Source organism: Erinaceus europaeus, chromosome 4 (genome assembly GCF_950295315.1).
Source record: "Erinaceus europaeus chromosome 4, mEriEur2.1, whole genome shotgun sequence".
Taxonomy (NCBI): domain Eukaryota; kingdom Metazoa; phylum Chordata; class Mammalia; order Eulipotyphla; family Erinaceidae; genus Erinaceus; species Erinaceus europaeus.
Genome location: NC_080165.1, coordinates 24,882,238 through 24,953,313, shown reverse-complemented (window position 1 = coordinate 24,953,313; position 71,076 = coordinate 24,882,238). Strand labels below are relative to the sequence as shown.

Here is a 71,076-nt window from a genome sequence, read left to right as displayed (position 1 = left end):
AGCTTGGGGGGAGCAAGGTTGTGAACTTTTTTTCTTTAGTGAAGGAAGAATACAATCAAGCATTTTGTATTCAGAATGTTGTGCAATATTTTGGAATGGGACATCGGTGTGTTTAGAGATTTAGTTTAAAAACAAAACAAAAGATTGATCAAATCTGTACAGTTTATATTGTTCCAGATTTTTTTAAGTTTGTATTAAAAGCATGATATATAATAATAGCCTTCGGTCTGCTCCCAGCCTGTTTCGTTTCTGGGTTCCCCTTTTGAGATGAAGAGAGTGGGGGTGACCTGATGCTTATCAACTTACAGATAAGATAAATCATCCTCATCTTACCCTGGGGTGGACATCAGTGTCACAGCCCCTTTTTATCATGTCCACACTGGAAACTGTCCCCTCCCTTAGTAAGTGGGAAAGAAAGGATTGAAGCGCAGAGCCTTGAGACCAGGCAAGTTCTGGGCATTTTTGTTTTGTTTTTGGAATCACCTATTCCTCAGTGACCAAGGAAGGACTCAAACTACTTATACATCTTGCCCTACATTTACCCATTTCCCTACCCCAAGCCACAAGATCTTTCAGACTAGACAAGAATAAGAAGTGTCAACCCAAGTCAGGTTCTGCCCAAAAGCCTAGAATTTAGATTGTCTTGGGCTAGGCTATTCCAAAGTCACTGCTGAGTGTGCCTGAGCCCAGGTTGAGGAAGAGAGCCTCCCACCCTCTGGCTGCCTGAGGAGCTTGGCCGCCTCCCTCTCCCAGCCCCCCACTTCCCCCAGCTTGCTGTTGCTGCCCATTCTACCCTTTTTTCTTTTATAGGGTGATCCCTGTTTTTTGTTCATTTGTTTTTGTTTTTTAATATTATTGGATAGAAATTGAGAGGAAGAGAGACAAAGGAAGAGAGACATCTGCAGCTCTACTTCACCACTTGTGAAGATTTCCCCCTGCAGGTGGGGACCAGGGGCTTGAACCTGTGTCCTTGTGCACTGTAATGTGAGCATTTAACCTGGTGTGCCACCACCTGGCCCCTGTTTCATTTCTTCTTTTTGTCATTGCCAGGATTTCATTGGTCTAGACCAACTCCAAATTCTTCAGCTAGAGGAAGCACGGAATCTTCCCCCACTGTCGTTGTACTCCTATGTGATGCTCTGGGGGACTCGAGCCTGGCTCAGAGAGGTTCTCTCCCAGATGAGCTTGCAGGTCTCCATTCTCTCTTCTCCTTTTTCTAATTTTTTTATCTGTATTTATTGGATAGAGACAGCCAGAAAATGAGAGGGAAGGGGGAGGTAGAAAGAGACAGAGACACCTGCAGCCCTGCTTTACCACTCACAAAGCTTCCTCCCTACAAGTGGGGACCAGGGACTTGAACCCAAGTCCTTGTGCTTTGTAACATGCACTCAACCAGGTGTGCCACCACCTGGGCCCCTCCCTTTTTTTTTTCCCCTCCCTATTGCTGGGCTCGGTGCCTGCACCATGAATCCACCGCTCCTGGAGGCCATTTTTTCCCCCTTTTGTTGCCCTTGTAGCCTCGTTGTGGTTATTATTATTGCCATTGTTGATGTTGTTCGTTGTTGGATAGGACAGAGAGAAATGGAGAGAGGAGGGGAAGACAGAGGGGGAGAGAAAGACACCTGCAGGCCTGCTTCACTGCCTGTGAAGCGACTTCCCTGCAGGTGGGGAGCTGGGGGCTCGAACTGGGATCCTTACGCTGGTCCTTGTGCTTTGTACCACATGCGCTTAACCCGCTGCGCCACCGCCCGATCCCCGGGCCCCTCCCTTCTAAGTGGAGATTGTTAGTAAAATTCCAAGGTTGAGGTGTTTGTGGAGTCACAATCCTCACTGACAATCTAGTCTGAGGCATTGTATGGTTGAGAAATGAGCTTCAAGTTTGATTACTTGCTAAATTCGCAAGTCGATGTCTTTTTTATGAAACCTAAGTTATTTTTTATTTGATAGGATAGAGAGCAATTGAGTTGGGAGGAAACAGGGAGAAAGACAGACACCTTCAGCATTTGAACCCATGTCCTTGCACATGGTAACGTGTGCTTAACCAGGTGCACTACCACTGGGGCACCACTCTACCATTTTATCTGGTGTTGGTGGCAAACCCAAAGCCTTATCTATGCAAGGCACACGCTCTTAACCACCAAGCCACCTCCCTAGCCCACAGTGCCAAGATTTTGACATCTATGTGACTTGTATACCAGTTGTGGTAACCTGAAGAGTAACACTAGGTGAGTGGGGTGACAGGTGCCAAACAGCTCTTCTAGGGTATCAGGAGGGTGGGGTTTCCCCAGCCTCCTCACTCCCCAACCAGGCAAGCACCCACCTTTCTGTACTCATACTAGTAGACTAAGAACTAGACTGAGAGGAGTCGGGCGGTAGCGCAGTGGTTAAGTGCAGGTGGCGCAAAGCGTAAGGATCCTGGTTCGAGTACCTGGCTCCCCAACTGCAGGGGAGTTGCTTCGCAAACGAGAAGCAAGTCTGCAGATCTTTCTATCCCCCTCTCTGTCTTCCCCTCCACTCTCCATTTCTCTCTGTCCTATCCAACAACAATGGCATCAATAACTACAGCATAACAGCAAGGGCAACAAAAGGGAATAAATATTTAAAAAAAAAAAAAAAGAACTAGACTTAGAACCCTTAGGTCCAATCTCTGCATAGGGTCCACAAAGCCCTTGGTGTCCAGCCTGTTGAACAGAGGGAGACCCCAGACCAAGATGCCCACCTTCTGGCAGACATAAGATCAATCAGTAGTAGCCTTTTCCTCTTTCAAGGTGAAGCCTAGCCTGTCCCTGGGTCTCTGCCCAGGCCCACCTGTAAGCCCCTGGCACACTTGTCCTACTTATGTTAATGTAAACAAAAGGACTGGAGAGACATCTCAGCCTGTATCACCAACTTGCAGGCCTGTGACCCCAGAAGCCACAGCTCCAATCCGCAGCACCACCTTATAACAGAGTTGAGCAATGCTCTGGTCTCATAAGGCCAGGTGGTGGCACACCTGGTAGAGAGCAACTGTTAGAGTGCTCAAGGACCCAGGTTTAAGCAGCAAGCTTCACAAGTAGTGAAATAGTGCTACAGGTGTTTCTCTGTCTCCCACTTCCTTCGATTTCTCTCTATATGATATAAAAAAATAAATAATAAGATAACAAGGCCAGGGAGATAGTATATAGTGAATAAGCCAAATAATAATATTAATAATAGCCAGGGGAGACAGAATAATGGTTATGCAAACACTCTCATGCCTGAGGCTCCAAAGTCCCAGGTTCAGTCCCCCGCACCACCATAAGCCAGGGCTGAGCAGTGCTCTGGTGTTTCTCTGTGTGTGTGTCTCTGCATCTTTCTCAAAAATAAAATAATAATAATAATACTTTCATACCTGAGATTCTGAGGTCCCAGATTCAATAAACTAGAGCTGGCAATTCTTTTTTTTTTTTTTTTTTTTTTTTGCCAGAACACTACTCAGCTCTGGCTTATGGTGGTTTGGGGACTGAACCTGGAACTTTAGAGCCTCAGGCATGAGAGTCTCTTTGCATAACCATTATGCTATCTTTCCCTGCTTTTTTTTATTCTTATTTTATACTTTGTTTATTTACTGGATAGAGACAAATTCAGAGGGAAGGAGACAGAGAAGGACATACACACACCTGCAACACTGCTTTACCACTTGTGAAGCTTCCCACCTGCAGCTGGGGACCAGGGGCTTGGACTCGAGCCCTTGTGCGTTGTAACATGTGTCCTTAACCAGGTGCAGCACCACCCAGGCCCCATTTTTCATTCTTTATATAGGGAGAGTGAAAGAGACCACAGCACTGAAGCTTCCTTCAACTCAGTGGGGGCCAGGCTCAAACATGGATTATAACACATAGCGATGCAGTGAGTTGTTTTGCTGGCGGCTGCTTTCATCCCCTACCCCCCCAGTTTAAATACATAAACAGCATCTATCACCATAGGTGCCATATTCACTTGTTCCCAATCTCTGTGTATATCAACTGTGGACCTGGGGGAGGTGTAGCTCAGAGGCAGAGTTCACCTTCCAGGTCAGGTTTTCATCTCTGAAGAAACGGAGACTCCACAGGTGAAGGAATATGCCCTCTTCTCCATGGCCTTCATCCATCCATGCCGTCATTTAGTCACTAAGTTGGAGTGAAAGAGCAGGATACTGGTGTGTACAAGGGGGTTGTAAAAGGCTGCTTGGGACCCCTGCTCTACATCCAGCAATAGAAGAAAGAACATTCTGATAGACTCACAATTCCTCAGGAAAAAGGCTCATTTATTAACCCAACAACCCCCTCTGAGCACCCACTATCTGTTTTGTGTGCTCTGGGAATAGAAGTTATAGGATGAGTGTCCTGAGAACCCTCGCAGGTTTGTGAGGAAGGAGAAAAGCATTTGTCAGGAGGGCACCCGTCAAGGTGTCTGAACTCTGCTTTCTGAAAAGACTTGCTTTTGACCCCACCCCCACTCCCTGGAGACCCAAGCAAACTACCTGGTGCCTGGGTTCCCTCACTTGAGAAATGAGAATAAAAATGGTATCTCTTTGTCAAAATTACATGAAAGGAGTAGAAAATGTTAAGATCAGTGGCCGGCTTGGAGTAGATGAGGGCCATTTCTGTCAACGTTATTAGCACCCATCCTCAAGGCACCAGCTAACCCAGTCCGGGAGGCTTCCTTCCTTGCATCAGCAAACAGGTCAAAATCCAGTGGCACTGGGAGTCGGGCAGTAGTGCAGCGGGTCAAGCGCACGTGGCACAAAGCGCAAGGGCTGTTGTAGGATCCTGGTTCGAGCCCCCGGCTCTCCACCTGCAGGGAAGTCGCTTCACAGGCGGTGAAGCAGGTCTGCAGGTGTCTATCTTTCTCTTGCCCTCCCTGTCATCCCCTCCTCTCTCCATTTCTCTCTGTCCTATCTAACAATGATAACAATAACAACAACAATAAGGGCAACAAAAGGGAATAAATAAATTTTTAAAAATCCAGTGGCATCAGCAACAGGACAAGACAGGGGTGTAGAGGGAGTCTGGACAGAGATTAGGTGGGGGCCCAGGTTTTTCCTCTTGTTCCCAGCAAGCCAGCTTGGGTGAGACAAGCTAACCACCATGCTTCCTCTCCAATAGCCCAGCCTTTAGCCTGGGGATGGGACAGGGCCCTCTGTGTATCTGGAAACCTGGGAGTTTCTTCGGAAAACAGACAAGTAGACAGGGTTGGGGGCAAGGGACTTATTTTTTTTGTCCCTGTTGCTGATCTTTCTGTCTTCTGTCAAAAAAACTACCTGCCATGGGATGTTGATGGAGTCAGATGAATCCACTCCTCACGCTGCCGTGTTGCTCACCCTGGGTGTGACCCAGAGGTCAAGGAGCTAGGCACCATTGCCCTCCACATGCTTCCCAGATCACAGAAGGAAATCTGGCCAAGACTCCTGGACCTGGGGACTGCCAGCCCCTCAGAGCTCTTGCCTCAGAGCTCAGGAGTAAAGATGGGAGAGATTGAGGGTAATTCCCCTCATTTTCTGAGGGGGGTCATGTGGTCACATCTGTACACAAGACTCCTCAAGCTTTTTTTAAAAGACTATATATATATATATATATAGAGAGAGAGAGAGAGAGAGAGAGGGAAAGCGGAAAAGAGAGAGGGAGGGAGAGGAGACACACCAGAAATGTCTGAAAGTCATAACAAAATTTTAATTATCCACTCAAAGTCTGTGGCCTGAGAGGTAACACAATAGGTAGAAGTCAGATGTGCATGCATGAGGTCCTAAATTCAGTCCTCAGCACTACACATACCAGAGTGATGCTTTGGTTCCCTTTCCCCATGGCTCAGCTGACACTTGGGAACAGGCAGGGCACAAATGTCCCTGGGGGGGAGGGGTTTCCAGGATCCCAGCTGACTTCTGAGAGACACTCTGGGGAATCAGCCTCCTGGGGAGAGAGCTGGAGCACAAAGCCCCCCTCAGGCTGGGCCTCACTGGGTGAGTATGTCCTGGCTTCTTGCTCCTGTCAGGCCTGTGGACAAGCCAGCTTGGCTAGAGGCCGGGAGGGACAGGGCAGGAGGTCAGCAGCCACTGGGGGGGGCACTTGTCCCAGTCTCTGAACACAATGTTCTGGACTGCCATAGGGGTTGGCTGGCTGACAAAGAACAGTAGCTGGCAGAGGGTACGGGCAGTCAGCCGACTGGGGGGTGAGGGCACTGAGGGCAGTCTAACCTGTGTAAAGGGCTTATTCTTGCAACCTGTGCTGCCACCTTGGACAAGGAAAGGGCCAGCTGGTGTGGGAGGGAGGCAGGGGGCCTCAGCAATCCCTCCCTGTGCCTTAATTTCCTCACAGGCCCAGTGGCCATCTGAGAGCCAAGGATTCCAAGGGTTTTGCCAAACCTGGCAATCACAGAGCCTTCTGCTATATATGACCTTGGGAGGGACACATTTGCTGTAAATCAAGTCTGCACTTGAAAAATGGCATCTATTCCTTTTCTTTCTTTTTTTTTTTTTAAGAATTTATTTATTTATTCATGAGAAACATAGGAGGAGAGAAAGAACCAGCCATCACTCTGGTACATGTGCTGCCAGGGATCAAACTCAGGACCTCATGCTTGACAATCTAGTGCCTTAGCCACTGCGCCACCTCCTGGACCACTTTTCTTTCTTTTAAATATTTATTTATTCCCTTCTGTTGCCCTTATTCTTTTTTATTGTTGTAGTTATTGTTGTTGTTATTGATATTGTCATTGCTGGTTAGGACAGAGAGAAATAGAGAGAGGAGGGGAAGACAGAGGGGGAGAGAAAGATAGACACCTGCAGACCTGCTTCACCACTTGTGAAGTGACTCCCCTGCAGGTGGGGAGCCAGGGACTTGAACTGGGATCCTTCCACCGGTCCTTGCACTTTACATCACCTGTGCTTAACCCGCTGCGCTACCGCCCGACTCCCATCTATTTTTTTTTTCTTTACTTTTTCTTTTTTTTTTTTTTACCATCAGCTCTAGCGGCTAATGGTGGTGCAGGAGATTGAACTTGGGACTTCAGAGTATGGGAGTCTCTTTGCATAACCATTATGCTATTATCCCCACCCTTTTTAAAAAATATTTTTTATTTATTTATGAGAATTATAGGAGAAGAGAGAGAGAAAGAACCAGACAGCACTCTGGTACATTTGCTGCCGGGGATTTAACTTAGGACCTAATGCTTGAGAGTCCTTATCCACAGCGCCACTTCTCGGACCACAGTGCTATTATCTGTTTCTTTGGCCTTCCATCAGTAAAGGAGAGAGAGGGAGCAGCATTTCATCCACTAGCATAGAGAGGGGGTGTGACTCTCCCCATTTTGCTAAGGAAGGTTCCATGGTGTCTGGGAAGATAGCGCCTTCCTCCTTCTAGTCTTCTCCTAGAAGGTTCTCAGCAAAGGCTGTGGGTAGCTCTGAAGGGATCCTCTGTGGAGGGCCAAGGGCAGGGTCCCCTGCGGCCCACCCCCACGGCTGGATCACGTGTTCCCTGGCAAAGGCTAAGGTCCGCAGGGAGGTGCAGGTCCCAACAGAGCACTGCCTACCAGCCCTGGGCCAGGTCTAAGGAGCCGGCTCTGGGAGGGCCGAGGGCAGGCTAAAAACCATGCAGTTACCTTGCTAAATTCCCAGCAGGTGCTAGCATGTCTGGTCCTCTCCTACAATACCAGGAGTATCTTGAGCAGTTTTAGAGGTGATGACACAAGGGAAGCATGACAATGCTACCTTCCTCCCCCCATCTAAACCCTCCTGGCGGGTCCAGGGAAGCGGGCACCTCCGGAGACGCTTCAGTTTCCCCTAGGGTGCTAATCAGAGCAGGAGAGAGGCTGCCCCTCTCGCTGGGCCATTCAAGTAGGGGGTCCAGCTTTCTCCTGCCTCCAACTCACCCCAGCAGGGCGCGGGGTGGGGAGGGGTGGTGTTACGTAATGAGCGAAGGGAAGGGAAGGGGGGAGGGCAGAGCAGTGCCGGGGAAGGGGTGCAGAGCTTCTGGGGGAGCCCCCTCCCACGAAATAGCTAGGCAGTTCCGTTCTCATGACTTCAAAACACTCACCCCAACCAGCCCCAGCCCACCGAGCCTGCCAGGGAAGGACTCTAGGGATTCTGCGGGTGCAGAGGGGCTGAGGCCGTTATTGGGGTGGGGTGGGGGGCCTCTGCTTAGAGCCCTGCCCCCCACAGGGTGTTACACCTCACACCTCCTGGAGGCTCCACCAGCTTTGAGGGTACCTTTGGTCCTCCTCCCCCTGAGGCTCCTCCTCTTCCCCCCCCTTCTCCCTTCTCCTTTCCCCTCCTCCAAGGTCGCCAGGAGCGAGGAGCACCTGGTAGAGCAGCCCCAAGCCTCCCCAGTGGCAGTTCCTGCCGCTGTCAGCTCGCACTTACTTCATCTGGCCTGGCCTCGCTGTTATTTATAGCGCGTCTGTCTGCCCCACACCGGCTCCAAGCGAGGCAAGGCCTGGAGCAAGCACAGGCTCTGGGCTGGGGGCCGCCCCGCCTCCCCAAAGGAGGGAAGCAAGCAGGCCTGTGTCACCCAGCCCTATGGCCGCACTGGCATCCAAACTGGGGTCTTCTGGGGCTTCCCTGCATCCCCTTCCCCCAACACACACACACACACACACACAGACACACAGACACACACACACAGACACACACACACACAGACACACACACACACAGACACACACACACAGACACACACACACAGACACACACACACACAGACACACACACACACACACAGACACACACACACACACACACACAGTTATGAAACAGGACCTAGGGAGTTGGTAGTATCTCACTGACAGAGCACAGAGTGATATGCATGAGGCCTGGGGTTCAAGCCTGCACCCCACCTGCAGGATGGAATAGTCCTTCATTGTTTTCTCCTGTTTCTCATCTATCAAAAGAAGAAAGAAAGGAAGAGAGAAAGAAAGAGGGCCAGGAAATGGCACACCTGGTTAGGCGCACACATTACAGTGTGCAAAGACCCAGGTTCAAGCCCCTGGTCTCCACCTGCAGGGAAAGCTCATGAGTGGTGAAGAAGGGCTGCAGGTGTCTCTGTCTCTTTCCCTCTCCATTTTCCCCTCCCCTCTCAATTTCTCCATCTCTATCCAAAAATATAGATAAATAAAAGATTAAAAATAAAAAAAAAAGGGAGTCGGGCGGTAGCACAGTGGGTTAAGCACAGGTGGCACAAAGTGCAAGGACCAGCGAAAAGATCCCGGTTCAAGCCGGGCTCCCCACCTGCAGGGGAGGCGCTTCACAGGCGGTGAAGCAGGTCTGCAGGTGTCTGTCTTTCTCTCCCCCTCTGTCTTCCCCTCCTCTCTCCATTTCTCTCTGTCCTATCCAACAACAACGACATCAATAACAACAGCAATAATAACTACAACAATAAAAAACAAGGAAAAAAATAAATAAAAATAAAAATAAAATAACAACAAGGGCAACAAAAGGGAGTAAATAAATAAATGTTTTTTTAAAAAAAAAGAAGAAAGATTGGGTGGTAACCACTGGGAAGCTGCTTGATAATGCTGAGTCTGGGGTTCCTTACCAGGGGCCCCCACTGGGCTGAGGCCTGGGACTTCACATTTGGAACAGTCTCCCTAGAAGAACTAGGTGTGCAGGTAGAGATGGGAATGGCAGATTGGGACTGCACCTATGATGATCTGAGGAAGGGCAGAGGGGACAGAGGAAGGGACAGCTGGTGAGGGGGTGACCTGGTAAGAGAAGAGTAAGTCTGAATTATGGTCTGCACAACACCCCACACTCAGTGGGGAGGCCCTTTTTATGCCAGTGAGCCTTGTCCCTACCTTAGGAGGCTCAGGAGGACAAGTGACTTGGATATAGTCCCCAGCAAGAGAGGGACAGGTTCAGGACTTAGTGACTTCATCTAGCAACTAGCTAGACGAGGGGCAAAGAGAGCAAGGAAGAGTGACAGCCACAGCTCAAGGGAGAGGTGAGCCAGGACCTGACAGCCTATCACTCACTGGGGGTGGGGGTGGGGTAGGAAGGTAGAGGAGTTCCTAGGAAGATGATGCAGGAGAGGCATTCCAGGTGGGAACAGCTTGTTCCACTGCTCAGAAGCCTGAAATAGCAGTGCTGCAGGGATGTGTGGCAGTCTGCAGCTGAGCTTGGTGTGCCACCTATTAGGGTGAGTAGGGAGGGCTGGGCCAGGCCTGGAGGCTGGGCTTTGTCCTGAGTAGGGGGAGTAAGGCATCTGCCCCTGGAGAGGAGTGAGGAGAATGGTGAGAGGGCTTAAATTCAGAAATAGCCCTCCCCTCTCTCCTTCTGCGATCCTCTCTACCCCACCTGCCACCTGCCCCTTCCACCATAGCCAGGCTTGGCATATGCACATGTGCTCTCTCTCTCTCTCTTATTGGGGGGGGGGGGTAGGGGTAGACAGCATAATGGTTATGCAAAGAGACACTTATGCCTGAGGCTCAAAGTCCCAGGTTTAGTCTCCTGCACCATCATAAGCCAGAGCTGAGCAGTGCTCTGGTAAAATAATAAATAAACAAATAAATAAATAAAATAAAAAGAGAGAAAGAAAGAGCATCACTGTGGCACATGGGATTCCAGGGATCACACTGGAGATCTCATCCTTCCAAATTCAGTGCTCAATTCACTATGCTACTTTCTAGACCCACAGATCTAGATTTATTTATTTATTTATTTCCTTTTATTGCCCTTGTAGTCATTATTATTGTTGTTATTGATGTTGTTGTTGAATAGGACAGAGAGAAATGGAGAGGGGAGGGGAAGACAGAGAGGAGGGAGAGAAAGATAGACACCTGCAGACCTGCTCTACCGCTTACGAAGCCACCCCCCTGCAGGTGGGGAGCCGGGGACTTGAACCGGGATCCTTACACCAGTCCTTGAGCTTTGCACCACGTGCGCTTAACCCGCTGCGCTACTGCCTGACTCCCCTAGTTTTTTTTTTTTTTTTTTTTTTTTTTAACCAAAGCACTGCTCAGCTCTAGTTTATGGTGGTGCAAGGGATTGAACCTGGGACTTTAGAGGCTCAGGCATGAGCACAGCCATTATGCTATCAACGCCTGCCCAATCTGGCTCTATTATCAGCAGGTCAAAGCCAGATGCCACCCAATGAGGCACACTGCTGACTACCAGACCTGGAGTTCTTCCCTTTGGGTCTTAGTTTCCTTATCTATAAATGAGAATTCAGTGATAGAATGCATGTTTCACATACATGAAACCCTGCCCCCCAAAAAAAGGAAAATTAAAATAAAATGAGGGACCAGCAAAGTACCTCACTTGAAAGAGTGCTTTTTTTGCCAAGCATGTGACCCAGGCTTGAACCTGGCTCCAGCACCCAGAAGCTTCGGTGCTGTAGTGTCTTTTCCTCTCTCCCTCTGTTTTTATCTTTCTGTCTGAAAAAGTTGGCCTAGAGGAGTGAAGTCCCAGCAGAGACAGGACATATTTGACAAATAAATAGATAAATAAAGGAGGGGAGCAGCATTACTCACCACCAGTCTGCCCCTGGGTCAGAGTGGGGAGCAGAGGCTGTGAGTAGAAGCTTTGCCTGCTTGGTGCCAGGCACCTGCTGCTTTGTGCCTCCCCTGCCCTGCATCCAGGCCAATCTTCTCCCCAAGGTTCCCTTGCTTCCTGTCTCCCCGGCTTCTAGACCCACTTCCTGAGATCTAGCCCTACTCTGGAGCTGCCACACTGTGCCAGGCCGGGGCTCAGGCAAGCAGAAACCTCCCTGGGCCCCCCTTTTCTCAGCTGCAAAGTGGGATGTTCACAAGTATCAGGACAGGAGGAGCCCTGGCAAGCCCTCTACTCCCACAAACACAAACAGCTTCCAGGCGCAGAAAGGGCAGAGCAGGACCCCTAACTGCTGTGTCCCCTTTGCTATTCTGGCCCCTGCCAGGGACATCTTGTGCCCAGGCAGGGTCACCAGGCCCCAAAAGCTGGAGCTGACTGAGCTGACAATGCTCAGGCAGGTTTTATTTTTAACCACTCTCGCTTTGGTCAGCTTCTGGCTCCACTGCACTGGGTCCACCCTGCCACCTAAGTCCCTGTTGAGCCCTCATGCTCCTGAAGCTTTTCTCCATACATATATTATTGCCTGACCCACACCCTCAAAGCTTCTGAGGGGACATAGAGACCTAGACCTTGCCCAATGTCTCCAGTCACAGAAACTAGACCTCTCAGCCTTCATATATATTTTTAAGAGTGTATTTATTTATTCATGAGAAAAATAGGAGAGAGAGAGAAAGAACCAGACATCACTCTGGTACATATGCTGCCAGGGACTGAACTCAAGACCTCATGCTGGAGAATACAATGCTTTATCCACTGTGCCACCTCCTGGACCACACTATTATCACTCTTTAAAAAAAAATTATTTATTTATTCCCTTTTGTTGTCCTTGTTTTATTGTTGTAGTTATTATCATTATTGTTATGGATGTCGTCATTGTTGGATAGGAGAGAGAGAAACGAAGAGAGGAGGGGAAGGCAGAGAGGGGGAGAGAAAGATAGACACCTGCAGACCTGCTTCACCGCCTGTGAAGCGACTCCCCTGCAGGTGGGGAGCCAGAGGCTCAAACCAGGATCCTTCCTCTTTGTGCCATGTGTGCTTAACCCGCTGCGCTAACACCCAACTCCCTATTATCACTCTTAAATGACTTTTGAGTAAGGGCCTGTCACTAACCTGAACCTCAACATCAGAGTTACTTTATCAGTCTATTTATTTATTTTAATTTTTAAAAATTTATTTCCTTTTGTTGACCTTGTTGTTTTATTGTTGTAGTTATTATTGATGCCGTCGTTGTTGGATAGGACAGAGAGAAATGGAGAGAGGAGGGGAGACAGAGGGGGAGAGAAAGACAGACACCTGCAGACCTGCTTCACCACCTATGAAGCAACTCCATTGCAGGTGGGGAGCCGGGGCTTGAACCTGGATCCTTATGCCGGTCCTTGTGCTTTGCACCACATGCCTACCGCCTGACTCCACAGTCTATTTATTTTTATTTATTTATTTAAATAAAATTTTTTAAATCTTTATTTATTGGATAAGGACAGCCAGAAATCAAAAGGGAAGGGGGCGGTAGAGAGGGAGAGAGACAGACGCCTGCAGCACTGCTTCACCACTCGCAAAGCTATCCCCCTGCAGGTGGGAACCGGGGGCTCGAACCCATGTCCTTGAGCACTGTAATACATGCGCTCAACCAGGTGCACCAGCACCCGGCCTCCAGTCTATTTATTTATTTATTTATTTATTTATTTATTTTTCCTCCTCCAGGGTTATTGCTGGGCTCGGTGCCTGCACCATGAATCCACCGCTCCTGGAGGCCATTTCCCCCCCTTTTGTTGCCCTTGTTGTAGCTTCGTTGTGGTTATTATTATTGCCCTTGTTGATGCAATTCGTTGTTGGATAGGACAGAGAGAAATGGAGACAGGAGGGGAAGACAGAGAAGGGGAGAGAAAGATAGACACCTGCAGACCTGCTTCACCGCCTGTGAGGCGACTCCCCTGCAGGTGGGGAGCCGGGGGCTCGAACCGGGATCTTTACGCCGGTCCCTGCGCTTTGCGCCACATGTGCTTAACCCACTGCGCCACCACCCGACCCCCCAGTCTATTTATTTTTTATAAAATATTTTATTTATGGGAGTCGGGCAGTAGTGCAGCGGGTTAAGCGCACGTGGCGCAAAGCACAAGGACCAGCAGAAGGATCCTGGTTCAAGCCCCTGGCTCCCCACCTGCAGGGGAGTCACTTCACAGGCAGTGAAGCAGCTCTGCAGGTGTCTGTCTTTCTCTCCCCCTCTCTGTCTTCCCCTCCTCTCTCTATTTCTCACTGTCCTATCTAACAATGACAACATCAATAACAAGAACAATAATAACTACAACAACAGTGAAAAACAAGGTCAACAAAAGGGGAAATTTAAAAAAATTTTTTTAATTTAATATATATATATATATATAAACAAGGGTGTTCCAGGAGGTGGCGCAGTGGTGAAACTTTGGACTCTCAAGCATGAGGTCCCGAGTTCAATCCCGGCAGCACATGTGCCAGAGTGATGTCTGGTTCTTTCTCTCTCCTTCTATCTTTTTCATAAATAAATAAATTTTTTTAAAAAAATAAACAAGGAGGGAGTCAGGTGGTACGCAGAAGGTTAAGTGCACATGGTGCAAAGTGCAAGGACTGGCATGAGGATCCCACTTAGAGCCCCCGGCTCTACACCTGCAGGGAGTCGCTTCACAGGCAGTGAAGCAGGTCTGCAGGTGTCTGTCTTTCTCTCCTCTCTGTCTTCCCTTCCTCTCTCCATTTCTCTCTGTCCTATCCAACAATGACATCAATAACAACAATAATAATAACTACAACAATAAAGCAACAAGGGCAACAAAAGGGAATAAATTAGATATTAAAAAAAAAAAAGGAAACAAGGGCAACAAAAGGGAAACGTGGCCTCAGGAGCAGTGGATTTGTAGTGTAGGCACCAGCCCCAGAAATAGCCCTGGAGGCAAAAAATTCTTATTCTTAAAAATAGTTTTTAATGACCTGAGAGGGAATAAATATTCACAAATATATATTATTTATTTATTGGGTAGAGACAGAGAAATTGAGAGGAGGAGAGAAGATAGAGAGAAAGAGGACTAGGGATAAGGTATAATGGTTCTGCAAAAGACTTTCATCCCTGAGGCTCTGAGGTCCAGGTTCAATTCCCAGCACCACCATACACCAGAGCTGAGCAGTGCGCTGATCTCTCTCTCTCTTTCTCTCTATATTTCTCTTTTGTTAAAGTAAATAATATAGGGGGTGGGGCAGTAGCGCAGCGGGTTAAGTGCACATTGCGCAAAGCGCAAGGACCGGCATAAGGATCCCGGTTTGAGCCCCCAGCTCCCCACCTGCAGGGGAGTCGCCTTACAGGCGGTGAAGCAGGTCTGCAGGTGTCTGTCTTTCTCTCCCTCTCTCTGTCTTCCCCTCCTCTCTCCATTTCTCTCTGTCCTACCCAACAATGAACGACATCAACAATAATAATAATAACCACAACAAGGCTACAATAACAAGGGCAACAAAAGGGGGAAAAAATGACCTCCAGGAGCAGTGGGTTCATAGTGCAGGCATTCAGCACAAGCAACAATCCTGGAGGCAAATAAATAAATAATATATATTAAGAGAGACCTGTAGAACTGTTTTACTGCTTGTGAAGTTTGCCCCCTGCAGGTGGGCGACCAGGGGCTTGGACTAGGGTTCTTGTGTGCTGTAATATGTGCACTCAACCAGGTGTGCCACCACCCAGCTCCAATAAATTATTTTAATTATTTATTTTAAATTAAATTAAAGCTCCAATAATTATTTAAAAAAATACTTAATTATTATCTAGTAGGCAGAGACAGAGGGAAATAGAGAGGGAAGGGGGAAGTTAGAGAGAAAAAACTCGTGAAGCTTCTCTCCTGCAGATGAGGGTCAGGGACTTGAACCCAGGTCTTTGCACACTGTAACATGAGTACTGAACTGAGTTGACTACTGCTTGATCCCCAGTATTTTTTTTTAATCTTTTAAAATTAAAAAAAAGTTATTGTTGTAGTCCTTGTTGGGTAGGACAGAGAGAAATGGAGAGAGGAGGAGAGAAAGACAGACACCTGCAGATCTGTTTCACCACCTATGAAGTGACTCCCCTGTAGGTGGGGAGCTGGGGACTCGAACCGGGATCCTTACACCAGTCCTTGTGCTTTGCGCCACCTGCACTTAACCCGCTGCGCTACCACCCAACTCCACCCTAGTAATTTTTTTATATTCAATTTTTACCAGAGCATGCTCAGCTCGGACTTACGGTAGTTCTGGGAGTTGAACCTGGGACTTCAAAGCCTCAGGCATGAAAATATTTTTGCATAACCATTATGTTATCTCCCCAGTCCATGAAAGGCCAGTTCTGATGGAACATCCTGGAAGATACCCAGGAAGAGTGGCCTGGGAAGCAACACTGAAGAAGGAGATGAGATGCCTATCTGGCAGGATGGGGACTTGGAAGAGAAGCCACAATCAGCTCAGAGCCCCTCCCATATTCCTTTTCCCCAAAAGCTGCATGCATGCTAGCCAAGTGGACACAGCATCCACTGCTGGGGGTCTTGCTCCCTTACAGCTGTTCTCTCTCTCTGTCTCTCTGTTCTTCCCCAGAACAGGCTTCTCCTCCTTGCTCACATTTTTGTTCCCACCCAGGCCTTGTACTTACAGGATTCCACTGCTCCTGTGGACTCCCTCCACCCTTTTAGTTTTGGGAAGGGGGGGCGGGGAGACACTGGAAGATCATTCATGGTGTTCCCCTCCGCTGTGTCTAGTGCTCCCCTGTAGTTGGGGGGTGAGAAAGGAAGGCTCAAACTTATGTCCTTGAACATGGTAAATGTCCTGGTCCCCTGCTCATAATTTTAAAAATGTATATTTATTTATTGGACAGAGACAGAGAAATCAAGAGGGACAAGGGAGACAAGAGGAAGTGGGATACCTTCAGCACAGTTTCACCCACTGTTAAGCTTTTTCCCTGCAGGTGGGGGCTGGAGGGGGGGCTTGAATATGGGTCCTTGTGCATGGTAGTGTGTGCTCTTTTTTTTTTTTTTTTGTCTCCAGGGTTATTGCTGGGCTCAGTGCCTGCACTACGAATCCACTGCTCCTGGAGGCCATTTTATCCCTTTTGTTGCCCTGGTTGTTCATCCTTGTTACTATTATTATTGTTATTGTTGTCGTTGTTGTTGGATAGGACAGAGAAATTGATGGAGGAGGGGAAGACAGAGGGGGGATGAAGCGACGCCCCCTGCAGGTGGGGAGCCGGGGGATTTGAACCAGGATCCTTACACAGGTCTTTGCGCTTCCTGCCATGTGCGCTAAACTCGCTGTGCTACCACCCGGTCCCCCCCCTTCCCCCCCCCCAGTGTGTGTTCTTAACAGTGTGTGCCACTACACAACTCCCCTTGCTCACAGTTTTAATCCCTTTTGACAAGTGAGGAGGCTGAGGGTCAGAGCCAGGACCAGCCTCATCAAAGGCACACAGATGACTGGAGGAAGTAGAAGCTGAACCCAAGTCCAGTGGACAGACTCAGTCTGGACCTCCACTGGGAATTCTTCATCCCAAACAGCAGGCTGAGCTCCAGTTTCTATGCCCCCCCAGCAAGAGCTTAGAAGTACAAGGGAAGGGAGTTGGGCGGTAGCGCAGCAGGTTAAGCGCACGTGGCGCAAAGCGTAAGGACTGGCGAAAGGATCCCGGTTCAAGCCCCTGGCCCCCCACCTGCAGGGGAGTCGCTTCACAGGCGATGAAGCAGGTCTGCAGGTGTCTGTCTTTCTCTCCCCCTCTCTGTCTCCCCCTCCTCTCTCCATTTCTCTCTGTCCTATCTAACAACGATGACATCAATAACTACAACAATAAGTACAAAAAACAAGGGCAACAAAAGGGAAAATAAGTAAATATTAAAACAGACAAACAAAGAAGTACAAGGGAAAGAAGGCAAACATCCCCCCCCAACCTCTGTTGGGACCTCCAGAACACATCCACAAGTCAGCAGGTGCCCCACTACACAGCCTGGCACACAGGCCAAGTGTTGCTAAGAGGGACAATCTGGGAACTGGGCTCAAGGTCACTGCCCAGGGACTTGTCTGCAGCACCACCCTGTGGTCATTTGCTGCTCCTGCTGCACCTGGTCCTGATAACGTCATCCGCTCCAGATTTAATAGACATTTAGCCAACAGCTACTATATGCCAGTTGCTATGGGTCTGACCATATGTGTGTGTGGGGGGGGGACAGGGAGGGTAGGGGAGGATCTCTGGACAGACAGGACAGCAAGTGCAGTCACTGAGATGGCAAGTCTGAGGTGTGACCTAGTGGGGTCAGACCTGGCACTTACTGAAGAAACGCTGGCAGGGGAGTGGATCTGGTTATCCAGGCAGATCTCATAGGGCTCTTCAGGCCACGGTGAGGATCTGGTTTGTATCTTGAGTGTGATGGGAGTCATGGGACATGGTAGATGGTCTAAAGGCTATTGGGAGGCTGGGGGTGTGGCTCAGTAATATAAAACATACTTTCCATGTATAAGGTCCTGGGTTTGGGTCCCAACACTGATAATAAATAAGGTGAAATAATGGGCAGGGGAGATAGCAGAATGGTTCTACAAAGGACTTTTATACCTTTGGCTTTGAAGTCCTAAGGCACACAGATGACTGGAGGAAGTAGAAGCTGAACTATAAGCCAGAGTTGATCAGTGCTCTAGTAAATAAAATAAAATAAAATAAAAGGGGCCAGGCAGTAGTGCAACAGGTTAAGTGCACATGGCTTGAAGCCCGAAGACCAATGTAAGAATCCCGTTCCAGCCCCCGACCTGCAGGGGGGCTGCTTCACAAATGGAGAGGTAGGTCTGCAGGTGTCTATCTTTCCCTCCCTCTCACTGTCTTCCCCTCCTCTCTAGATTTCTCTCTGTCTTATGGAACAGCAATGACAGCAATAGCAACAATACTAATAATGACAACAACGGTAAACAACAAGGGCATTAAAAGGGGAAAAATAGCCTCTAGGAGCAGTGGATTCATAGTGCAGGCACCAAGTGCCAGAGATAACCCTGGAGGCAAAGTAAATAAATAATAAAATAAAATAAAATGGGGGTTGGGAGGTAGTGCAGTGGATTAAGTGTACATGGTGCAAAGCTCAAGGACTGACGGAAGGATCCCGGTTCGAGCCGCGGCTTCCTACTTGCCGGGGAGTCGCTTCACAAGCAGTGAAGCAGGTCTGCAGGTGTCTATCTTTCTCTCCCCCCTCTGTCTTCCCCTCCTCTCTCTATTTCTCTCTGTCGTATCCAACAACAACGACAGCAATAACAACAATAAACAACAAGGGTAACAAAAGGGAAAAAATAGCCTCCAGCAGCAGTGGATTTGTAGTGTAGGCACCGAGCCCCAGCAGTAACCCTGGAAGAAAAAAAAAAGGGGGGGGTGCAGGCAGTGGCGCACCTAGTTAAGCACACACATTATAGTGCGCAAGGATCTGGGTTCAAGCTCGTGGTACCCACCTGCAGGGGAAAAGCTTCACAAATGGTGAAGCAGGTCTGCAGGTGTCTCTCTGTCTCTCTCCAGCACTATTTACCCCCCCCTCACAATTTCTGTCTCTATTAAAAATAAATAAAGTTAAAAAAGAAAGAAATACTTTAAAAAAATGGTTTGGAGCTCAGAGGTATGAGAAATCATGTCTACAATGCCAGCTGTTGACAGTACTCCAGACCTTGATTGGGGGGGGGGGGGAGTTGTTCACAGCAGGGCAAAAGGACAGGGCCTCAGAGAACTGGCAAAGGGGGATGAGGATGAGTAGTCTGGGAGGGAGGAGAGAAGAGCATTTCCAGGGTGGGGGTAGATAGCATAATGGTTATGCAAGGAGACTCTCATGCCTGAGGCTCCAAAGTCCCAGGTTCAATCCCCCATAACACCATAAACCAGAGTTAAATAGTGTTCTGGTTTAAAAAGAAGAAGGAGAAGGAGGAGAAGAAGAAAAAGAATATTTCCAGAAGGTCAAATAAGTGGCTGGTTCAAACGCTGTTCAGCAGTGGAGAAAGGTGGGCCTGAGTATCGGCCCCAGTTGCTCTGGTGACACGGGTGATTGGTGCTGACCCTGCAAAGGGGATTTCCATGGAGGCTGGAGTCTGGCTTGAGGAAAGGGGGGGGAGGCAGGAATGTGGGCCCCATTTGGGCAGAGTTTCCCTACAAAGAGAGAGCAGAGGCAGGAGGCTGGGTGGCGGTGCACCAGGTTAAGTGTACATAGTACAAAGCACAAGGACCTGCACACGGATCCCAGTTCAAGCCCAGGCCTCCCCACTGGCAGGGGAGGTCACTTCACAAGCAGTGAAGCGGGTCTGCAGGTGTCTATCATTCTCCCTCTTAATTCCTCTTTGTCATATCCAAAAATAGATAGATAAATAAATAAATAAATGGCCTTCAGGAGCAGTAGATTTAAATTTGTAGTGCAGGCACTAAGCCCCAGTGATAACCCTGGAGGCAAAAAAAAAAAAAAAAAAAGCAGAGACTTGATGGTAGCCAGTGGGCCATGTAGGCCCAGGACCTTTGGTATTTTCCTCTCTGGGATGGAAGGTGGTACAGCATTTTTGTGGGATGATGAGATGGTTGTGGTGAAAGGCAGGGAGAGAGAATCACAAGTGAGTATGCACAGGAAGGGAGGTCTTAGTGGGGACAGGGACACTGTTCCTGGTGACAAGAGGGAAGGGAAACAGCATGGCTGAGGCAGGGTTCTAGAACCGTTCAGGCTGGGCCCAAATTGTGGCTCCTGGTGACAAGCTGCAAGATTGTATAGATTATTTTTTTAAGTATATTTTTAATATTTATTTGTTTTCCCTTTTTGCTGACCTTGTTGTTTTTTTCATAGTTGTAGCTATTATTGTTATTGATGTCATCATTGTTGAATAATACAGAGAGAAATGGAGAGAGGAGGGGAAGACAGAGAGGGGGAGAGAAAGCCAAACACCTGGAGACCCGCTTAACCACCTGTGAAGTGACCCCCCCCTGCAGGTGGGGAGCCAGGGGCTCGAACCGGAATCCTTATGGTGGTCCTTGCGCTTTGCGCCATGTGTGCTTAACCCGCTGTGCTACCGCCTTTTTTTTTTTTAAGGAATTGATTTTCCTATCTCCCTCTCAAATTTTCTGCCTCTATACAAAATAAATAAGTAAAATGTATATTTATAAAGGGGAGGAGCAGGGTGGTGGCTCACCTGATTGAGTGCACAAGGATCCAGGTTCAAGGCCCTGGTGCCCATCTGCAGGGGGAAGTGGGAAAATAGTGCTGCAGGTTTCTCTCTCTTCCTCTTCCTCTCTCTCCATCTCCCCATTCCCTCTTATTTATTTATTTATTATTGGATAGATACAAAGAGAAATCAAGAAAGGGGGAAATAGGGAGGGATAGAGAGGGGGCTGGGTGGTGGCGCACCTAGTTGAGTGTACATGCTACAGTGCGCAAGGACCCAAGTTCGAATCTGGGGTCCCTACCTGCAGGGAGAAACCTTTGTGAGTGGTGAAGTAGTGCTGCAGGTGTCTGTTTCTCTTCCTCTCTATCCCCTCTTCCCTCTCAATTTCTGGCTGTGTCCATCCAATAAAAAAATGAAGATTTAAAAAAGAGAGATAGAGAGACACCTGCAGCTCTACTTCACTACTTATGAAGCTTTCCCCCTGCAGGTGGGGACAAGGGACTTGAACCTGAGTCCTAGCACATTGTAACTTGTGTGCTCAACCAGCTGTGCCACCACCTGGCTCCTTCCCCTTCCCTCTTGATTCCTCTTTGCCACTATCCAGTAAAATAAATAAACAAATAATAAAATAGGAGGTGAGGACATAGCATAATGGTTCTGAACAAGACTTTCATGCCTGAGGCTTTAAGGCCCCAGATTCAATCCCCAGCACCGTCAAAAGCCAGAGTTGAGCACTGTTCTTGGAGGGAAAAAAAGTCACAGTTGGGTGGTTGGGGACCAAGGACAAAGTTGGTAGGAGGATGAAAAGACAAATGGTCTGTTTCCATATTTGTCAAATGGGGTCATGGTGAAGGCCCTGTCCTGGTCTGTCGCACTGAGGCCAGTCTTTTTCTCCTCGGGGTGAGTGGCCGTGCCTGTTCTCCATGTGGCTGGCTAGGCTGGCTGGTGGCCTGGGAGACAGACGTCAGCTCAGGCCTGGTTTCTGGCTGCTTTAGCTGGCTGACCTCATCTGGCCTAAGGGATGTGGAAAGTGAAGGTGTCCTTCCAGTGTAGACTGGCCCAGACAGGGCCAGCACTTGGGTCAGAAGATGACTGAGTTAGCAGAAAGAGCTGGGGCTTAGGAACCACCAGGTCTGACTTTGGATCTCAGAGCTAATGCTTGGTGTCTATGACAGTGGGAAAATCAGATGAGACCTCCCTTAGTGTGCCCACTGGGCACTTCACATGGGGACTCCTTCTTCCTGGGCTTAATTTTGTTTTTTTTTAATTTGTGACTAATAGTAGGTTACAAGATTTTAAGATTACAGTGTATGGCTCCACACCACACCTACCCCCAGATTTATGTATCCCCTGCCTCCCACCTCCCAAAACTATCCACTATAGTTCTCACAAGTCTTGCTTCTTCTTTTTTTGTTTCAAGTTGATGTGAATCATTTCTCTAGATTCCACATACAAGTGAAGGCATCTGGCAGTTGTCCTTCAGCAATACCTCTAGTTCTGTCCATTTTGTCCCAAAGGACACAATATCATCTTTTTGACTGTAGAGTAGTATCCCATGGTATATTCCCTTTCTTTCTTTCCTTTCTTTCTTTCTTTTTCTTTTTCTAATTTTTCAAAATATTTATTTATTCCCTTCTGTTGCCCTTGTTGTTTTATTGTTGTAGTTATTATTGTTGTTGTTATTGATGTCATCATTGTTGGAAAGGACAGAGAGAAATGGAGAGAGGAGGGGAAGACAGAGAGGGGGAGAGAAAGACAGACACCTGCAGACCTGCTTCACTGCTGCAAAGAGTTGGGCTCTTAGGAAGCAGACCTAGAGATTGCCGTTGGCCTGCGCATTCTCGCTTCCCACTGACTCTCAGTGCTGTCCACAGAGCACCAATTTTAAAGAAAGTATCAGGTTTCCAGCCCTTTCTACCTCTTCTTTCTTTCTTTTTTATATTTATTTATTTTCCCCTTTTGTTGCCCTGGTTGCTTTTCATTGTTGTAATTATTGTTGTTAGACAGGACAGAGAGAAATGGAGAGAGGAGGGGAGGGGGAGAGAAAGACACCTGCAGACCTGCTTCACCGCCTGTGAAGTGACTCCCCTGCAGGTGGGGAGCCAGGGGCTTGAACTGGGATCCTTCTGTGGGTCCTTGCGCTTTGTGCCACCTGCGCTTAACCCGCTGTGCTACTGCCCAACTCCCTCTTTCAAATATTTTATTAATGAGAGAGAACCAGAGCATTACTCTGGTACATGTGGCCCTGGGAATGGAACTTGGAACCTCATGTTGGCGAGTCCAATGCTTTACCCACTACACCATCTCCCAGACCCATATTATATTTCTTTTCTTTCTTTTTTAAAAAATTTTTATTGATTGATTCATGAGAAATGATAGGAGGGAAAGAACCAGACATCACTCTGGTACATGTGCTGCCGGGGATCAAACTCAGGACTCGTGCTTGTGAGTCCAGTGCTTTATCCACTGCGCCACCTCCTAGACCACTCTTTTCTTTCTTTCTTTTCTTTTCTTTTCTTTTTTCTTTTTTTTTTTTTTTTTTTTTTGCCTCCAGGGTTAACACGGGGGCTCGGTGCCTGCACTACGAATACACTGCTCCTGGAGGCCATTCTTCCCATTTTGTTGCCCTTGTTGTAGTTCTTTTTTTTTTTTTTTCCCCTCCAGGGTTATTGCTGGGCTCGGTGCCTGCACCATGAATCCACCACTCCTGGAGGCCATTTTTCCCCCTTTTTGTTGCCCTAGTTGTTGCAGCCTCCTTGCGGTTATTATTGCCATCGTTGACGTTGCTTTGTTGTTGGATAGGACAGAGAGAAATGGAGAGAGGAGGGGAAGACAGAGAGAGGGGGAGAGAAAGATAGACACCTGCAGACCTGCTTCACCGCCCGTGAAGCGACTCCCCTGCAGGTGGGGAGCCAGGGGCTCGAACCGGGATCCGTGAAGCGACTCCCCTGCAGGTGGGGAGCCGGGGTCTCGAACTGGGATCCTTACGCCGGTCCCTGCGCTTTGCGCCACGTGCGCTTAACCCACTGCGCCACCGCCCGACCCCCCCCTTGTTGTAGTTTTTATTGTTGTCATAGCTGTTGTTGTTGGATAGGACAGAGAGAAATCGAGAGAGGAGGGGAAGACAGACAGAAGGAGAGAAAGACACCTGCAGACCTGCTTCACCGCTTGCAAAGCGACCCCCTGTGGGTGGGGAGCTAGGAGTTCCAAGCCGGATTCTTTTTATTTTATTTACTTATTTATTTTAAATATTTATTTTCCCTTTTGCTGCCCTTGTGGTTATTGATGTCGTTGTTGTTGGATAGGACAGAGAGAAATGGAGAGAGGAGGGGAAGACAGAGAGGGGGAGAGAAAGATAGACACCTGCCGACCTGCTTCACCGCCTGAGAAGCGACACCCCTGCAGGTGGGGAGCCAAGCCGGATTCTTATGCTGACCCTTGCGCTTTGAGCCATGTGCTCTCAACCCGCTGCGCTACTGCCCAGCCCCCCATATTCCATTTCTTTAACCAGTCATCTGTTGATGAGCATTTAAGCTGTTTCCTGGACTTTCCCTGCTCTTATGCTAACTCTTTTTTCAGTCACCAGATTCCAGATGCTAACATGATGCCAACCTGACTTCCATGGGCAGAGGACCCCACCATGTGTCTTGGAGCCCTGCCTCCCCAGGTCCCTGCCCCACTAGGGAAAGAGAGAGACAGATGGGGTGTATGGCTCGACCTGCCAACGCCCATATTCAGCGGAGAAGCAGTTACAGAAACCAGACCTTCCACCTTCTCACCCCATAATGATCCTGGGTCCATACTCCCAGAGGGATAAAGAACAGGAAGCTATCAGGGGAGGGGACTGGCTATGGAGCTTTGGGGGTACCTATTTTTGTTCCACTACCAGGCTGACTATGATGTCTTAATAGTATAGTTTGAGATCTGGGAGTGTGATACCTTTATTTCTGTTTCTTCAACAGTTTTTTTTGGGGGGGGTGATTCTTGGTGTTTTCTGGCCTTCCTCCCTTCATCCCTCCCTCTCTTTCTCTTCTACCTCTTCTTTTCCTTCTGCTTTTTCTGCTAGAGTTATCACTGGTGCTCAGTGCCTGCATAAAAGTGCCTGTGGGCTGGGGAAGACAGCACAATAGTTAATAGTTATGCAAAAGACTTTCTTGCCTCAAGTTCTGAGGCTCCAAGTTCAATTCCATGCATTGCCATAAGCCAGAGCTAAGTAGTGCTCTGGTCTGTCCCTCTCTTTCATTAGAAGTATTTAAAACCAACCCCCCCCCCAAAAAAAATGCTCCTGGTGTTTTTTTTGTTGTTGTTGTTGTTGTTTAACCACAGCACTAATCAGCTCTGGTTTTTGGTAGTGCAGGGGACTGAACCTGGGAATTCGGACACGCAGGCATAAGAGTCTCTTTGCTCGAGCCCTTGCTCCCCACCTGCAGGGGAGTCACTTCACAAGCGGTGAAGCAGGTCTGCAGGTGTCTTTCTCTCCCCCTCTCTGTCTTCCCCCATCTCTCTCCATTTCGCTCTGTCCTATCCAACAACGATGACAACAATAATAACTACAACAATAAAACAACAAGGGCAACAAAAGGGAATAAATAAATAAAAATTTTAAAAAAGAAAAAAAAGTGTCTCTTTGCATAACCATTATGCTACCTGACCTTTTTTTGGACAGATATAGAAAACTGGAGTTGAAGGGAGAAAGAGGGGGAAGGTGACATCTGCAGCACTGCTTCATTGCTTATGAAGTTTCTCCCCTACAGGTGGGGCCTGGGGCTTGAATTCAGGTCCTTGTACATAGTGATGTGTGCTTTCCCAGGAACACCACCTCCAGGCCCCTGAAGTGTTAAAATGCAGTTCTGGGTGGTCCGGGAGGTGGCGCAGTGATAAAACTTTGGACTCTCAAGCATGAGGTCCTGAGTTCGATCCCTGGCAGCACATGTGCCAGAGTGATGTCTGGTTCTTTCTCTCTCCTCCTATCTTGCTCATAAATAAATAAAATCTTTTAAAAAATGCAGTTCTGGGGAGTGAATTCAGGGTCTATTGTATATCACTGAGCAACCTTCCAAGTAATATTATTATTTATTCATGTATTTATTTTTACCAAAGCACTGAACAGTTCTGGTTTATGGGGGGGACTGAACCTGAGATTTCAGTCTCAGGCATACAAATCTTCTTGCATAACCATTATGCTATCTCTCCCACACTCCCTTAAATTCTTATTTACTTATTTTATTACTTTTTAAATATTTATTTCCTTTTTGTTGCCCTTGTTTTTATTATTGTAGTTATTGTTATTGATGTCATCATTGTTGGACAGGACAGAGAGAAATGGAGAGAGGAGGGGAAGACAGAGAGGGGGAGAGAAAGAGAGACACCTGCAGACCTGCTTCACCACCTCTGAAGCGACTCCCCTGCAGGTGGGGACCCGGGGGCTCAATTCTTATTTACTTTTAAATATTTTATTTATTTTTATTTACTACTGGATAGAGACAGCGAGAGAAAATGAGAGGGAAGGAAGAGTTAGAGACAGAGACAGAGACAGAGACAGAGACACTGGCAGCACTGCTTTGCCCTTGTGAATCTTTCCCTGCAGATGGGGTCCAAGGCCTTGGACCTATGTCTTTGCATACTGTAATGTGTGCACTTAATCTAGTGTGCCATTGACTGGCTCCCTGTTTTAAAACTTTTTATTAGGCGGATTAATGGTTTACAGTAAATACAGTTGTTGGTACATGTGTAAAATTACTAAATTTTCTTCACTCTCACCCTCAGCCTCCTCCTTCAACTTGATGCACCAGGACCTGAACACCACCCACCCCCCACCTTTTTATATTTATTTTTTGAGCGAGAGATGCAGATAGAGACACGAAGAGAAACACCAGAGCATTGCTCAGCTCCGGCTTATGGTGGTACAGGGGATTGAACCTGGGACTTTGGAGCCTCAGTCATGAGAGTCTCTTTGCATAACCATTATGCTATCTCCCCCACCCTCCCCGCCTTTTTGTTTTTTAATATTTTATTTATTTATTCATGAGAAATGATAGGAGAGAGAAAGAACCAGACATCACTTTGGTACATGTGCTGCTGGGGACTGAACTCGGGACCTCACACTTGAGAGTCCAATGCCATATCCAGTGTGCCACCTCCCGGACCACTTTTTTTTTTTTAAACTTAGAAATACAGAGACACCACAGCACTGCTCCTTCATTTCTGAACTTCACTGTGGTTCCAGAGCTAGAACTTGGGGACTTGTCAATGGTAAGGTGAACTCTACTAGGTAAATTATCTATCTTCTAGGTAAACTATCTACCAGGGTGAACTGCCTTCCACCCCCCCACACCCCCGGTTTCTTGGTGTCTCTTCCCAATCTAAGTAACAGAGACAGGGGTGTCAGTGAACCAACCCTTTTGGGATCTGCTTTCTGTGCCTCTGACCTCTGGCTCTTCAGACTGGCCATATCTACAGAACATGGGGTGGACGGAGAGGGATGGCAGGAGGTCCAGGGGACTCAGCTCAGTGCTCAATTTGTGTGTGGACCTTGAGGTAAAACCTAATCTCATTCGTGGTCCAGGAGGGGGCGCAGTGGATAAAGCATTGGACTCTCAAGCATGAGGTCCTGAGTTCAATCCTCAGCAGCACATGTGCCAGAGTGATGTCTGGTTCTTTCTCTCCTCCTATCTTTCTCATTAGTAAATAATAATAATAAAAAAGACCTAATCATTCACCTTTCTTTTCCCAACTTAACTGCCTCCACAGAGAGGTCTCTTTAAGGCCTCCACTATGGTCCTTCTCTGTCTTGTCTTCTTATATTTATTTATTTATTTTTAATTACCAGAGCACTGTTCAGCTCTGGCTTATGGTGGTGCAGGGGCTTGAACTTAGGACTTTGGAGCCTCAGGCATGAGAGTCTGTTTGCATAACCATTATGCTATTTACCCATTGCCTTGTCATTCTCTATACAAAATTTTTTTTAAATATTTCATATTTATTTCATGAGGCAGAGAGAATTTCACATGAGAGAGGGAGAGAGAAGCCAGAACGCTACTCAGACACATACAGAGCTCAGGATCAAGCCAGGACTTTCAAGCATGCAAGTCCTATGCTAAGCCAGTTGGGCGATTTTCCTGACCACTCATTCTCTATTTTTGTCTGCCTAATGTCTGTCTTTTGTAACAGATAGCAAGAAGACAGAGCTGACATAAAAAAGACACTGAACACAGATTTGCTGACATTTCTCTAGGGTTTGGTGTCCTTCTTCATACAGTGGGATATGATTCCTCTTGGAAGGTGAAAAAAGACAGAGGCTCAAGACAGTCTGTGTAGATGGTCACCATACTGGGAGCTGGAATGGGGGTAAGCTGGAATGCTCTAAAAACAGAAGATTCAAGGGTAGCTGGCGAAAAGACTAAACATGGGATATTTTCCAGGGTGGAGAACAGGGTTTGCCAACATTGTCCTGGGAATCTGTTACCTTAAACCCCCACTCTGGGTTTGAATATAGCTGCTGTGATGAGAGCATATCATATTGTGTTTCTGAGCTTCAGTGCTGATTTATTAAATGGTCATTTAGAAAGACAAACAACAAACACCCCACCCAACTTTTCAGCACATCTCCAAACTCTAAATGCAGGTTCTTTTCTCCTTAGACACAATAAGGGGCCTTAGGCACTAACAGTGTGTGTGTAGGCGGGGGTGGGGGGGGTAGGGTGAGGTCTTGCTGAGGTGGTCCAGGAGGTGGTCCAGTGGATCTAGCATTGGACTCTCAAGCATGAGGTCCTGAGTTCAATCCCTGGCAGCACATGTACCATGTACAGAGTGATGTCTGGTTCTTTTCTCTCTCTTCTTCATGAATAAATAAAATCTTTAAAAAAAAAGTCTTGCTGCAAAAGGAAGATCCCAGTCTTGCCAAGGAAGCAGAAAGCAGCAAAGGGAAAAGAGATGAAGGGGTTTTGCAATAGGAATGGCCAAGAATAAGGTTCCCAGTTCCATGCCTTCACAGAAGATTTTCAGGGGCAAGACCAGTCTTGGGGAGGGGCCTGGGGATGCCAACACCAAGTGGCTCAGTCATGACAGCCCCAGTGCTTCACATGTATGCGTAGACTGAAGTTTTGATTGTGATTTTTTTTATTGCCTCCAGAGTTATAGCTAGGGATTAGTGCTGGCAGTGATTCCATCCTTCCTGATGGCCATTTTTTCCTTTTTTTTTTTTTTTAATTCCATAGGACAGAGAGAAATTGAGAAGGGAGGGAATGATAGAGAGGAAGAAAGATAGACACCTGCCAGCCAACTCGTGAAACATCTCCACTGCAGGCAGGGAATGGGGACTCTAACCCAGGCCCTTGCACATATACTATGTACATTTAAACCAGGTGTTCCATCACCCGGCCCACAACTGTAGAGATTTTTTAAATATATTTATTCCCTTTTGTTGCCCTTGTTTTTTACTGTTGTAGTTATTATTGTTGTTGTTATTGATGCCATTGTTGTTGGATAGGACAGAGAGAAATGGAGAGGAGGGGAAGACAGAGAGGGGGAGAGAAAGCTAGACACCTGCAGACCTGCTTCACCGCCTGTGAAGCGACTCCCCTGAAGGTGGGGAGCCGGGGGCTCAAACAGGGATCCTTACGCCGGTCCTTGCGCTTTGCACAATTGTAGAAATTTTTAAAAATGATTTAAAAAGTGTTTTAAAGATTTGTTTAAAAGGTTTATTTTAGGAGTTGTGTGGTAGCGCAGCAGGTTAAGCACATGTGGCGCAAAGCGCAAGGACTGGCATAAGGATCCCGGTTCAAGCCCCTGGCTCCCCACCTGCAGGGCATTCGCTCGCTTCACAGGTGGTGAAGCAGGTCTGCAGGTGTCTAGCTTTCTCTCCCCCTCTCTGTCTTCCCCTCCTCTCTCCATTTCTCTCTGTCCTATCCAACAATGACAACAGTAACTACAACAATAAAACAAGGGCAACAAGAGGAAATAAATATTTAAAAAATTATATAAAGAAAGGTTTATTTTGCTACATACAGGAGAGAATTTCACTTGAGGCAGAAAGGAAAAGAGAAAAACCAAAAAAAAAAAAAAAAGAGAGAAACCAGAACGCGTCTAGTCTAGTACCTGCAGTGCCGGGAACTGAACCAAAACCTTAGGCATGGGCATCTGATGCTCTACCAGTTAAGCTGCTCCCCCAATTGCAGATTTATTATTGTGTTAAAAAATATATATATATATATATTTTGATTTTTTTTTCATTTCCTTTTGTTGCCCTTGTTGTCTTATTGTTGTAGTTATTATTGATGTTGTTGTTGGATAGGACAGAGAGAAATGGAGAGAGGAAGGGAAGACAGAGGGGGAGAGAAAGACAGACACCTGCAGACCTGCTTCACCACTTGTGAAGTGACTCCCCTGCAGGTGGGGAGCCGGGGGCTTGAACCTGGATCCTTATGCCGGTCCTTGAGCTTACCGCCACGTGTGCTTAACCTCCTGTGCTACCGCTGACTCCCTTTTTTTTAAAATGTGTACTTACTGGTTTTTATTTATTTATTCCCTTTTTGTTGCCCTTGTTGTTTTATTGTTGTAGTTATTATTGATGTCGTTGTTGGATAGGACAGAGAGAAATGGAGAGAGGAGGGGAAGACAGAGAGGGGAAAGAAAGACACCTACAGACCTGCTTCACCACCTGTGAAGTGACTCCCCTGCAGGTGGGGAGCCGGGGGCTCGAACCAGGATCCTTCCGCTGGTCCTTGTGCTTTGCACCACCTGTGCTTGACCCACTGCGCTACCACCCAACTCCCAAATATTTTTTTCTTTTTTTGGCACTTGGGTTTGGTGTCTACTTAATGCCACTGTTCCTATGTTTTGTCTTTTGATAAATGGAGAGACAGAGAGTGAACAAGAGACACCTACAGCACTGTTCAACAGCTTCTAAAGCCATCCCCTTCTAGGTGTTGACAGAGGCTCAAGCCTGCGTCCGGGAGCACGGCAACACATGCATCCCAGTGGTCAGCTACAAGCCAGCCCTAGATTTATAAGTGGGGGACAGAACCACAGTATCACTGGCGATGCCAGGGTTCAAACTTGGGACCTCACCCTTGAGGATCCAATGCTTTATCTACTACTCTGGTCTTCTCTGGTTTATGGCAATGAGGGTGAGGCAGACTTACCTCAGGCAGGTAAGTCTGGTGTGCTATGAGCAGTGTGACAGCTCCCCTGTGGTATTCTTGACTGTGTAAGTCTTATAGGTGTAGAAAGCTTGACAAAAAAATAGAAAAGCTAAAACAAAACCAGCCAAATCCCACCACCAGGACTCAGCTCTTCAGTCTTTCTCCTTTTTTCAGTTGCCATCAAGTGTCTCGATGAGAACCTTTCACAAGCTGTTCCCTTTCCACCAGCTATCACCTTTTTTTAAAAAAATATTTACTTATTCCCTTTGTTGCCCCTGCTGTTTTATTGTTGTATCTATTATTGTTGCTATTGATGTCATCACTGTTGAATAGGACAGAGAGAAATGGAGAGGAGGGGAAGAGAGGGGGAAAGATAGACACCTGCAGACCTGCTTCATCGCCTGCAGGTGGGGAGCCAGGGGATTGAACTGGGATCCTTATGCCGGTCCTTGCACTTTGTGCCACGTGTGCTTAACCCACTGCGCTACCTACGGCCTGACTCCCATTTATCACCTTTATTTGTTTAAACTGCTTTTGGTCTGATCTCTGTCCTTCCTCAATACACTGAGGTCATCAGGTAGGAATTACTTCCATCTGACAGAGGAAGAAACTGAGGCACACTGGGGGTAGGTGATTTGGCCAACAGTAACCTGACTGGTAATGAGAAGTCAGGAGAACCTCAAGCTCCTAGGCCAACACATAGATAAGGGACACATGGAAAGGAGGGCGGAAGGGTAGGGAGACAGAAAAAACAGCCCCACAATTCTCGTCTCAAAATATTTAATTTTGTTTTGAAAAGGATACAGTCCCAGCTTCCCTCCCCATCACATCACTCCGGCCCACCAGCAGTGACGCACACGCGCGCGCACACACACACACACGCACATAAGGCCAATGGGCTACTCTCCACTTAGGCCCTCTCCAGCTGGGAAGAAGGGATTTTCTTCTTGCTACCTTCTCCCAACAAAAGTAAAGGAGAGAGGGCATGCTGGAATGCCAGTTCCCAGGGGAGGACACAGCCCCACACACTCTAGCACATCACATGCACTTAGAAAAATAAAGCCAAGTGGTGTTCTGGCATCCACCAACACCGTAAGATAGCAATATCCACCTGGAAATCGTCTTTGCCATTTTCTAGAAAAATTTATTGCACTTAATTAACAGATGTGAAGGGAGCTTGGGCGGGGCTTTGCTCTCAGCCCTCTGCATGATGTGGAGCAGAACTCTCAGGGCACTGGGTGATATGCCCAGCACAGAGTGGCCCCACTCTGCCAGCTCCCACACCTGTCACCCGCCTCAGGGACACAGCAGTCCCTCGGTGCTTCACCAGAGTTAAGCTTCTCTGCTAAGTGCCTTCCAAACCTCAGGACCCAGTCAGGCAAATAAATGTCTTCCTTTGGTCAAGGGTAAGAATTACCTAGGTCCTCCACTTGGCTGTTGGCGTTCTGAGAGCTCGATCTCTTACTCATATTTCTTCATCTAGATATAACCTTATTATATGTATATTTGCAACATTCTAGCTCAGTTATGATTTGTCTGTTCTGAGGTTGTAATGGGGCTGCTGGGAAGCTGAAGACCAGGACCCTTGGGAAGGGGTAGCACTTCCCAGCCCATCACAAGCCCACAGAAAGCCCTATATGTTGGCTTCTCTAGCCTCAAGTGTTTTTTTATAGATGTCAAAGATCTGAGCACAGCAGCCTCAGCCTTCAGCTGTGGGCCCCAAAATGGAGGTCTAGGAGGGAGTTGAGAAGACTCCAAATTTCATGACAGGAAATGAGCAGACACCAACCCTCTCTTTCTGTAAGAACTTGATGCTTGGGTCCATAAGGAGACAAGCTAACCAGAGCCCTCCTTCTTCCCAAGTATCTCTCTCCATGGACATCTTTCTGTCCATACCAGGCTCCTGACTCAAAGGGCCTCTTCTAAAAGAGGCCAGCAGCTGCATTCCTTCCAAGTAAGCACTTTGAGAAGGAACCAGACACCTTACTGCCTGGTTGGGGGAGGTTTAGAAGGGGAGAGCACTAAATAGGCAGAAGGTGAAACAAAGAGGAGAGACATCAGGCCATCATCCCACACAGAGACAAACTAGAGATTAAATATCTAGCTTAAAAAAAAACAAAACCCAAAAAACCACAAACCAGACACTTTCTGGCCAAAGAAAATAAAGAGCTTTTAAGCTGAAGGCTCTTCTACCAATAACAAAAGTGCCCTCCTGGTGGGTGAACAAACCAGAGGGATAGTGCTGGGCGGGCAAGCTGCCCAGAGCAGGACACTGACATGCCGGATGCAACTGCTCTGTTGCGGTACAATAGAGTGGAACGTGTGTACACGGTTTTTATAGAACCACAAAGTAAAAGTCAGGGGCCTGGAGGAAGTGGGTGATCTCCCTTGGCCTCAGGGACCCTTGTCAAGTTCCCCAGAAAGGCAGGTGTGCAGGTCCCCGGAGGGCCGTGGCATTCCCTGGGGGATGGTCCACAGCCAGTGGGTGGCATCCCTGTGGTCTTAATATTTATAATGAAAAGTCTTAGGGGTCAGGAACCGGGACCCAGAACCACCACTTTAAATACAGTCAGTGACATGACAAAGTGCACCTGTCACCTCTGACCGCTCTTCATAGGTTGCTTGCCCTGAGCAAAAAACAAAAACATACCCATCTTCTGGTGCCCAGATGACCACAGTAAGCAGAAGAGTCCATGATTCCTCAACTGATGTTGGGGGCAAAGCAGAGAGAGTAGTCCCACTGGACAAGGAGGAAGGGACAGCTGTGAGGAAGTGAAGTCACAGCTATAAAGACCCTCCCCACCATACCATGGTGGGCAACCAATGTGGGTGGTTGATATCTCCTGGGACCCTGACTGAGGGAGCTCTAGCCAGTGTAAATGTCCCAAGAGACTGCTGTTCCACAAGAGTTGTGCTGAGACACTGGGGGCCTCTGACCAGGTGTCCCCACCCTCTGCTGGTACCCTCTGGGTAGCTTGCATGGGACAGAATCCTGAAGCAAGACCTAGGAAGCCCTCTTCTGCCTTCAGGGAGTGTGGACTCTGGCCTGACCCACATTAGAGAAAGCACAAGTGGGAAAAAAGGAGCTTCTCAAGAAACATGTCCCATTTCTCCTGTCTATAGCATAAGGGGGCTAAGGAGGGTGATTTCTAGACACCACGTAGAAGGTGCATTCTGGGCTCTGGAAGCTTCCTAGACGAGGGGCTTTCCTTTTTAAGATCAGAGACTGGCTCCTGGTGAAACAAATTACCAGGTCTAGAAATGCAGTCTACTGGAAACCAGAGATTCAGATGACCTCCACAAATAACCGAGAGGAGGGGAGAGAAAAAAAGCCTCCCTCTGCTCTGGGGAGTAGGACTCAGAGACTCAAGAGTTCTCCTCCAGAACAGTTGACATGCAGAGAAAGCTCATCTTCCAGGGCTGCCTCCCAGGCTTCAGGCCTCAGTGCCAAAAGAGAAAAGGGAGCTAAGACTGGGCACATGTACTTCTGATGCGGGCCCCAGGCCCAAACCCCCTCCTAGGCTGTGCAGAGTTCCCATTCCTGAGGCCTGTCACCAGTGTGGACACTGTGGAAGAGCTGGTATCCTTTCTACTTTTGAGGAAGATGGGAGTGGGTGTTTCTCTCAAAGACTTTCTGGGGACAGTGAGGTGTACCGCAGACACGTCCCAGCCTGAGCACCCCACTCCCTGAGAAGACAGAAGGGTGACTGCAATCACGACTCATCCTGTGGAGGCAGGCTTTGACACCTGGGATAGAAACTGAGGGAAAGTCAATGGGAGCCGGAGCGCCCTGTGAAACGGGAGATCTGCACTTCGGAAGTCCCTTCCGGTTCCACCAGGAGATCCAAGAATAGAAGCTAAGGCTGAATCCCCATCTGTGTAGATTCCCTCGAAGCCCCTGGGAAGTCACCACATGTGCTGGCCAGGTGATAATGAAGCTTGAATGCGAATGCTCCTGGAGCAGGTGTACTGCCATCGCCATGACGAGTCAAAAGTCTCCACGCATGTGCAGAGTTTCAGGGAGTCCCCTGAAGAGGTCTGAGGAGCGGGCAGCGGCGCCCAGGTGGTGTACAGGTTACAAGGGCCCGTACTTGGTCTCATACTTGGACACGATGGTCTTGCACTTGCCCACTTCCTTGCGCAGCTCAGCCACCTCCGTCCGCAGGGCCGTGTTCTCCTTCTCCAGAAAGGCTGCCCGTATGGTAATCTGGTTTTCCTTCAGGCGTCGGGCATCCCGAGATCGTTTGGCTGCCACATTGTTCTTCTTGCGTCTTGTCCAGTATTTTTCATCCTGTGGGGAAGCATCCTTTGTGGGTCTCGTGTCTTTCCCCAAGAAGGGAACCCAACCTTTCCTCTCCTGGAGTCACCCTGCACCTGAAATTCCTCCTGTGACTCTGACCCAGCCAGAACCCAAGTGGGGGCCATGGGGAAGGAGCTGCATGTGGCCAGGACATGGGAAGGGCCCTTCCTCCAGGAAGGTGGGATGAGAAAAGAAGTTCCTCAGGAGGGAATATGGTAAAGGCAAGGGATCCTATACCCTGGGAGCCTGTCATGTGCTGGTCCAATGCTGACATAGTGCTCTCTCTGAACTTTGCTTCACTTAGGCATTTTGGCTGTGGCCAGGGGTCTGGTGTACCCTGGATCCTACCTCCTGAGTTCAAGTCTCAACCTTGCCACTTACAGGCAGTGAAACCAGACAAGTTCCTTAGTTTCTCAATGTCTCAAGTCTCTTATCTATACTGTAGGGATAATAACAGTGACAATTCTGTAGAGTTGAGGATTATCTATTATTATCAACAAAGTGCTTGTAATAGTGCCTGACCTGTAGGAAGGACCTATAAATGTTTGCCATTATCACTGTTATTATTGAAGGACTAGAAACCCTTGAGAGGCAGATAGGTTTTTTTTTGTAATTTATTTTCCCTTTTGTTGCCCTTGTTTTTTATTGTCGTTGTTATTGATGTTGTCATTGTTAGACAGGACAGAGAGAAATGGAGAGCGGAAGGGAAGACAGAGGGGGGAGAGAAAGACAGACACCTGCAGACCTGCTTCTCCGCTTGTGAAGCGACTCCCTGCAGGTGGGGAGCCAAGGGCTTGAACCTGGATTCTTACGCCCATCCTTGTGCTTTGCACCACGTGCGTTTAACCACTGCACTACCGCCTGACTCCTCAGGTAGTTTTTTGTTTTTGTTTTTTTTTTGCCTGCAGGGTTATCACTGGGGCTCAGTGCCTGCACTACAAATTCACTGCTCCTTGAAGGCTATTTTTTCCCTTTTGTTGCCCTTGTTATCATTGTTGTTGTTGTTACTATTGTTGTTGGATAGGATAGAGAGAAATGGAGAGAGGCGGGGAAGACAGATGGGAGAGAGAGGGAGTCAGGCGGTAGCGCAGTGGGTGAAGCAGGTCTCCAGATGTCTATCTTTCTCTCTCCTTTCTGTCTTCCCTTCCTCTTTCCATTTCTCTGTCCTATCCAACAATGTCGACATTAATAACAACAACAACAACAATAAAACAAGGATAACAAAAGAGAATAAGTAAATAAATATTAAAAAAAGAAGGAGAAAGGGGGAGAGAAGACAGACACCTTCAGACCTGCTTCACTGCTTGTGAAGCGACCCCCCTGCAGGTGGGGAACCGAGGGCTTGAACAGGGATCCTTGCACCGGTCCTTGAGCTTGGAGCCATGGACGCTTAACCCGCTGCGCTACCACCCGGCCCCAAGGCAGGTACAGTTTTTCTTCCTTAACAGATGAAGAAATGGAGGCATGGCCTGGTCTTGTGGCAAAGTGGGGTTTGATTTTGGTCTATCTGATCCAAAATTTGGATGAAAAGCTCTTTCTCTAATTTGTTCATGGAGAGAGCAGAAAAAACAAAAAGTCCTCTCTCCAGCCTTAGTTCCTACAAAATCATCAGCATGGAAGCTGCTGGCTCATCCCTGGGGGTGGCTGTACACAACTCTCTTTTGTCCTTCAAAGTGAGGGCTTGTCCAGCCCCAGTTCCTGTGGCCTGGTGAGCTCCTGCCCGAAGGCTGGGCTACAGCCAGGGAGGCAGAGCATCGCCACAGCTGGTGATCAGTAAGGAAAAGAGAAGCTACAGGGAGTCATGCTGGGGCCAAATGCCACCTGACGTCCTCTCTTTCTACCAAGTGCTGCAGGATAAGGCTCTACAGTTTGAACTCATGCCTTTCTTTCTGTTTTCTTTCTTTCTAAAAATCTTTATTTATTTATTGAATAGAAACAGCCAGAAATCAAGAGGAAAGAGGGTGATAGAGAAGAAGAGAGACACCTGCAGTGCTGCTTCACCACTTGCGAAGCTTTCCCCCTGCAGGTGGGGATCGGAGCTCAAACCTGAATCCTTGCGCATTGTGGCATGTGCACTCAACCAGGTGTGCCACCACCTAGCCCCTCTTTGTTTTTTTAAATGTTTTATATATATTTATTTTCACTTTTGTTACCTTTGTTGTTTTTTATTGTTGTAGTTATTGTTGTTGTTGTTACTAATGTCATTGTTGGATAAGAGAGAAATGGGGGGAGAGAAAGATAGACACCTGAAGACCTGCTTCACCACCTGTGAAGTAACTCCCCTGCATGTGGGGTGCCGGGGGCTTGAACCGGGATCCTTATGCCAGTCACGGTCCTTGCGCTTCACGCCATGTGCGCTTAACCCGCTGTGCTACTGTCCGATTCCCTCTTTTTTTTAAAACAACTTAGTTTTATTTGATAGAACAGAGAAATTGAGAGGGAGAAAGAGACAGAGAAACACCTGTAGTATTGCTTCACCATTTGTGAAGCTTTCCCCGTTCAAGTGGGAGCCAGGGGCTTGAACCTGCATCTTTGTGCACTATAATGTGTGCACTCAACCAGGTGTACCACCCCCCGCCCCAGTCCCTGAATTCATGCTTTTCTGAACAGTGTCAACGAAGAGGGAGGGCCTTCAAGAGAAAATCACCCAGGAGCAACCACAGGCCCTCAGCTCTTGCACCAATGCTGCACCTTCATTTAGAAAGGATACCACGGGGAGTCGGGCAGTAGCACAGTGGGTTAAGCGCAGGTGGTGTAAAGTGCAATGACCAGCAGAAGGATCCAGTTTGAGCCACTGGCTCCCCCATCTGCAGGGGAGTCGCTTCACAAGTGGTGAAGCAGGTCTGCAGGTGTCCATTTTTCTCTCTCTCTCTGTCTTCCCCTCCTCTCTCCATTTCTCTCTGTCCTATCCAACAATGACAACATCAACAGCAATAATAACTACAACAACAATAAAAAGACAACAAGGGCGAGTCGGGTGGTAGCGCAGTGTGTTAAGCGCACGTGGTGCAAAGCGCAAGGACAGGCTTAAGGATCCCAGTTCGAGCCCCCGGCTCCCCACCTGCAGGGGAGTCTCTTCACAGGTGGTGAAGCAGGTCTGCAGGTGTCTATCTTTCTCTCCCCCTCTCTGTCTTCCCCTCCTCTCTCCATTTCTCTCTGTCCTATCTAACAACAATGACATCAGTAACAATGATAATAACTACAACAACAATGAAAAACAACAAGGGCAACAAAAGGGAAAATAAATAAATAAATAAAATAATAAAAAAATTTAAAAAAAGACAACAAGGGCAACAAAAGGGAAAATAAATAAAATTTAAAAAAAAAATGAAAAAGAAAGGCTACCACGTTACCTTCTGCTCATCAGGGACAAAGACCTTCTTGGCCTTTTTGATCATGGGCTGAGGTTTCAGGTCCTCCTCTGCAAATTTGTGCTTCCGAGGGTTGAAGAGCTCCCCGCCTGGCACACTGGAGAGGACTAGGTCAGCAGGGTCGGGGTTAAAGTTCACATCCACCTCCACACAGTTGGGGTCGATGGGACTGGGTGTCTCCCTGTCCTTTTCCAGGGAGGATTCTGAAAGACACAGAAGCAGATGGTCCCAAATGAGCCCAGTGGGCAGAGAGAACTCATGTCAGAAACCCGATACATGCTTGAAATTTAAGGAGGCACATGGTGGTAGCATAGGAAAGAATAACCACAGTAGCACTAGTCCCAAGTCAGACAAGCACACATGGCTCAGTTCAACACGAACATGTAAAGAATTATTTCCTTTGGGTGCAGAAACCTCAAAAGGGAACAGTGGCCTTTGAAAAAGAGTGGATTTGTGGTCAGGGAGGTGGTTCAGTGGTAGACAGCAGGACTTGTGAACATGAAGTGCTGAGTTTGAACCCTTGCACTACATATACTAGAGCTATGACTGGGTTCTCTCATGAAATAAAGGAAAAAGACAGCATTTTTCAAACTGTTTTTCCCCTAAAAAATGATATAAAAACATTACTCATTATACACCCATAACTTCCTGTGGTTTCAAGTTCCCAAGTAATGAGAAACAGCTGAATCTTTCTGTGAGTGAACTATAATGGGTTAGGGAAACAAACTGAGTAACAAAATGGCTTGCACTTTTGAATCCTCTGAGATACGTTAGTTGCTATGCTCACTTAGTCTTAAGGTACTCAGAAAGGAGCTAGATGGCCTTAGGGTTTCCCAGGGTCACAGGGATGCTAAGTGAGTGAGCTAAAATTTGAATTTGGTGGACTGGGAGATAGCTCACCTGGCAGAGTACACACTTATTTCATGCAAGGACAAAGGTTCAAACCCCTTATCACCACATGGGACCACTATGTAAAAGGGGAAGCTTCGTAAGTGGCAGAGCAGGCTACAGTATTTCTGCTCCTCTCTGTCTCACTTTCCTTCTCTATCTAGAAGAAAAAAAAAAAGTCCACCAGGGGTGGTGGAATTCTGAGTGGCAAAAATAGAACAAAATTAAACAAACAGTGGTCCGGGAGGCGGCGCAGTGATAAAGCTTTGGACTCTCAAGCATGAGGTCCTGAGTTCGATCCCTGGCAGCACATGTGCCAGAGTGATGTCTGGTTCTTTCTCTCTCCTCCTATATCTCTCATAAATAAACAGAATCTTAAAAAAAAAAAAAAACTAAACAAACAAATAAAAAACTGAGGATGGGTCTGACAGACCCTGAATTCTCATTATTTTTCTACTTTCTATATTTATTTTATTTTAATGAGGGGGGTGAGAGCAAGGGAGACACTAAAGCACCAGTTCTGGCTTTTGGTGATGCTGGGGGGAAAAAAAAATACATATATATATATATATATATATATATATATGGTAGTTTTACTTTTTTTTTTGCCTCCAGGGTTATCACTGGGGCTTGGTGCCCGCACTATGAATCTACTGCTCCTGGAGGCCATCTTTTTCCATTGTTGTTGTTGCTGCTGTTGTTCTTACTGCTGCTGTTGTTATTGTTGGATAGGACAGAGAGAAACTGAGAGAGAAGAGAAAGATAGATACCTGTAGACCTGCTTCACTCCTTGCAAAGCACCCCCCTGCGGGTAGGGAGCTGGGGGCTTGAATCAGGATCCTTGCACTTTGTACTATGTGTGCTTAACCTGGTGTGCTACCACCCAGGCCCCTATCTAGTTTATTTTAATGAGAGAGATACAGAAAGATTCAGAGAGAAAGAGACAGACAGGCAGCAGAGCAGTGCTTAGCTCTGGCTTATGGTGGTGCTGTGGATTGAACCTGGAACTTCAGAGCTTCAAGCATGAAAATCTTTTGCATAACCATTATGTTATCTCCCCAGCCCTACTTTATTTCTTTTAAATACTTATTTATGGGGTCAGGTGGTGGCACACCTGGTTGAATGAACATGTTACGATGTGCAAGGACCTGGGTTTGAACCTCCAGTCCCCACCTGCAGGGGGAAAGCTTCACAAGCAGTGAAGCAGTGCTGCAGGTGACTCTCTCCCTCATCTCCCCCCTCTTCTAGATTTCTGGCTGTCTCTACCCAATAAATAAATATAATTAAAAATTATAAAATTAAAAACAATTAAAATCATTCTGGCACATGTGATGCTGGGAATCAGTCAGGATCTCATGTTTGAGAGTCCAAAGTTTTCCCTACTATGCCACTTTCTGGGCTTCTTCCAACAATTTTATAATGGAAAGTAAATTAAATGTATTGTCAGACCTTAAAAATTGTGTATTCACAGCAGGTTAAGCACACGTGGTGGAAAGTGCAAGGATCGGCATAAGGATCCCGGTTCGAGCCCCTGGCTCCCCACCTGCAGGGGAGTCACTTCACAGGTTGGTAAAGCAGGTCTGCAGGTGTCTTTCTCTCCCTCTCTCTGTCTTCCCCTCCTCTCTCCATTTCTCTCTTTCCTGTACAATGACAACATCAATAACAACAATAACTACAACAACAACAAAAAAAAGGGCAACAAAAAGGAAATAAATATTTAAAAAATCATGTGCTATTACTAAAGATAAGTTACTAATAAAAACAAAAAAGCCAACTGTGTCTCTGGCCTACTCATTCAATACTACCAGTAGGACTACATAAAATAATGATTCGGTCAGTAGATACTAACTGAACACCTACATAACAGGTCCTGGCAAAGACAAAGCAGTGAAGAAAATAAGTCGAAATCCTTGCCTTCACGAAATGTTATTCTAGTCAGTAAGAATGACAATATATGAGATAAATTTCAAAATATCCATGAAGACATTAGATGCCATGTGGATAACTGGGAGGATGTTGCAGAAAGAATTACAGCAAGCCAACGAGGGAAATAGCCTTAGTGCCTGAAGTTCCTATTTTTCCTTTTTTCTATTTTATTTGATAGGACAGGGAGAAATTGGGGGGGGAGAGGGGGAGAGAGACAGAAACACCTGCTTCACTGCTCATGAAGTGTGCTCCCTGCAGGTGGAGAGTGGGAGCTGTAATGCAGGTCTTTGTGCATGGTAATGTACGTGCTCAATCAGGTATGTCACTGTCCAGCCCCCATGAGTACAAATGAATCTTAAAAAAAAAAAAAAAAAAGGCCAGGTAGTGGCACATTGCGTAGAGTATATGTTAGTATGCTCGAGGACTCAGGTTCAAGCCCCCACCCTGCCACCTGCAGAGGGGAGCATCCATCAACCATCCTGGATAAAATGAAGCAAGTTCATACAACAGAGTTATTGTTTTACTGTGGAAATGGCCAAATGACTGCTACGGGCAACAGTCTGGATGATTCTCATAAATATAGAGAAAGAAGTCAGACACAAAAGAACGCATACTACTTATGTCTCTTACATAGAAGGAACTGAAAGATTGAGCGAGAGAATTCTTTTTTTTTTTAATGATTTCTTTTTTCTTTATATTTTTCTTTATTTTCCCTTTTGTTGCCCTTTTTTAAAAAATTGTTGTTGTAGTTATTATGTAGTTATTATATGTAATTATTATATTATGTTGTCACTGTTAGAGAGAAATGGAGAGAGGAAGGGAAGACAGACTCCCTAAGTGAGAGAACTCTAGGGACACCAGGGATGGCTTGTGAGTTAAGGCTGTAGTGTCAATCCCTGGTAGCATGTGGATTATAACGGATAGCACCAAGATACTATAAATGGCAGAGTGGTATTTTTGGTGTCTTGAGGTTTCATTCTGTTTGTTCTGGGTTGCCATGTGCACGACCCAGGTTCAACATCAGCCCCCAACGCACTAGAGGAAACTTCAATGCTGTGGTCTCTCTCTGCCTCGGTCAATCAATCAACCAATCAATCAAATAAAATAGAAATGGAGCCACCCACCAATGTGTCCTGGAGCTCCGCTTCCCCAGAGCCCCACCCTACTAGGGAAAGAGAGAGGCAGACTGGGAATATGGACCGACCAGTCAACGCCCATGTTCAGCGGGGAAGCAATTACAGAAGCCAGACCTTCTACCTTCTGCAACCCTCAATGACCCTGGGTCCATGCTCCCAGAGGGATAGAGAGTGGGAAAGCTATCAGGGGAGGGGGTGGGAAATGGAGATTGGGTGGTGGGAATTGTGTGGAATTGTACCCCTCCTACCCTATGGTTTTGTTAATTAATCCTTTCTTAAATAAAAAAATAAAAGAAAAAAAGAAATGGAGCCAGAAGACAGCTTAAAGGTATCCTGCATGAAAGAAGCTCTGAATTCATTCCCTGATATCATATTAAAAAACAAACAAACAAACAAAAGTCCAACTGGGGAAATAGCTCAACTGACAGCACTGGACTTGAGTGCCTGAGTATCCCAGTTTGATTATTCTTTTTTTTTTTTTTTTTTGGGTGGGGTTGTCAGCATAATGGTTATGCAAACAGACTCTCATGCCTGAGGCTCCTAAGTCCCAGGTTCAATCCCCCACACCACCATAAGCCAGAGCTGAGCAGTGGTCTGGTGTTTCTATATGTGTCTCTCTCTCTGCATCTCTCTCTCTCAAAAAAAAAATTAATAAAAAAATATATATATATATTTATTTTCCCTTTTGTTGCCCTTGTCTTTTTATTGTTGTAGTTATTATTGTTGTTGTTACGGATGTTGCCATTGTTAGATAGGTCCTTGCGCTTTGTGCCACGTGCACTTAAGACTCATCAAGCTTTATAGTAATGATACAGACACTTGTGTATGCCATATTTCATTAAGGTTTACTTCAAAGGCAATTTAAAAGTGAATATCACCTTGGTGATCTAAGATGAGTTCATTCCAATCATTGTCTCCCACCTACACAGGAAAACTACTTTCTGTGGCAATCTGGCCGGCTCCAAAATGTTTTCAAACAAGAATTCTTAGCCAGCTGGAACTTCCGAGATCTAATCAGTTTACAGGGGGAATAGAAAGGAAGATGTCATGACAGAGATACCTTCAGAAAAACTCACTTTGCATTTTTTTTTTTCCTTTAACCAGTGCACTGCTCAGCTCTGGCTTATAGTGGTGCAGGGGACTGAACCTGGGACTTCAGAGCCTCAGGCATGAGAGTATCTGTGCATAGCCACTATGTTATCTATCCCTGCCCAGGAAAACTCATCTTGGAAACCATTCTCTAAGACAAATGATTTGATTTCTTAAAAAATAAAGCTTAAAAAAAAATAAACAGAGAGGGGGCTGGTAGATAGTGCACTCTACAGAATACACACTTCACTGACACCAGCCAAGGAGCACTATGCACACAGGAAGCGTCTTGAGTGGCGCATCCATGCTGTGGTGTCTCTCCTCCCTCTCCCTCCTGTTTCTGTCTCATACTGAAGGGGGGGAGGGCCCAGTAGCAAAGGTGGAAAGGCACAAAAACCCAATAGCAAAAATGAACAAACAAACACAGAATTTGGACTAATGACTGTGGAAGATTTAAGAGGCATATCAACCAGATAAAATATGAACTCTTAACTCCAAAACAAACAAACAAACAAAAAAACCTGTGAAATATTAACATCTATGAGACAACTTTGAAGACTTGATGGGCTTATAATTAACTTCAGATAAAAACTGGTGTCTGTCATGCTTTTTGAAATAATTCTCGTTCATATATATGTGAATGTTTATAGATGAAATGATATAGGTAGGATCTGACAAAAAAAAAAAATCAGCTGATGGTGTATTGCAACAAAGTAAAAGACTCTCAGGTGGGCGTAGATGGGGAGGGTTCAGGTCCCTGAACATGATGGCAGAGGAGGACCTGGAGGGGGTTAGATTGTTATGTGGAAAAACTGAGAAATGTTACATATGTACAAACTACTATATTTTACTGTCAACTGTAAACCTTTAATCCCCCCAATAAAGAAAACAAAACTAGAATATCATTCTGGATGATCCAACCATTAATATAAATAAATAAATATTTTAATGAATTACGGGGGCTTGGAGATTAGTTGGTGGGGTGCCTGCCTGATCCTGTGCAGAGCCCCCGATTTAAGTCCCAATACCATATGGGAGCACCATAATACCTCTACGCTCCACAGATGGCGGAGTTGTGCTCTGGTGTCTTTCCTTTTATTCTTCTGTCTCCCTTGGTATATGAAAGAAAAAGAATGAAAAATTCACTGGGGAACAGAGAAATTATGAATACACGAGGTCCCAGTGCTAAAGAAAAAAAAAAAGAAAGAAAAAAAAAGCCAGGTAGCAGAATACCCAGTACTACTGTGTGCCATGACCTAGATTCAAGCCCCTGGTCTCCACCTGCAGGGAGGAATCTTCACAAGTAGTGGAGCAGTACTGCAGGTATATTTACTTATTTCTTTATTTTATTTTATTGCCATCATGGTTATTGCTGGGACTCAGTACCAGCATCATTTTTTCCTTTTATTTGATATGACAGAGAAATTGAGAGGGGTGGAAGATATAGAGGGAAGGAGAAAGAGAAAGCATCTGCATACCTGCTTCACCCAGGTCCCCTGAATGTAACATATGCGCTCAAGCAGGTGCTCCACTACAAATGGCTTTTATTCTCTCTTTCTCCCTCTTTCTTACCCCCTATCAAAAAAGAAAGAAGGGGGGGAAGGCCACTGAGTAGTGGAGTCATATAAGCACTGAGCCTCAGTGATAACTCGCCTCCCCTCCCAATTTCTCTCTGTCTCTATCCAAAATAATATAAATTAATAAATAATAAGAGAGAAAGGGGGTCGGGCAGTAGCACAGTGGGTTAAACGCAAAGACCGGCACAAGGATCCCGGTTTGAGACCCTGGCTCCCCACCTGCAGGGGTATCGCTTCATGAATGGTGAAGCAGGTCTGCAGGTGTCTATCTTTCTCTCCCCGTCTTCCCCTCCTCTCTCCATTTCTCTCTGTCCTAACCAACAACAACAATAATAACCATAACAATATAACAACAAGGGCAACAAGAGGGGGGAAAAGAAAGCCCCCAGGAGCAGTGGATTCCTGGTGCAGGTACCTAGCTCCAGCAATAACCCTGGAGGCAAAAAAAAAAAAAAAAACCTATATGGAGGTTTACTATTGAAATATTCGGGTATCTTTTTTTTTTTTTCTTTTTAAAAAGTTGAGAAACAGCTTACCCAGTAAAGGGCCTGCATGTGCACAAACTAGGTTTGTGTCCCCTTGGTATACCACATGGGAGTACTATGCCACTGGGGGAGCTCTTTCTTTCCCTCTCTCTATGTCATCTTCTATCAGGCTGGAGTGATAAAGCCTTAGCAATGACAAAAGGAAAAGAAAAACTAACAGAAAGAGCAGAAGAATTCCTCAGCAAGTTTCAGAGCTGTCAGCCTGGGTGCCTCTGAGTCAGCAGGTTAAGTTTTACAGAATCCCTGAGACAGCATCCCACTCCTCATGGCCAAGGGAAATAAAAACAAGCAACCTCTCAGAGGTCGAACAGAGAAAGGCTAAGAGGATGGAGAAAGAGTCACAAAGATGATGTTTGTCTTGGCAGAATGGTGCAACATATTCTGTTAGTGTCGAAGCAAGACCTGACTACAGAATCAGACATCCTGGATCAGAGGCTCCCTCCACTGCCCACCAGCTGTGCCTCCTCAGGCAATTTACTTCTCTCATTTTCTTCACCTATAAAATGGGGCTCATAGAATCAATCTCTTGTGGTATATATACACAATGGAATACTTCTCAGCTATTAAGAACAATGAGACCACCTTCTCTGGCCCATCCTGGATGGAGCAAGAAGGAATTATGTTAAGCAAGATAAGTCCCACTCATAAACAGAAGTTGAGAAAGAAGAATGGAAAGGGAAACGCAAAGAAATTGAGTTTAGAATGGTCCGGCAGGTGGTGCAGTGGTAAAGCATTGGATTCTCAAGCATTCTCAAGGTCCCGAGTTCAATCGCTGGCAGCACATGTACCAGAGTGATGTCTGGTTCTTTCTTTCTCCTTCTATCTTTCTCATTAATAAATAATTAAATTCTTTAAAAAAGAAAGAAAGAAAGAACTTGAGTTTGGAGTACTGCACCAAAGTAAAAAACTCTGGGGGCTGGGACACAGACCTCTGGTGGTGGGAATAGTGTTAAAAAAACTTATGGTGTTAAAAACACTTCTATTTAAAAAAAAAAAAAAGACTCAATCTCATGAATTTTTTTTTTTTTTTTTTGCCTACAGGGTTATAGCTGGGGCTCAGCGCCTGTACCATGAATCCACAGCTCCTGGAGGCTATTTTTTTTCCCTCTTGTTGCCCTTGTTGTATCATTGTTGTGGTTATTATTGATGTCATTGTCGTTGTTAGACAGGACAGAGAGAAATGGAGAAAGGAAGACAGAGGGGGAAAAAAGATAGACACACCTGCAGATCCACTTCACTTCTAGTGAAGTGACCCCCCTTGCAGGTGGGGAGCCAGGTTTTCGAACTGGGATCCTTATGCCGGTTCTTGCACTTCGCGCCATGTGCGCTTAACCTGGCATGTGCGCTTAACCCCCTGCGCTACCACCTGACCCCCATGAAATTCTTTTTTTAAAAATATTTATTTATTTATTCCCTTTTGTTGCCCTTGTAGTTTTATTGTTGTAGTTATTACTGTTGTTGTTATTGATGTCATCATTGTTGGATAGGACAGAGAGAAATGGAGAGAGGAGGTGAAGACAGAGAGGGGGACAGAAAGATAGACACCTGCAGACCTGCTTCACCACCTGTGAAACGACTCCCTTGCAGGTGGGGAGCCGGGGGCTCGAACTGGGATCCTTACGCTGGTCCTTGCGCTTTGTGCCACCTGCGCTTAGCCCGCTGCACTACCATCTGACTCCCTCCATGAAATTCTTTTAAGGGTCATATGTGCTTGTACAGAGTAAGTGTGATATATGTGATGTGTTTTAGCTGGTATTATCATTTCTGCACAAGCCACCAACTGGAAGACCTCACTTCACTGTCTTGACCACACCAACCAAAAGAAGCTCCAAGTGCTGCTGGGACTACTCTTTATTTATTTTCCCTTTTGTTACCCTTGTTTTCTTTTGTTGTTGTAGTTATTGTTGTAAATACTGATGTCACCGCTGTTGGATAGGACAGAGAGAGATGGGGAAGACAGAGAGGGGAAGAGAAAGATAGACACCTGTAGACCTGCTTCAGTGCTTGTGAAGCGACTCCTCTGCTTGTGGGGAGTGGGGGCTCTAACTGGGATCCTTGTGCTTTACGCCATGTGCGCTTAACCTGCTGTGCTACTGCCCGACTCCCGGGACTACTCTTTTTATCTGAGGATAGGAGAGTGATTGTGCTAAAGGGCTGGGAGCACAGGGCTTCTCCACACTGATGGCCCTGCCAGGAAAGAGGGGGCTCGCTATGTGTGTAGACACAAGCAGTCCTCAGTGGGAAGTGAGCTTCCTTGGATGGGACAAGGCCTGGCACCAACCTGTGCTGGACACGGTTTCAGAGGGCTGAAAGACGGCGGTAGAGGAGGATGGTGGCGATGCTGTCGACGAGCTGGCTGACTCCTTCCCTTCTAGCTCAGCCACAGGTAGCAGCAGGCTCTGAGCCAGGTGGGTCGGGCTGGCAGGGATGCCATTCTCCAGCAGAAACTCATCCAAGTCCATGTATTCCAGGTGGAAAGACTCGCCATCGTATGGGATGGTCTTGTCCCAGATGGGTGGCATGAGGGAGGCTGAGACGGCCATGGTACTGGCCGCTGCAGCCTCGTCTTCCTCCAGCTTCTCCTTCCCCTTTTCCTTATCTGCAGACAGACAAAATCTGTGATGAGACAACACAGAAGTGGGCAATTCAATCCTAGGAGATGAGCAGTGAACCACTCATGGCTGACCCAGTCAAGTATTTTTTTCCTTTACTCTTTTTTTTTTTAATAAAATACTTTAAAATTTATTTTATTTTACTTATTTTTTACCAGAGCACTGATCAGCTCTGGCTTAGGGTGGTGTGGGTGGTTGAACCTGAACTTCAGAGTGTCAGACAAGAGAGTCTTTTTGCATAACCACTATGCTATCTACTCCCACTCTACTCTTTTTCTTTTAATTATTTAGTAGGACAGATGGAAACTAAGAGGGAAGGCAGAGAGAGAGAGAGAGAGAGAAGACAGAAAGACCTGCAGCATTGTTTCACTACTTGTGAAGCTTCCGAACTCCCTCCCGTACGTGGATTCTGGGGTCCCTGCACTTGGTAGCATGTGCGCTCAGCCAGTCGCACCACCACCCAGCTGACATCCCATACATTTCTAGAGCTATTAAGTTGGCCAGCAATAGCTTGGTGCTTAAACCAGGCCTTTCTGGTCTCCATTAGTAATGACAGGAACTCATCTATGCCTGGGTCTCTCAGCGTGCTCACACTAGCTCTGGGGCCTGATTAACTCTGGGGCCAGGGCTAATTCAGAAAAGGCTGCAAGGTTAGCGTCTGCAGCAGATAGGACACAGGGGAGGGGCAGAGTTCCTTACTCTTCCTGATCATAAAGTGTTACCTTAGGAAAGGGCTGATTCTCAGGCCAAGCACTCTTCTTTCTGTTTTTCCTGTCCTATCCCTTCAAGCTATGCTTCTGCACTGCAGCCCAGCCCAGGGGTTGCAAGCCAGCTTTGTCATCCACTTGCTAGCAAGTGTGACATTAACCATGTTCCTTAAATTAGATGAGCCTCAGTGTCCTCCAACAACAAACAAGGATAACATTGCCTTTTTGGTAGATACGAGTATCTTGGACAGCTCCTACTACACAGCAGGTCATCACTATTACAAGCTCCTTGGGGTCAGGAACGGTGCCTGATTCTTTTCTAGATCCTGAGGGTCAATGCTGGAGCAGGCAGGCACGGGAATGGGTAAGTTAATGAAAAATACTGGGGTTGCAAACAGGCTCTTGATGGATTTATGAGCTAGAGAGGCCCTGGAGCCTTTTTCAGAGCAACTGTTTCAAAAGATCTCTACTACCCCACGCCCCACCCCTAAATAAGCAGAACAGACTGAAGGCAGCCTTTCCGGGAAGGAGACGGGGAAGCTGAAGAAGAAAGCTTATTCTGGGGGGCCGGGTGGTGATAAATTGGGTTAAGGGCACACAGTATGAAGTGCAAGGACCAGACAAGGATCCTGGTTCAAGGCCCTGGCTCCCCACATGCAGGAGTAGATCTGAAGATGTCTATCTTTCTCTCTCCCTTTCTATCTTCCCCACACTGATAATTTCTCTCTGTCCTATCCAAAAAAAAAAAAAAAAGGAAGGAAGAAAGAAAGAAGCAAAGAAAGAAGAAAAGGCCACAGGAGCAGTGGATGCACAGTGCAGGTACTGTAGCCCAGCAATAACCCTGGGCGAAAAAGAAAGAAAGAAAGAAAGCTTATTCCCATTTAAAACAAAACAAAAACAAAGACATGTAGTAATCAAGAAAGGGCAATTTAAGAAAGAAGGGTGGTAGGTGTGTCACAAGGCTGGAAAGGAAGTGGGAAACAAAAGTATGACAAAATTATATTTTTACACTTTCTAATTATCTTTACTTATTGGATAGACAGCCAGAAATTGAGAGGGAAGGGGGTGAAAGAAGGAGAGACACCTGCAGCACTGCTTCACCACTCATAAAGCTTTCCTCCTGCAGGTGGGAACTGGGGGCTTGAATCCCGGTCTTTGTGCATTATAAAATGTGTGTACCAACACCCGGCCCCAGAAATAACAAATTATATTTTTAGAATGGAGGGAGACAACTTTGAATACCGGATTCTGAAGTGAAAGAGAAGTAAAATTTTTATATTGGGAATAAACTATTTACATAAGAACTTCTAGACCACAGATGGCCAAAAAGCAGCCTGTTGTTCCAATGGATCTACCCAGTAGGTGAAGAAAGTGGAGGTTTTGACAAATAGAACTTGGTCATGGATTTAGCTGGGTTGTCAGAAAAGTCACGGTGCATTTTTGCATGGAAAAATATATCATGGTTTTTCTTACAGCCCAATAATACAAATTAACATGAATACCTGCATGATGATACAGGAACCAAACAAGAATAAAAAACAAATGATAATGGGGGGGATGCATGTGGCTAGATGGCCTCTGTTCGAACTCACGAGAACCTGACTCCATATTCTGTTTACTGATGACTATGATCCATGTTGGTCAGGGTCACTTGGGATCAAAGGAGCCAGAAAGGAAGAGAAATAGAAACACAGCCATAGTGAAGGGCAAATAACAGTGCCAAGATTTATCTGATGTAACTAGGTAAAAGCACTTGTATGAAAGTTTCAGTTATTTTATTTTATTTATTATTGGATAGAAACAGAAAGAAATTGAGAAAGATGGGGAGAGAGACAGAGGGACACCCACAGCACTGCTTCACCACTGATGAAGCTTTCTCCCTGCAGGTGAGGACCAGGGGCTTGAACCCAGGTCCTTGTGCACTGTAGTATGTGCACTTAAACAGGTGTGCCACCGCCTGGCCCCAGTTTGTTTTGTTTTGCACTACCATTATACAAGAAATCTCTAGAAGGGCACCTTTATTATTTAAAAATATATATTTACTCTTTTTTCCCTGCACCAGGGTTATCACTCAGTGCCAGCACTATGAAGCTATTGCTCTTGATGGCCTTTCTTTATAATTTTTTAATATTTATTTATTTTCCCTTTTCTTGCCCTTTTTTATTGTTGTTGTAGTTATTATTGTTGTTGTTTTTTAAATCTTTTAAAATATTTATTTATTTTCCCTTTTGTTGCCCTTGTTTTTTATTGTTGTTATTATTGTTGTTATTGATGTCGTCGTTGCTGAATAGGACAGAGAGAAAAGATGGGGAAGACAGAGAGGGGGAGAGACAACTTCCCTGCAGGTGGGGAGCCGAGGGCTTGAACCTAGATACTTTAGCCGGCCCTTGTGCTTTGTGCCACTTGCGCTTAACCTGCTGCGTGCGCTACCGCCCCACTCCCCCTTTCTGTATTTTTCTGTTTTTTTTTTATTGGATAGGACAGAGAGAACTTGAGAGAGTTGGGGTAGATAGAGGGAGAAAAACGCCTGCAGACCTACTTCACTGCTGATGAAATGTCCCCTTGCAGGTGGGGGGAAGGGGCTCGAATCCTTGCACATGGTAAAGTGTGTGCTTAACCTGATGTACCCCCGATGTTTCCTTATTTTATGAGAGAGCCCAGAGCAATGTTTAAGCACACAAGATAAGGGGATTCAAGCCCTGCACTCTTCCCATTAAGCCACCTTCTTGGCTACAAAAAACTTCTTTTTTTTTTTTAGGATTTTATATATTAATGAGAAAGATAGGAGGAAGAGAGCGAGAAAGAATCAGACATCACTCTGGTACATGTGCTGCTGCCAAGGATTGAACTTAGGACCTCATGCTTGAGAGTCCACTGCTTTATCCACTGCACCACCTCCCAGACCACCAAAAAATAAAATAAAAATCTTTTTTTTTTCCTCCAGGCTTATTGCTGGTGCTCAGTGCCTGCACCACAAAGCCACTGCTCCTGGAGGCCATTTCCCCCATTTTGTTGCCCTTGTTGCCATTGCTGTTGTTGTTCTCAGGACAGAGAGAAATTGAGAGAGAAGGGGGAGATAGGGAGAGAAAGACAGACACCTGCAGACCTGCCTTATCGCTTGTGAAGTGAACTCCCTGTAGGTGGGGAGCCAGGGGTTCGAACCGAGATCCTTGAGCTGGTCTTTGTGTTTTGTGCCATGTGTGCTTAACCCGCTCCGCCACTGCCCGGCCCCCAAAAAATATTTTTTTTTAAGATTTTTTTTACTGGGCTGGGGCAAGATCATAATGTAATGCAAAAGACTTGCATGCCATAGGCTGAGAGACCTGCTTCCATTGCCAGCACCACCATGAGCCAGAGCTGAGCAGTGCTCTGATGAAAAATAAATAAATAGGATTTAATTATTATGAGAGAGAGAGAACCAGATTACTGCTTGGCTGAGGTATAAGGTGGTGCTGGGGATGAAACTTTTGGCCTCAGGCATGAAAATTGGTGCTCTAACAGGCTGAGCTATCTTCCAGGTCCTCTCCACAAGGATATTTTAAACCAGTGCTTCTTTAAGGTAGTTTTATACTGAAGCGGTGACAAAGGACTAGGCCTATCACATAGGTTAGACAGAGTGACAGATCAGTGGCCAATGGTATGGTAAGGAGCACCAGACTGAGAGTTCTAAGGCCTAGCTCCATGACCTTGAGGAAGAATCCTCACCTCTCTTGAGCCTTTCCTCATCTGCAACTGGGAATAATACCCTACAGGATCAGTGTGCTAAATAAGGTAAGATTATGGTGGCTGGGGAGGTGTTTCTGTAGGCAGAGCACATTCCTTACATGTGGGAGGCCTCAGGTTCAATCTCCAGGCATCAAGACATGGGAGTAGTGTTCTGCTCTTTCACTGACAAAATAAATAAATAAACCCTTAAAATAAGGGATTATGTTGAAATGTTCTGTGGATATTTTGCAAATATAAGGTAGAGTTATTGTTATGGGTGATTTTATTCAGCGATCTTGAACCACCAGACAAATCTATACACCTGTCCTAACAACTTGTCTCAGCCCCAGCTTTGGAACAATGCAGTCTTAAAAATAAATAAATAAATAAATAAATAAATAAAAATAAAAAAGGTTTTGTGTTTATGAGGTCCTGGAGCAGGAAGAGAGGACCTGGCCTCACCTGATGTGCTGAAGCTATTTATACCTCGACAGTGACAGCCACAGAGATGGGAAGACTCAGAATAAACCCAAGAAAGGACGATAAATGACATTTTTCAAAAGAAAATTAACCCCCCAAGATAAGTAACACACAGGCCTATTCCTTCCCAGATCACTGTACCTTGGAAATTTGAAGGTCTTACTTAGATCAAATACATTCCTTGGTGCACCTAAATCCCCACAATAGGTCGCACTCCTGATGCCCCCCTGAACCTCATGTGGCCAGGTTAAAAATCAAAGCCAACCTGCTTTCCACATAGGCCCCAGGGAATTTTGTGTCCGGAAACAGGATGAAACACAGCCCTGCCAAATCTAGGGACAGCCCTAACCAGGTGAAGGGCCTCAGTGACCAGATTCTGAGCGGAATTTCTCTACTTGCCTCGCCTCAACCTCCCCCCGCCCTAAGAGGAGGCTTGGAGTAAGTCCTTTCCCCAGGAACCCCATCCTCGTCCCGGCATCAGGCCATTTCCAAAAAATTTCCAGTGTGCCGTTGCTAGTAGTGGAGAATATATGCACAGACAGGAAGAAAGACCCTTCCTCCTCCCGGGAGGGGTAAGGCAAATGCAAGGACGGTCGGCTCTCACTGTTGTTTATCAGCGCTCCTCAAACTTTCAGTGGACTTGGAGTCACGGGATTGGGAGTGGCGGGTTCGAGGGCACCTTAAAAAGGCAGATTTCCCGTTCCAGGAATCGCAGATTCCCAGAATGGTGGAGGCCCCAACACAGGTATTTTCAATACGCATTCCAAGTGATTCCTATGCAGGCGCACCCAGAGAAGCAGCCTTGGAGCGTGATTTAAAGGGCAGCTCCCGACCCCCGAGGGTGCACGAGCCCGAGACTACCCGCAGTGGGGCCCCTCGCTGGGATCCCTACGCCTCCTGTCCCTGTATACCGTTCCCAGCTAACTCCGGCCTCACCCTGCTCCCTCAATTCGCCCGCACCTTCCCTGCCCCTCCCATCCCCTGGACTCGCCGGCCCCGGGGTGCCGAGCCCAGCCCCAGCCCGCCGCGCCACCACTTAACCCTGACCTCCGCCCTCTCCAGGCCCCGCCTCCGCAGAGGCCCCGCCCCCGTGCGCGCGGACTCCCCCCCTCACCGAGGCGCGCCTCGCGCGGGGGGTTCTCCATCAGCTTCTTCAGGACCAGAGGGAAGGAGCCTGGCAGGCCCCTCTCCCCAGCTGCGCGCCCCGGCCCCGGTCCCGCCTGCGGCTCCACAGGCGGCTTCTTTCCGCCGCCCGCATCGGACATCGTGCCCCGCGCTCACCTCGCGCGCCTCGCCTCCCCCGCCCGCCCCCCGAGATGGGCCTGAGCCGGTCGACCCGCTGCAGCTGCCTCTGTGGGCCGCGACTGCGCAGGCGCTCGGCGGCACCCCCGCCTCCATCCATCCCCAACCAGCCCGCGGACGCGAGCTGGCTTATTAATTATTCAGGAGACCGGGCCAGCGTTCCCTGAATCGCAGCCTGGGATTGGCCTGTTTTGAGAGAAGGGTGGACACAGCCTTCCTGGCCCGGATTGGCCAGACTGCGGGGGTAGCGCGGCACGTGCGGGGCCAGGTGAGGGCCAACGCTGCAGGCCCCGCCCCGCCCACCCGAGCGTCACCTGATTGGCGCCTGCTGGAGCCCGTGTCCCAGGCCCTCTTCGGCGGCAGCCCCTTTCCTTCTATCAGTGGCTTCACCTTCTTCTCTCTCTTCATGGCCGCCGCCGCCGCCCTCCTCCCAGACCACTGTGACCGCAACTCCTTCCCTCGCATCCCAATCTCGCCGCCTTCTCGACGCGCCACTGGAGGGAGGCGGGGCTGGGCGTGACCGGCGGGCCGCGGGAGCCTATCGGAGGGCCCGCTCTGCGCTCCCGCACCTCGCCCCCGTGGGTCACGTGGAGCCACAGCCGAGTCCCGCCGGGCTGGGAGGGAGCAGGGGAGGGGGCCCAGGGGCAGCCAATGGCGGGCGGGGGCGGGGCTCCGGGCGGTACACGAGGCTTAGCACGTGCGGGTTGCAGCGGGGAGGGCCTGGGCGGACCCGGGCCGACCGTGCTGTTGTAGGGACGCGGCCCAGGGTCGTGGGATCTGTACGCCGGTCCCAGCCCGCACCCCGCCTCTCCCGAGGCCCAGAGGTTGGCTGAGGGCAGGGCGGCAGACGGCGACCTGCTCTGGCCCTTAGGGATGGCCCTAGCCGGCTTGGGCGGCAGGTTCCTGGTGCGCGTCCCGGGCGGGGCGGGGCGGGGCGGGGCGGGCTGATGGCACCAGCGTGGAGTTGAAGGTTCTGCAGGTCCGGAATGGAGACAAGGGCCAGCCCCGGGTCAGGGTTGAGGTCCGCTCTGCTGTCCTCCCACTTTCTGGCTTGTGACCTTGGGAAACTCCATTGGCTCATTGGAGTCTGTTTTTCTTGTCCATAAAATTAAGGGGCTGGGCTAAATAATCTCTAATGTGTAACAGCTCTGTTCTGTTCTTCTCTAGGATCCACCTTTCCTTTTCCTAGAAAAACAACCAACTCCATTTTGCGATGGCCATGAAACATTTTGTGCAAAAACCACCTTCTCTATTAGAATATATCCTTTGCGAGTTCCCCCAGGACTTAAGTAGAAATGTAGAAAGTGCCACACAAATGTGGAAATGCTGAAGGAAACTACCTAAACAGCACCCAGGCCTTTGAATGTCTCCATAACATAAGCTACGCTCTGCTATGAGCCCCCAAATACGATTCCTGCCTAAGTTTCCAGCGAACATGGCCTGTTTATCTTTGATCCTGGCAGTAATGGGTCTGCCAGTAGGGGAAAAGGGAAATGGTGGAGTGAGTGTCAATCCTTGATTCTTGGGGCAGATATAATAAGCAGCCAGCTGAAAGTTGTCAATATGACATCATCAGAATTGCACTCAGAGCTAAGGAGGGAAAATAATTGGGCCCTGGGCAGCAAGAGCTGTGAAAGGGACTTTCCGACGAGGTGGGAGCAAGGTACATGCCTAAACTCCAGTTTTCACTGCAACACACTTAGTAAGCTTCAGTGCCTTTGGTATAAACATTATACCAGTTTGGATTATTATTATTTAAACTTGAAATTCAGAAGAGCTAAAAATTCCTATTGGAGTCTTTGGCCTGTCAGTGTTTAGTTAGAAAGTGCTCCCCCTGTCTTTTAACCTGCAGAAAAATGTGGCATGAATTGGTGTGTGTTAGACTTTGATACCTCCAGGCAATTGTCTGCTCCCTCCAGGCTTCCTTTTCCATACAGATCACATGGCTATCAGCCAAGATCTGGAGGTGGGGTGGGGGTGACTGTTTGTAAGTCTATGCATGTAAAATTACTAAGACTGGTGGGTACAAATGTACTGCTTGGTGTAGCTGTGACCCTAGAAGCTAAAACAGTGCTGTCATTACTTAGTAGAAATAATAAATTGTGTGCAAAAAATCTGCTGTGCACAGATTGTTGTTAGGAATTCTGTCTGTGGTGAAACTTAGATATGTTGAGGAAAAACTGACCTAGAGATTTTCAAACGACACACCAAGAAACTAACATGAAGCTTTTGAAGCAGAAAATAGATGCATAATTCCTTAATATAATCTGCACTCAATATTTCCCTGTAGTCCTGTGACAAATGGCGTCAATTGCTGCCGCCCCCCCCTCCCCCCGCTGAGCAGAACAACACCAGGAAGCAGCCTGTGAGATGAGAGCTGTTAGCGCCAGGGGGCATCCCTTGAGCTAAGAGCTGGTAAGAAGGCCAGCATCAGAGGGAGGGGCAATCCCATATAAATTCCATATCCTCTTTTGCCTAGTTGCTTTGCATCTAAATAACACTGATTTTTGAAATATCCCTGTGAAAGAACTTTCACCTTCTCCTGCTCAGTGGGTTGAGCGCATGTGATGCGAAGCTCAAGGACCTGTGTAAAAATCCCAGTTCGAGCCCGGGGATCTCCACCTGCAGGGGAGTCACTTCACAGGTGGTAAAGCAGGTCTGCAGGTGTCTTTTTCTCAACCCCCTCTCTGTCTTCTCTCTCCAATTCTCTCTGTCCTAACGACAACATCAATAACAACAATAAGAACTACAACAACAATAAAAAGGGGAACAAAAGGGAAAATAAATATAAAAAATTATAAAATAAAAAGAAAATGTAACCATGTTGTAACCTGTTGAAAAATGCTATTTAAACCTGTGCTGTTCTTTGTTCCGAGCAGAGAAACTTTCTGAAGAGATTCAGTTCTCTTGCCCACTAGTGTAATAAACTCCTCTCTTTTCACCATAATTTCGGTTTAAGCTTCGTGTTTGGGCATAATTTCTGCAACACTTTAAAAATTACCTAGCTTTGGGCTGGAGAGACAGCATAATGGTTATGCAAATTACTTTTTAAAAGAAAAACTTCATTACTTTACTTTATTTATTTTAATTAAAGAGACAGAGAAAGATACACAGAGAGAGAGAGTCACCAAGACCAGAGCACTCCTCAGTTCTGGCTTATGATGGTGCTGGGAATTGAACCTGGGACCTCAGCACCTGAGCTATGCAAGTGTTTTGCCTAACTATTATGCTATCTCCCCTGCAAAAGATTTTTATAATTGCTCAACAATTTGTTTGGCTTCGTATGTTAACTCTCTTTTCAGTCACCAGGTTCCAGATGTCATCAGGATGCCGGCCAGGCTTCCCTGGACTGAAGACCCCACCAATGTGTCCTGGAGCTCCGCTTCCCCAGAGACCCACCCTACTAGGGAAAGAGAGAGGCAGACTGGGAGTATGGACCGACCAGTCAACGCCCATGTTCAGCGGGGAAGCAATTACAAAAGCCAGACCTTCTACCTTCTGCAACCCACAATGACCCTGGGTCCATGCTCGCAGAGGGATAGAGAATGGGAAAGCTATCAGGAGAGGGGGTGGGAAATGGAGATTGGGTGGTGGGAATTGTATGGAATTGTACCCCTCCTACCCTATGGTTTTGTTAATTAATCCTTTCTTAAAAAAAAAAAAAAAGATTTTTATAGCTAAGGCTCTGAGATCCCAGGTTCAATCCCCAGTACCACCACAAGCCAGAGCTGAGCAGTGTTCTGGTCTCTCTCTGTGTCTTTCTTAATGTATCTCTCTCATAAAAATAAACATATATATTTAATATTTATTTATTTTCCCTTTTGTTGCCCTTGTTTTATTGTTGTTGTTGTTGATGTCGTCGTTGTTGGATAGGACAGAGAGAAATGGAGAGAGGAGGGAAAGACAGGGGGAGTGAAAGATAGACACCTTCAGACCTGCTTCACCGCCTGAAAAGCGACTCACCTGTGCAGGTGGGGAGCAGGGGGCTTGAACCCGGATCCTTATGCTGGTCTTTGCGCTTTGTGCCACCTGCATTTAACCTGCTGCACTACCACCCGACCCCCAAATATATTTTTTAATTACCTAGTTTTGCTGTGGAGAGACAGGATGAAAGATAATGTAACATTATCGAGAGGGCAGGTGTGGTTAATCTCACATGTTATTATGCACAAGGACATGGGTTCGAGTCCTTGCTCCCCGCCTGAGGGGGGTGGGGGGGGAGGAGAAGCTTCATGAGTGTTGATGCATAGTGTCTATCTTTCTCTCTTCCTCTCCATCTCTCCTTCCCTTCTCAATTTCTCTCTGTCCTATCCAAGAAAATAGAAACAAAAAGGAAAAATGCCCTCTAGGAGCGGTCGATTTTCTTCACAATAAGAAAAATATTGAAAGGAAAAATAATGTTCAGTGGTCCGGAAGGTGTCGCAGTGGATGAAGCATTGAATTCTCAAGCATGAGGTCCTGAGTTCACATGTAACAGAGTGATGTCTGGTTTTCTCTCTCTCTCTTTCCTTCTATCTTCATGAATAAATAAATAAAATATTTTTAAAAAAGGGAAGACAAATAATGTTCGCAGTATTAGAGAATTTATGATAACATGACTGAAAATTGTGATTTTTTTTTAATGCCTAAAGTGTGTGTAGTAAGAGGAAATAAAGAATAAGATTTCAAGGGCAGGCAATGCAGCTCAGTGGCAGAGCACATACTTCACTTGTAAGAGGCTATAGGCCCAGCACAAAGAAAGAAGAAAAAAATCATATATATATATATATATATATAATATTTTTTTATTTGTTAATGAGAAAGATAGGAGGAGAGAGAAAAAGAGCCAGACATCACTCTGGTACATGTGCTGCAAGGGATTGAACTCAGGACCTTATGGTTGAGAGTCTAGTTCCTTAGCCACTGCACCACCTCTCGGACCACTATATATATATATATATATATATATATACTTTATTTTTATTTATTTGCCCTTGTTGTTTTATTGTTGTTGTTATTGGTGTCATCGTTGTTAGATAGGACAGAGAGAAATGGAGAGAGGAGGGGAAGACAGAGAGGGGCAGAGAAAGATAGGTACCTACAGAACTGCTTCACCACTGAAGGTGGGGAGCTGGGGGCTGGAACCGGGATCCTTATGCTGGTCCTTGCACCCCACAGTGCGCTTAACCTGTTGCGCTACCGCCCGACTCTGACTCTGACTCTCTCTCTCTCTCTCTCTCTCTCTCTATATATATATATATATATATATATATATATATTTTTTTTTTTTTTTTAAAGCCACAGTTATTTGAAATAGCCAATGCCTATTACAGTCACCACCCAGACAAAAGCAGCTGTGCCAGTGACACCAGAGAGTAGCAAGCCCTGCTTGTGTTTTAAAATATAGTTTGGGGGGAATGGGGAGTAGCACAGAGGGTTAAGCGCACATGGCGCGAAGCACAAGTCCCAGCATAAGGATCCCGGTTCAAGCCCCTGGCTCCCCACCTGCAGGGGAGTCGCTTCACAGGCCTGAAGCAGGTCTGCAGGTGTCTTTCTCTCCCCCTCTCTGTCTTCCCCTCCTCTCTCCATTTCTCTCTGTCCTATCCAACAACGAACAACATCAATAACTACAACAATAATAACTACAGCAACAATTTAAAAAAAGGGCAACAAAAGGGAAAATAAATAAATATTAAAAAATACAGTTTTGGGGAGTTGGGCGGTAGCGCTGCAGGTTAAGCGCAGGTGGCACAAAGCCTAAGGATCCCGGTTCGAGCCTCCAGCTCCCCTCCAACTCCCCACCTGCAGGGGCGTCACTTCACAAGCGGTGAAGCAGGTCTGCAGGTGTCTTTCTCTCCTTCTCTCTATCTTCCCCTCCTCTCTCTATTTCTCTTTGTCCTATCCATCAACGACATCAATAACTACAACAATAAAATAACAAGGCAACAAAAGGGAATAAATAAATAAATATATTTTTTAAATACAGTTTTGGGATTCAGGCTGTAGCACAGCAGGTTAAACACAGGTGGTACAAAGCATAAGGATCCCGGTTCGAGCATCCAGCTCCCCACCTGCAGGGGAGTTGCTTCACAAGCGGTCTTTATCTCCCCTGCTCTATGTTCCCCATCTCTCTCCATTTCTCTCTGTCCTATCCAACCACGACTACATCAATAACTACAACAATAAAACAACAAGGGCGACAAAAGGGAATAAATAAATATTTTTTAAAATACAGTTTTGATTTTTCTGGTTTTTTTAAAAGATTTTATTTATTTATTCATGAGAAATGAGAAAGAACCAGACATCAATCTGGTACATGTGCTGCCAGGGATTAAACTCAGGACCTCATGCTTGAGAGTCCAACGCTTCATCCACTGCGCCATTTCAGGGACCACACTGGTTTCTCTACCTCCAGCTCCTATAGGCCCCAAATTCAATTCCCAGTCTCCCATGTGATGCTCTGGTTCTCTCACCCTCATTTATGTTAATAAAATAAAACTTTTTTTTTAAATACTTTGAAGTTACAAAGTGGCATCTTAGTGTTCTTTTGTAGTAGGTTTTTTTACTGTAGCAATGTGAGGAATTTTGTGGTCCTGGGACCTGCAGTAACTTTGTAGGTTTAAGAGACAAGTTTGGAGTAATCAAACAGCTACTGCTCAGCCTTTGTTTTAGGTAGGTGATTTTTTAAAATTATATTTATTTATTTATTTTCCCTTTTGTTGCCCTTGTTTTTTATTGTTGTTGAAGTTGTTGTTGTTATTGATGTTATCGTTGTTGGATAGAACAGAGAGAAATGGAGAGAGGAGGGGAAGACAGAGAGGGGGAGAGAAAGTTAGACACCTGCAGACCTGCTTCACCGCCTGTGAAGCGACTCCCCTGCAGGTGGGGAGCCGGGGCCTCGAACCGGGATCCTTACACCCATACTTATGCTTAGTCCGCTGCGCTACCACCCAACTCCCAAGTAGGTGATTTCTGCCTAAGCCTCAGTTAATTTTCTCTTGGAAACAGAAGGCTATGCTTCAGATTATGTATGAGAAATAGTATCAAGAGTTTGCCTGGAACAGTATATGGCAGGAGAGTAAACCTCAGACCTTGCTTCTCCATTCAGGTTGTGCTGGGTGGATGAGGAGTAGAATTATTTTTGGTGTGAGAACAAGACTGTTGGTTCAAAGGTGAGCTCTAGAGCATAAACTACAGCAGAGACAAAGATGTGATATTAAAATTGTGTCCCCAAAGGGAGACAGATAAACATCATTTGGCGAGGCCCTAGAGGGACGAGGTGATCTGGAATTATTAATAAGCTGCATTATACAGAAATCAATACCTCACACTGTTTTGCAGGAAGAAACAAGCAGACACCCCAATCCCAGCCTTTGTTGTTCTTTTACCTTCAGATAGCCAGAAGAGTCCCAAACATGTTACAACATATTTTAGGAAGAAATGTACAGAAACACACCACTGAAGAAGCCAGATAACCTGGGGTCCTCAAGGGCCCCACCTGTTTATCCTTAGACTTATTTCCTTTATTCCTCAAACTCCCTTCTGTTTGCCCCCAAACCCTCCTCCTGTTTTTCAGAAGTAGACAAGATAGAAATTTCAAACCCTTCCTCTGCCTGTATAAATAATCCGTGAAACAAAGAGAGGTACACATGTGTGTTGCCTTTTCCTCCCTTGCATTCCAAACTATAAAGAGCCTTTTCCTCCTTGCAAAAGCTTGGTGTGATGACCCATGTGTATGGTGTTTCATAATGCAGAGCCGGATTCATTTTACACTCATTCCTTCCAGAAACTAACCAAAGTTAAAAACTTTTTTTTTTTTTTTACCAAAGTAGTCAGCTATGGCTTATGGGATTGAACCTGGGACTTTGGAGCTTCAGGAGTGAGAGTCTCTTTGTATAATCATTATGGTACCTCCCCTGCCCCCAAGTTAAAAAACTAAACTCAAGTGACTATATGCCTTTCATTAAACCATTATACCAATTTGGATTATCATTATTTTAAAATTATTTATTCATTTATTTATAAGGAGGAGAAAGAACCAGACCATCACTCTGCTACATGTGATGCTGGGAATTGAATTTGGGACCTCATACCTGAGAATCTAGCACCTTATCCACTGCACCACCTCTTTGGCTGCAAGAATATTATCATCATCATCATCATCATTATCATCTAAACTTGAAGTTCAGAGGAATAATCACTCCAGCATGGAAGCCTTTGGTCAGATATCTCATAATGGTCTCTTTGAACACATAGGCAGTTTCTAGTAGGAGAGTGCCAGCCACTGTTCTCTAATCTGCTTAAAAATGTGATATGAGCCTGGTGTCTAAAATCAAGATGAGGACAAGGCTTCCACAGAATTCTAAAAAAAAAAACCCAGTTATCTGTTTTCTTTGCCAGCACCAAATACAAGGAAGCACAAAATTTGTTTCTAGTAGCAATTCAGTAAATACGTTGACTCACTTTGCTACCTAGAAGGGTTAACAAACATTTCTCAGAGTCAAATCATATACATTTGGAACATGATGAACATTAAATAAGTCATTGTTTTCTGATTCCCAACTAAATCTGGAATAACAAACAGAAGTTGTCCTTATGACAAATCCCCCAGCACTGCCTCCTTTTGCGCCCACATACCTGTGGCTACATAATTCCGGGCTGTGGCTTGTACCCTGGTCTCAGTGAGAAGTGGTGGGTGGAGACTCTCGACTAATTCTTGCCCATTGCTCTATACTCTCAAGAGCACTAGCTTCCTGTTTGGATCGCCATTTGGTCCACTCCCAGGCTTGGGATTACAGATGGAGAGCTGCCCTCACCTCCAGCTCCTGCCACATTTCAACAGCTACTGACTGCCTGCCAGCTGTGTTTGTGGTGCAGTGACTGTGTGGAGGTTCTGGAACTGGATCATTTGGGTTGGATTCCTGCTTTGACTACTCTCTGTGCGATCTTTGGCAAGTTACCTTGTTCTTTTTCTCTCTCCTATCTTTCTCATTAATAAATAAAATCTTTAATTTTTTTTTTTTTAAAAATACTGTCTTTCCTCCTTGCCAGTCACTTTTTGAAGAACAGCGGGAGTGGGTGAGTCTGGTGGGTAAGGAGATGACAGACTCACTTTATCATCTTCTTTATCATCTTCATCATCTTCAAGGCCCTGCAGGCTCTTCCCACTGTGGGTCCTGCCATCTTCCCCTCTTGCTTATGGTATGAGCCCAGTGGCCTTTCTCTTGTAGATACTGTCTTTCTTGTCCCTATGTCGTTTCCTCAACCCAAAAGTTTAAGCTCTTTTTTGTTTTGTTTTTAAGGATTTATTTATTTATTAATGAGAAACATAGGAGGAGAGAGAAAGAACCAGACATTACTCGGCACATGTGCTGGGGATCGAACTCAGGACCTCATGCTTGAGAGTCCAAAGCCTTATCACTGTACCACCTCTCAGACCACATTTTGTTTTGTTTTTATAGAGACAAATGCAGAGAGAGACCATTTCAAGCATGAGGTCCCAAGGTCAATCCTCAGCAGCATATGCACCAGAGTAATATCTGGTTCTTTTTCTCTCTCCTAATGTATTTCTCATTAATAAATAAATAATTTTTAAATAATATTTATTTATTTATTTCCTTTTGTTGTCCTTGTTATTTTATTGTTGTTATTGATGTCATCATTGTTGGATAGGACAGAGAGAAATGGAGAGAGGAGGGGAAGACAGGGGGAGAGAAAGACAGACACCTGCAGACCTGTTTCACTGCCTGTGAAGCGACTCCCCTGCAGGTGGGGAGCCAGGGGCTTCAACCAGGATCCTTACACCGGTTCTTGCACTTTGCACCATGAGTGCTTAACCCGCTGACTACTGCCTGGCTCCCAATAAAATATTTTTAAAATTTTTCCTTCAATGCAGTGGGGTGCTGAACTTCAACCTGGGTTGTACACAATGGTAAAGCAGCACACTATTCAAGTGAGCTATTTTGCTTGAAAGTTCTTAGAGTTGCTCTCTATTCTTCTCTCTCCACACTGTGACTCAAGTGTCTTCGCCACTCCCTCCTACCCCCAGAGTTTGGCCCTGACCCCTGATTGCTGCTATCTCTCTTCTTCTGGAATGTAAACACCAGGTGACCAGGTGGTTTGTCTCTTTCACCCTAGCACCAGAAGTGTAACAAATACTTGGTAAACAAATGATGAGTGGTTGGCTAACTGGAGAGGCCCTGCCCTGAGACCTGGTTTCAGAGGGAGCAGGAGGTGCTGGGATGAAAGTCCTCCTTGACTATTTGGCCTTCTTGTCTCTGCATATCAGCCTCCTCCTTAGTGTCACAGATAATCACACTACCCTTGCAAAAGCCATGTCACAGAATGAGGAAAAGCACTTGGTACAATTCTAGCACATGCTCAAGAAAGGGCAGACAGAATGAGGGTTCATCCCTACAGCAGCCAAGCCTTGTGTGAGGCCTGGCAAGATGCAGAACCATCAGGGCTGGAAGACAGCTCACTTGGGAAGAATGCACCCTTTACCAGGCACAAGGACTTGGGATCCAGCCCCAAGGCACCATACAGGAACAAGGAAAGCTTCGCCAGCAGTGAAGCAGTGTTGTGGAGTCTCTCCTCCTCTCTGTCTCTCCCTGTCTCTCACCTGCCATTTGAAGGGGGAGAAAAGAAGAGTCCAGAGAGTTGGGCAGTAGCACAGTCGGTTAAGTGCAGGTGTCACAAAGCACAAGGTCTGGTGTAAGGATCCTGGTTCGAGCTCCCAGTTCCCCACCTGCAGGGGAGTTGCTTCACAAGCGACTTCCCCTTCTCTGTCTTCCCCTCCTCTCTCCATGTTTCTCTGTCCTATCCAATAACAACGCATCAATAACAAAAACAATAATAACCACAACAATAATAAAAATATATAAAAACAAGGGCAACAAAAGGGAATAAATATAAAAAATTAAATAATAATAATAATAAAAAGAAGAGCCCAGTGGCAGCTGTGGAATCATGCAGACATGAAGCCTGAGCCGCAGTGGGGGAAGCTGGCGTCCTTTGGAGGGTACTGGACACCAGCTCCTGGACATGGCATCAGTTTGTGGCCCTGGGTGAGTTTGTCATGTCCCTTTGATTGCTGAGGAAGGAACAGGTTGAGACAAGGCTCTGAGCCCCCAAGGCTACCCCTGAAGGGGAGCAGTTCCTCCCGGTGCATTTCCTCATCTTCAGGAAGGTGGTAGTGAGGATCCAAGCAGCCAGTTGCTCCAGTACAGGGAACACACCCCCTTGCACTTCCCTGAAAGCAAATGTCACATTTTTCCCCCTCATAACACTATTCATCTTTGGCTCACAGTGGTGCTAGGGACTGAACCTGGTACTTCAAAGCCTCAGATATGAGAGTTTTTTTCAGAACCATTATGCTATCTCCCCAGCCTTAACTTTTAAAAGCCTTCTCGGTTTTACTCTAGTTCCCCTAGGTTGAGAATGGAGGTGATCAGATAGACCTTTACTCAGGACGGCTGAGAAGCAGTGAATCCACCCCTACTCCTCATCCTGCTGCCACAGTCCTCTGAGACGAGGGTGCCCAGGCCCCTCATGTACCCCTTACTTGGCCCCAGGTGTCATTCAGTGCTTGTATGTTGCCCTGCCCCTAGGAGCCTCATGTTTCTAAGAAGACAGCCCTGAATGCTCATGCAAACTTGCACCATCCAGTTCTTTCAAGGAGAATGTCCATGGAGGGAGAGTAGAGAGCAAAGAATAGGGTCAGATTGCAGATGTGACATCAGGGGAAAGGGCACAATGAGAAGCCCCAGCAGCTCTTTGCCTTTCCAGAGAAAACGGATTGGATTGACACTGTTTGCAAACAGTTGTGCGTGGGACAACTCATTTAGTCCTGATAACCAGCCCTTCTTGCCCATTTTACAGACTGGAGATGGAAAAAGGGAGAGAAGCTTATTATCCTGCTTTGTGGGTTCAGAGATCATTCTAACTAGGAAGTCCCTGCAGAGGGGGACTTACCTGCCCAGCTCATAGCAAATATCTTGCTCACTCTCTGGCTATGTTTGCATGGAGCATGGCTCCACGAAAAGGCAGCCTGCCTAAATGAACAAAGCTGGCAGAGGGATGGGGGAAAAGGTGGCCCCCGGGCTCAGCTGGGTCCCGAGGGTTAAGGGAAGGAACAGGCATAAAGAATGAACAATACATCCCTGGAGGTGATGCAGTGGATACAGCATTAAACTTTCAAGCATGAGGTCCTGAGTTTGATCCCTGACAGCTCATGTGCCAGACTGACGCTCCAATTTTCCCTTACCCTCTTTCCTCACAAATAGATAAGTCTCTAAAAACAAGAATAAACACTATGATTTAGATAAGCATGGTCTTTTCAGAAAGTAGGAGTGAGCATTGTGGAACGGCATCACCCTCCATGAGAGAAGGGGCCAAAGTGGAAAGAGGACTCTCAGTACTCAGCACCCAGAGACGGAGGGTCTTGGGGTCTGGGCCTATCCTTTGGCTGGGATGGAGATCTCTCACCCAAGTCAGTCACACAGGTGACCCAGACTGAGGGGTCTCCAGGTGGCCACTGTCACTGGAAGCCATGGGAGACTGGAGTGCAGTCAGCTCTGTGGGAGCCTACTTGGCAGGGATGGTAAAAAGTCAGAGGTCAGCACAGGCTGGCTCTGGGCACAGGAAAGAGTGGAGTTCAAGGCTGAGTCTTAGGGAGGCCTTGGAACTGGAAAGTGTAGTGAATTTCTCCCACTCTGCCTGCTAGTCCAGCTTTCCTCTGAGCTTCCTTCACGCTGAGCCCACATGTGCTCTGCATGTAACATGAAGGTGCTGCAGCCCGTCCTGGGGTGGGGCAAGGAGAAGAGCGGGAGTTTGCAAACGGGTCTCAGTTCTCTTGAAAGAAGCGCCCTTCTCACAACAATGTGCAGCCCACCAGAGGGCAGAAAGCAGGACAGCTTTTCCAGGCCACAGGCTAAGACTTTCGTCTTCCTCCCACAAGGTCCAAAGTCAGAGTAATGGACCCTGGAGAGGAGCTACTTCATCAAGAATTTCTAAAGTACTTACTACCCCAAGTAAGAAGGTAAGGGACAACTATAGAATGTCTTTACTCATATGCAGAATGCAGAGAATTGAACATATGAATGGGAAAAAAAATATCAACCTATATCTGAGACTGCGGGAGAACTTTAGTGGTTATCTATGGGGGTGGGGATGGGGACAGGACAGGGACACAGACCTTTGGTGATGGGAGTGGTAAAAAAAAAAGTACTATAAACCATTAACCCCTCAATTAAAAGCAAATAAATTTTAAAAAGGAGAAAAATCATGTAACTTCAAAAATAAATAAATAAATAAAATGCCTACTACCTGACTGCCAGCCTGGGGCTTCGAGAGCCTGGGGCTGGGGTTCAGGCAGTGGCTTTCGTGCTCTCTAGGGATTGAGCAAGGACTCTGTGGAGTCAACCCCAGTGGCTCATCCACCCTCGTCTTCTCATTTTATTTATCCAGTCGGAGTCTGTCAGTCCTGTGGGACCAAGGAGAGGGGACCCTGAGTGGACTGCTCCCAAAGCTGACTGGGGCCTTGGATTCCTCAGGCGAGACTTGGGGGACAGCTGGTGCAGGCTGCTGACTCTGCCCCTCGTCCACACCCTCCTCCTTTGGCTCCCTCGCCTGTTTGCCTGTGGTATCCTAGGAACCGGGGCTTGAGCCTGTGGTCCTGTTACATAACAGCTCCCACCCCATCCATGGGATCAGTGCTCCAGTGAGCGGGAGCTGAAGCAGGCACACAGAGGACAGTCCTCTCTCCTGAGACCAGAGAATGCCCCCAAACCGAATCTCTCTGCATGCCAACATGCAGAGGGAGGAAAATTGACAAGTAGTTGGCACCCAGTGCACTCTCTCAGCAGGGTCCTTTGCTCCCACATGAGCACAACACCTGTCACATGCTGGCCACATGTTGCCCATGGCTCCCCACAGCCAGCAGGCCTAGGGGCAACCCTGAGTTGCTAGGGCAGCACCTCTCCTCATCTTTCCCTCTGCACCTCAGTTCTTCCTCCTGCCCGGGAAACAACCAAGTGCAGATGCCTGCTGGGGACCCTCCCAAGTCTGAGGATGCTTCTCCTGTCATTGCTTGTGACTGCCCCCGCCCCTTGGGTACCCAGGCAGCCAGCCAAAGCAGACCATGTCCAGTCCTACCTGTCCTCTTCTCTGACCAAGGCAGAGAATGCTCCAGCAGGGATTTGAGGACCTCAGGCATGTCCATGGCAGGAGCCACTCCGATCCAGTCACAGCTCGACATGGCCTGCCTGCGGGAGGTGCTTTGGAGGGGAGTTTAGAATCAGCGGGAGCAGCAGGAGCTGGCCTGAGAGCCACAGGCTCTGGAGGCGGGCGGGGTGGGAGCCCGAGGCAGCCAATGGGCAGCATGAGCCCTGGCCCGCCTGTCCACCCCCAGCTCGGCCACTTGCCAGCTCCGGCTGTAGCCAGGCCTCCCCTTCCCGCTGCCTAGCAGGGCGGGCCTAGTCCTATGCCAGCCTTAGCACGTGGAGCCAGTGCACCAATCCTCTAACAGAGAGCTCAGCCTGTTATCTAACTTTGCAAAGGGAAGTTCTCCCCCAGCCCAGAGCCATAGTTAGGGCTTGCCAGGTGAGAACGAGGAGCTGGCTCTATGCCCTCAGTCAGTGCACCACACATTCAGGCATACTTGGCAGAGGTGTCACGGAGGCCAGGCACAGAATGCAGCTTAGGCTGGGACCTGAGAGCTCCAGGCAGCCTTGCAGAGGACATGCTCTGTGTTGGCACATCTGGGCATGAGTGAGCATCCACATTCATCTGTAAGCTTGCAAGCTATGAGCTCGTGGCTGGTGTGTTGCTATGCTGTGGTCTCTGCTATGCTCAGATGCCTGCAAGGTGGTCAACCAGTGGCCTGAAGAGCTGGAGTTCTAGCCATCTGCAGAGTGTGGAATCTGCTTTCCTACAGGGAGTGACAAAACCTGCAGTCTGGTCTCCCAGGGATGGGAAAAGAGCTGATGACCACCAGACAAGCTCTGACAGGAGAGTGGGGACAACCCTACAAACCTGGTTGAAGCTTGTCTTGGATGATGTGCTGCTTCCAGGTAGCCATGGTGACAGTGGTCTAGTTGCTGTAGTCCCCTCCTGGACCTTTTACCAAAACACAGGCCTCTGTGGTTCCTATCCACTAAAGACCAGCAGTGACAAGGTCAGACTTAGTCACGCAGTGCTAGGGGTCTAGTTCTGCTATATGCTAAAAGCAGAATCTTGAGTAAACCACACAGCTCCCTAGGTCTTGGTTCTAAGTTGTTTTTTTTTTTAATTTCTTTATTGGGGAATTAATGTTTTACATTCAACAGTAAATACAATAGTTTGTACATGCATAACATTCCCCAGTTTCCCATATAACAATACAACCCCCACTAGGTCCTCTGTCATCGTTCATGGACCTGTATTCTCCCCACCCACCCACCCCAGAGTCTTTTACTTTGGTGGGTTCTAAAATTTTTAAGTGAAGAGACCTTAAAAACTCCTTGTAGCTCAGCTTCTATGTCTGTTATGCTCCAGAGTAGATGCAATAAACATTTGGTTCCCTGCATTGTAGCTGATTTCTATGCATTCTTTTACTGCTCTCTGAAATTTCATGTTATATAGACTCAAAAATACTCCAGTCACCCCTTCTAGTCTCACCCCTTCACAGCAACCCCCAGCCTGTCCTATCCCCCTCACTTTCTCTGCCTCCAAGGTTATGACTGGGGCTCAGTGCCTGCACTACAAATCCACTGTTCCTGGAGGACATTTTTCCCATTTCATTGCCCTTGTTGTTACTGTTGGATAGGACAGAGGGAAATCAAGAAAGGAGGGGAAGACAGAGAGGATGAGAGAAAGACAGACACCTGCAGATTTACTTCACTGCCTGTGAAGTGACGCACCTGCAGGTGGAGAGCCGGGGCGGGGGGGGGCTCAAACCAGGAACCTTGTGCTTTGCACCATGTGCGCTTAACCTGCTGCTCTACCGCCCGACCCCCTTAATGGTCCTTTTTAACTTATGTTCTTTACTCAAATTAATGAAAACTTGAATCCACTTTTAAAAATTATTTATGTACAGGGCTGGGGAAAACAGATTAGCAATTTATGCAATAGACTTCCATGCCTGTGGCTCAGAAGTCCCAGGCTTAATTCCAAATACCACTGTGAGCTAGAACTGATCAGGGCTTTGGTTAATAATAATAATAATAATAATAATAATAAATTTATTTATTTTTAAATAGGGAATTGGTGACTTTTTAAAAAATATTTTATTTATTTATTAATGAGAAAGATAGGAGGAGAGAGAAAGAACCAGACATCACTCTGGCACATGTGCTGCCGGGGATCGAACTCAGGACCTCATGCTCGAGAATCCAAAGGCTTATCACTGCACCACCTCCCAAACTACAATAATAAATTTATTTATTTATTAATGAGGGGAGAGAGAACCAGAGCATCACCTTGGCACATGCTATGCCAGGGATCAGACTTAGGACCTCATGCTTTTAAATTCAACCCTCTAATCACTGTTGTGCCATTTCCTGGGTCATTAATTTCAACTCTTTTTAAAATTTATTCCCTTTTCGTTGCCCTTGTTATTTTATTATTGTAGTTATTATTGTTGTTGTTATTGATGTCATCGTTGTTGGATAGGACAG

At 46.9% G+C, this 71,076-nt stretch overlaps 2 protein-coding genes across 4 annotated transcripts in view; one reads left to right on the top strand and one right to left on the bottom strand.

Annotated features, from left to right (window-relative positions):
- TOB2 (transducer of ERBB2, 2) overlaps positions 1-218 on the top strand; it is a 14,581-nt gene extending 14,363 nt beyond the window's left edge. The window contains exon 2 of the mRNA XM_007523419.3: positions 1-218. This exon is cut by the window's left edge and continues 3,598 nt beyond it. The gene's annotated coding sequence lies outside the window, so the exon portion shown is untranslated.
- Positions 219-31,567: 31,349 nt separating this feature from the next.
- TEF (TEF transcription factor, PAR bZIP family member) lies at positions 31,568-68,738 on the bottom strand. 3 transcript variants are annotated; one of them, XM_007523417.3, is made up of 4 exons: positions 68,576-68,738; positions 47,918-48,235; positions 38,458-38,678; positions 31,568-35,095 (listed from the first exon to the last, which is right to left on the bottom strand). In XM_007523417.3, exons 1-4 carry the CDS (start codon positions 68,676-68,678, stop codon positions 34,880-34,882), a joined length of 858 nt encoding a protein of 285 aa, XP_007523479.1. In that variant the 5' UTR covers positions 68,679-68,738; the 3' UTR covers positions 31,568-34,879. The 3 variants fall into 3 exon arrangements, with proteins under 3 accessions (XP_007523479.1, XP_016043780.2, XP_007523478.1); XM_016188294.2 differs by lacking the exon at positions 68,576-68,738 and adding an exon at positions 54,757-55,117; XM_007523416.3 differs by lacking the exon at positions 68,576-68,738 and adding an exon at positions 54,255-54,684.
- Positions 68,739-71,076: the final 2,338 nt, after the last annotated feature.

Coding starts and splice junctions, on each gene's coding strand:
- TEF (XM_016188294.2), bottom strand. CDS start 54,907: ATGCGAGGGAAGGAGTTGCGGTCACAGTGGTCTGGGAGGAGGGCGGCG. Junction 48,236..54,756: donor CTCCAGCAGGCGCCAATCAG/GTGACGCTCGGG, acceptor GTCTGTCTGCAG/ATAAGGAAAAGGGGAAGGAG. Junction 38,679..47,917: donor TGAAACCGTGTCCAGCACAG/GTTGGTGCCAGG, acceptor TGTGTCTTTCAG/AATCCTCCCTGGAAAAGGAC.